This window comes from Pinus tabuliformis, chromosome 5_2 (genome assembly GCF_031772625.1).
Source record: "Pinus tabuliformis cultivar Carrire ecotype Pingquan chromosome 5_2, CPIR1, whole genome shotgun sequence".
NCBI lineage: Eukaryota > Viridiplantae > Streptophyta > Pinopsida > Pinales > Pinaceae > Pinus > Pinus tabuliformis.
Window position 1 is genome coordinate 81,542,064 of NC_142306.1, and position 72,089 is coordinate 81,614,152.

The window sequence follows — 72,089 nt, forward strand, 5'->3', positions numbered from 1 at the left end:
AAAGCTTGGCTGACCAAAAGCCTTTACAATGAGTTATGAGGGACTATTTATAGAAAAGGGTGGGCTGGCCCTTGACATTCCCCTTTGTGATAGTTCATCTACCCTCATGACCCTTCATCTACTCTATGACTGTTACATCCAACTATCAACACTTGAACTTACACTTGAGAAGACGTTACATTACAATGCACATGTACCCATGTGAGACAAAATGGCTTGAGAAAGCCATGCAAGACATCACCATGACTCGGAAAACTATTGGAAGACTAGCTCTTCGACATCCTCACGATGGTCGACAGTAGCGAACTGATGTCAAGCTCGGTAGTCCGCGATGGTGTCCGTGTACTCTAAGGTGACATATTTTTGGAAACGAACTCTTGCCTCCATAACATCTAGGTACATTGCTCGAGCTCCTCTATCCAACTTGCCTGATAGCACGTGCATCATTATCTTGAGTGCGGTTGGACCAGAAACATAGTTGTGCATGGTGTCTACACTGATTGATATGTCTGGGCTCATGATTATGCGCATCAACTTGTGAAAGTACGAGTGAAGCTCTAGTTGGACCTGTGCCTTTGTCTTTGCGTTAATGAGTGTCCCAGAAGATGGGATCGCATGTGCATGCACAACAACATCCATACTCTTGAATACATGTGCATGGGAATCCTATAGACTAGTGATGAGCTGTGGGAGATCTTCATAGTTCTTATCTAAATCCAGATGCGTGGCTTTAGCTCGACCACTCTAGGCTTCATAATCTTAGGCAAGTGAAGCGGGGCTCCCTTGTATCTCATCGTCCATATTTTCATGTAATCAACAGCAACATGCACGTTTGACAGGATATATGCTCTTCTATCACATCGTTGTTGCCAACCGTTAATATGGACGACTGCATTGTACACAGTACCAAACTTGGAATACAATGCCCGCATGAGTGTGTCAAGGGACAATACTTCATCCAGTATTTCCTTCTTCAATTCTTCTCTAGCAGATGTTGTAACCAGTTCTCCTCCTTGCTTGGCCATCTGTAGCTCCTTATCCATTGCCTTGTTTTTAGCTATCAAGAAGTGAACACTCAAGCTAGTGGCTTTGGCATATGCTCTGGTAGCACCGGCCAATGTTGTTGGATTCTTGTGCATGTCAGACACGATCATTCGTTCCTCAAACTATGTAGGAGATTTATGATCCTCTGCAGTTGACACTCTACGATATTGCACAACTCTATGTTGAGACTCGTCGAATGAGATGTTTTTCATCTCTCCTTCTAACTGATCTCCAAGGATTTCAGTGTCTCCTTGGTCGCTTGGGACTTCCTCTTCTTCTGGATGTGGTGAAGCTGGCAGGTCAACCTCTTGGTGGTGAGGCATGAGTTCAATATCTTGATCTAACTCCTATTGCTCCATATCCATATCCATCTGTTCAAGTGCTTGCTCTATCTCCTGAGCGAAGTCCTTCTCTTGCGATGGTTCACTCTATCTTCCTGATGCCAGCTATTCTGATGAGTCTACTATCTGTATGGGCACAGCTTCATCTATCTACACAAGTTGTGCCCCCTGTTGTACATGTTCATATGGGTCTTCATTCTCCTGTCTGCACAGCTCCTGTTCCCTCTAGAGTTGCTCCTTCAATTCAGCAACTCCTTCTTTGTTTCCTCCATTCTTCATTTCTCTCTCTACCTTTGCATGTTTCTCTTGTCGCATTGTTTCCTCTTTGCCTCTATTTCCAAAGTTGCTTTCTACACAAGTGGATCTACTCATAACTTGCATCTTTTCTTTCTACACAAGTGGATCTACTCATAACTTGCATCTTTTCTCTTCCTCCATGTTGTTGACAATCTTCCTCTTGTCTTTTTTATGCACTAGTATGTTCAACTCTGCTGCTGCTACTACTTCTGGTGCTCTCTGGGATGTTGCTTCGCTATCCATTCCATAGCGAGGTCGACCAGTTCATTGATTCTAGAGGAGTTGTAACAATATCTCCACAGGTCTTCCTCCACCCAATGACATTCTCCGTGGATCGAGTTAAACTATACTCTCGCGCAGTGATCTTTCACAAGATAATGCGGGTCATATGGATTGTAACTTTGGAGGTCGAATGGATACTTCTTCATCTGCTCTGCCTTGACATCCTCATGCTTGATAATCCATATCTCATATAACCTGATCCACAACGGAAGAATGAGTCAAGGTGCCTTCTTTCTCCGATGTAGCCTAGTTGTCAATCCTATCGAGATGTGATATGATACTTCCTACATGATGAGCTTGTCCAAGGAAAACTTTGGTAGAACATGTAGAGGATTCTCCGTGCTGTACATCCGTATGAAGGTGTCGGACGGTGAGGCATACCAATCATCTATGCCGATCAGTGCCTCCATTGTTGTCTTTGACATGCAGGGTGGATCCTATTCGAATATCATCTTGTAAACCGAGGTGAAAAAATGATCATACAACTGTGTGATAACTCCTCTAAAGCTACATTCGAACAACATCTTATAATAAGTGTTCACAGAGGTCTCCATTGGTGTTCATGCCCACTTCAAGCCTGGGAACTCTTGACGGACACAAATTACATCCAAGATGTAAGTGGACATGTAGATCTCTGCTTGCATACCTTTGGGCAGCTATCGAGCCCTTGCTACCTATTCCTTTAGCTAGTGAGCCAACATGTCAGACTAGTTTCATGCTTTTCCTTCTTTGGTCAGTTGGTCCAACGCGATCACCCAAATCTGTAGGAATGTTTTTGTGCTTTCTTGGTCATACAATTGACATGCAAAGATGACTAAGTATTGATACGCCGTCCGCAGTATCTTCATCTTGTAGACCTGGTTGGGTGTCATGCTGAATTTAGCTGGCTCCTTCACCCAGTTCATCAAAATGTCTCTAGAGTTGGCATTACTACTGGGTATGTTGAAGGGAGTCTCCATGTCGATCATGAGCTTCCACATCTAATAGATATCATCATAATCCTGTGCCCTGAATGTAGTGATCTCTGTCTCATTGACACTTCTCATGTCATCGTCTCAAGATCAGTGTACGAGACAATCCAATGTATCATGTCCACGCATGGGAGCACAAGATACCTACATGTAGTCCGGTATAAGTCAGACTTCTGGATGTTCACATAGACTTGACGATCTTCAAGGTCTTCCCCAAATGTGCCTACAAATGCATCATTGACCCCTTGTCATTTTAGCTTGATGTCCTCGTCTACATTCATCTTGGTGTCTTCATAGATCAAAAATCTTGTAGACACTCGCTCAACTGCTGCTCCAGTTGCACTTCTGTCAGTGTCCTTTGTTCATTCTCTCCTGGAGGCCATTGAACCTGAACTGCTAAGAGGCGGATGAACACCTACTAAATCCAGAGGCAAAGCGACATGCATGGAAAGAAATCTGTCAACGAAAACTAAAGCAAACTGAGGAACAAAATTCAACATACCTGGGGATTGACTGGCAAGGATTGCGCAATTTTTCCTAGGAGGCCGGGAGACTGGCTGCCAGAACTGCGCAAAAGGTAGTTTGGGCTGTCTGGGGAGGCTATATGGCTACTGAAATTGTGCAATCTGCAATCAAATCTGGCCTATTGGCTGCTAGAACTACGCAATGTGCAATTTTAGCTAGAAACGGTTCTAGGCCCAATGACTGCATTGGGCAATTCTCTGGGCCAACAGTCACTGTCCCTTAGAATTGTGCAATGCAAGACTATAGGATAGTCACTGGGAAGAAATGCATATTTCCTGAGAGGAAGATAGAGTCGTCCCTCTCAAAATTGCGCAATGTTGTCTTGGTGAGGCAGAGTACGGGCTAAGGCTACCCAGACCCGCCGACAGGAAACTGAAAGAAAATTTGAATGTGAATGCTTGGCGATTCTGAGTGAAAGCAAGAGTGAATGATCGTGCATGCAAATAGTGAATGAAAGATTCATAAAACGGAACAACATGCATGTGGGTGAAGCGAGTCGCCAAATCGGTGACTGTTTGTGAAAAACAGTTTCATGCATGCGACAGAAGTGAGATGCTAACGAAAATTGAAACAGTTCTAGTACAAGCTAGTACTGATGTAAATGGCAACAAGCATTCACAGAAATCAAGCAAACAACACTCACACAAGTGAAAACACAAAAAGTGATAAAAATGTTGCAAAAGACAAGTTAAGCGGACTTACCCGTGAATAGCTGAGCTAGATGTGTTGAAGACTCTTGGATATGCTATGGGATGTCAGAGCTCCAAGATCGATGTGAAGAAGTGAGCTCTGAAGCATCAAATAAAAAAATTTGAGGCTCATGAAGTGCATGCCACAAATCTAGGAAAAAGCGATACTTGGAGTAAATATTCTAAAAAGATCTTTGCATGTGACCTACAGCTGCTAAAAATAGGTCCCTAAAATCTAGGGATGCTTTTTGCATGTTTCCTTTCTCCATTCTGGGAAAAAGTAGCCCATGCATGCAAGTCAAGTTTTCTTGGTCTCGGGTGGAACCGGTCAACTCAATGGCACATGCAACTGCCTGCTCAACTGGAGGGGGGAATGCGCATTTCTGGGAGGGAGCTGGGCTGGTTGCCCAGAAGGTTTGCGTAATTTCTAGGTTGACCAGCTGACTACTGCCCAAAATTGCACAATTTATGGGCTGAGCAGTCCTGCTAAGAGGAATTGCACAATTTTCTCAGTGAAGCTTGACAGATAGATTTGTGTAATTCTAGAGCCCAACACGTTGCCAGATAGAATTGTGCAATTTATGGAGGGAAGGCTGGTTCCCATCCAGAATTGCATAATTTCTTGAGGGATCTGCTCAGCCTGTAGCTGGACCAAGTCTAGAGAAAAAGCCTATGAGGTGGATGCAACAAGCTCTCATGCACAGGCTGTAAGTCTACTAGAGAATCATTGAAGCTTGTGTACTTGACAAGGCAAGACATGTTGCTTAGGATGGTTTGTAGGGAGGCTCCAAAATGAAGCTAAGGAAAAATTTTGGAGAGTGGTTGTAGCCGCTACAACACTTGGCAACATTGTGGTAGGACTCCAGCTCTCTGAATGGACCTTGCTCGTGAAAAACAAGTCTAACAACTGCAGAAGTATTATTCAGTTCTCAGTTCATCTTGGTTTCCACGCTTGATTGTAAGATGTAGCATATACCAAGCTCTTGGTTTATTGACACACATTCCAAGCCAGGGAAACACAGTTGCTTCAATTGGGGTTGAGGGGTATATTAGTGCACAAGAAGTATAGTTTTCAGAATCTTAGTTTCACCTCTAGTGTTACTCCACTGCCAATAGGCCCAGATAGTACCCCTGTAGAGTCACGCAAGAACGCAAGCATCGCTCCACTGCCAGCAAGCCAGGTCAGTACTCTGGTGGAGTTACTTGCATCACCTCTCTGCATAGGATACCTTTCTCTTCTTTTTCCTTATTCTTTTTCATTTTTTAAAATTTTCACTTTTCATTTTTTCATTTTCATTTTCATAACTGTGCATAACTCTTTTCATTTTAGAGGAAGAATAGGGATCCTGACTTATTGAGAGAAGAAGATGTTGTTCCTTCAGATAAGTAGTTTATTGTTTACCGTTGACGTTCCTGTTAAGGTTTCCCCCTCCCCTTACTCTACTTAAATGAGCTGACAAGGGTTAACCCAAAAACAGTCGACTAGAGTAGGTGACACTATTGAGCATGCAAACGTTGTGTTTTCACCAAGGTTCACTTCGAACAGTAAGTATTCCATCAAAGTATCATGGACCAAAAGTAACAAGTTCTTCACATAGAGGAAGGATGACAGATAACCAAGTAGTGATAGTTGTACAAGGCCTCTTTTACTTTACCCAGCTTGTTTCAAGTGTCCTACATGGTTTCATGTGAAACTAACCTATGAACAAAACAATCAAACAAAAAAGCCAAAGCAAATCAGAAGCAGAAGTAAATGTGAAATCAAAGTGAGTAATCAAACAAGCAAGCATACAAACAAACACGCAAAGAAAGAAATCAAACAAGCATGCAAGAAAACATACTAAAAGCAAACACTACTCCTACTCCTAGGCTAACGGTGCATGGGCCTGATCACGTGAAGTGATATCTCCCATGCAGCCATCGGTGCATTGGTTGAACCATGTTGGTGAAGGCTTCGTCCACGAGAAACCTGGTTGTGCAAACCAGCAAACAAGAAAGATATAACAATGAATACAAACACATTTCTTGTAAAAAGTGTCCATGGGACATAAGTGAGTGTAAGCACATGACATGTGGTCTGTGGACTTGCCACGATGCTGTGCAACGCTACGTGCAGCTTTGAAGCATACACATACTCTTGACTATGACATGCAAGCAAATGAAAGAAGCAAATACAACTTGGGTCGTGCACGTGTGCTTGTAATGTAAGATTCCCCCAATGCATGAACAATGGGATCATGTAGTTCGAGTGGAGGAAGCATGATCTGTGTGTGAGATTAATCTTCAATGCATATAGATGAGTGATGAGGAGCCTCAGGTGATTGAACAATTTCCTGATCAGATGTGAAACTAGCCTCAGGACAACGAGGGCCTAACATAACCATTAGCTCGGGCTGAAGTGCCTCGACAATCTTGGGTGTTTCGACTTCATCGTCAGATAGATCATCATAAACATGTGGCTTCGAAAAATTAATTGCGATGGAATCACCATCATGATCAAATATGGAAGTTAATGGATCACGACAACCACAATCAGAAAAATCAATGATTTCATTGACATCCTCATGATCTGATAAATCAAACAGAGGGGTAGATGAGAAGTGGACAAATTAATCCTATGTGTTTTCGAAAAAGGCAGATGAAAATTCAAGTGGATTTTCAATGAATAATTTATTCTCTCTGCTATCGGATGATGGACTGACATCCGGTGTGTCCTGTGAGTGATCAACAATGGGTGAATCCATAGATGAAGATACACATGTGAAATCACGGATGGTAGGTTCACCAAAGATGTCAGGAAAGAATGGAGGAGGCTTGGGTAGAAGGATTCATCCTTCGCCGAGTGGTGATGCTCAAGCTCCCAGTGATACTCTTCATGAATGACAGTGCATGTTGGTTGTGCAACAACAACTCTGTTAATGGCTTGAGCCTCATTCACAACAAGTGTAGAGTTCGGAATGGAAGAACACAAGACAGTATCATCCGGAGGATCATTCGAGTATGAAGATGGAGGTTGTGGTACAAAATGCATATGACAACTCGATGGCCTCACAACCAAATCTGCGCAAAAATTAAGCAAAGTGATGTTGGGAGGATGTGACAGCTGAATAGATGTGTGAGCATGATCTCCTGCATCACTCTGCAGTGATGGAGCTATTTGATGAGGGGACGACGGGAGGTCACTTGTGGCAGTGACCATGTTCGTCTCTGATTTGGCAACTCCATCACTGAACTATGATGAGCAAGGTTTGAGCTAAAAATTCTTCTTGGGATGAGCTAATTTGTTAAGGCAGTACTTGAATCTATCCCAAAGATAAAAGAAATTCATCTAACTCTTCAGAGCTTGAAACTACAAATCACGGAAGCTTTGCCAAAAGTCCATAGGCGATTCATGTGGAGCCTTCCATTGTTGTAACAATTTTTGGTCAAGATATTTTGGATCAAAATGATAGAAAGTATCTTCAATGAGATCATAGAAGATCTGAAGTGAGTGCACACTGTTAGCTAGTAGGCTGCATAGCCATCGATGTGGGGATTCGCGAAGTGTGTATGCAAGCAGAATACTAGCCTATTCGTCAAAACATCCATCTTCCTCGTGAAGCATGGCAAGGAAGTCATGTAAGAACTTAGGCCAGGCGACTTTGCCTTCACCATCAGATGTGTATGTGGACAAGAGATCAAAAAACTCCCTCCAGATGGTAATAGGTTTGGCATGCGAAAAACATAATGGAGAGTTGAGAGTGCAAGATTCCATGATAGATATGCAAAGGTTCAAAATAGGATGAGAGGACTCGTCGTGTCATTTGGCCCTCTCTCTAGCACCAGAAATGTTGATGGTGCTGGACCCGCCAACATGTCAGGGGATCTCCCCAGTAAGAAGTCCCAATTAGACCTCAGGTCATTTGGTGTAGGAGTCCCAGCAGTGGGTCATACGGTAATGCCTTGATCGTGGTTTCACACAAAGGCAAGTAAGATTTCCCTATTCGTATAAAGGGTGTGACATATGCAGTAAGCCAAGAAAGGTGCATGAGCGGTTCTAACACACGGAGGGTGAGGTGGGTGCGCCCCTTGGAAACATGTGATAGCATGGAGTTAAGAAGGGAAAACATGAGCAAAGATGCATCACAACATGGAAGACAGGTAAACTAGCAATCCAAAGTGATGGTTAAACCAACAACACATTTAAGAAAGATTCATACATACATATACAGAAATAACTACAGATGCATACGTATGCAAATAGATACATATATCATTTAGAGTACTCAAGATAGCTGAAATACAATACAACATATGCATGAAATGTGTTGGCTCTGTTATATTAAGAATTGTAAGTTCCAGTCATACAACACATCCATGTCCAACCACTATTCTGACAATGGAACGTTACAGCCACAACCACCTACTCCTCCAAAGAGATATACTAGCTATGTGCAGTGGAGAAGCCAAAGCTCTTTATAATACTATCCAAGATTTTTCTAAGATACTCCTATCAGAAGCTTGGCTGACCAAAATCCTTTACAATGAGTTATGAGGGACTATTTATAGCAAAGGGTTGGGTGGCCCTTGACATTCCCCTTTGTGACAGTTCATCTGCCCTCATGTCTCTTCGTCTACTCTATGACTGTTACATCCAATTATCGACACTTGAACTTACACTTGACAAGACGTTACATTACAATGCACATGTACCCATGTGAGACAAAATGGCTTGAGAAAGACATGCAAGACATCACTATGACTCCAACAAATGTTGGAAGACTAGCTCTTCGACATCCTCACGATGGTCAACAGTAGTGAACTGATGCCAAGCTAGGTAGTTTGCGATGGTGTCTGTGTACTCTAAGGTGACATCTTTCTAGAAATGAAATCTCGCCTCCATAGCATCTGGGTACACTACTCAGGCTCCTCTATCCAACTTGTCTGATAGCACGTGCATCATTGTCTTGAGTGCGGCCGGACCAACAACATACTTGTGCATTGTGTCTGCACTGATTGATAAGTCTGGGCTAGTGGCTATGCACATCAACTTGTCAAAGTACGAGTCAAGCTCTAGTCGAACCTATGCATTTGTCTTCATCTGGGTGAGTATCCCAATATATGGGATCACATGTGAATGCACAAAAACATCCATACTCTTGAACACACGTGCATGGGAAGCCTGTAGACTATTGATAAGATGCGGGAGATCTTCCTAGTTCTGGATTTGAATTCGGATGCATGCCTTCAGCTTGACCACTCTGGGCTTCATCATCTTAGGCAAGTGAAGTGGGGCTCCCTTGTATCTCATCATCCATTTTTGCATGTAATCAACAAGATCATGCATGTTCTACATGATACGTGCTCTTCTAGTGCATCACTGCTACCAGCTGTTGAGATGGACGACTACCTTGTGCACGGTACCAAACTTGGAATAAAATTCCTGCATGACTGTGTCAAGGGACAATACTTCATCCAATATTTCCTTCTTCAATTATGCTCAGGCAGATGTTGTAACCAGTTCTCCTCCCTACTTGGTTGTTTGTAGCTCCTTAGCCATTTTCTCATTTTCAACTATCAAGAAGCGAACACTTGAGCTAGTGGCTCAGCATATGCTCTGGTAGCATCTGCCAATGCTTCTTGATTCTTTTTCACGTAAGACACGATCACTCATTCCCCAAACTGTGCAAGAGATGTATGATCCTCCAAATTTGACACTCTGCGAGATTGCACAACTCTATGTTGAGACTCGTCAAATGAGATGTTGTGCATCTCTCCTTCCAGCTGATCTCCAAGGATTTCAGTGTCTCCTTGGTCGCTTGGGAATTGCTCTTCTTCTGGATGCAGTGAAGCTGGCGGGTCAACCTCTTGGTGGTGAGGCATGAGGTCGATATCCTGCTCTAACTCATGTTGCTCCATATCCGTATCCATCTGTTCAAGTGCTTGCTCTATATCCTGAGCGAAGGCATGCTCCTACGATGCTTCACCCTATCTGCCTGATACTAGTTGTTCTGCTGAGTCTACTATCTGTACTGATCCAAAATTGATCAAGGATCTAGGAAAAGCCTAAATTTCAAAGTTAATGGATTCAAGTGGAAGCGACGCCATTGCGTAGAGATCGCAGAAACGACTCCAACGCAACTTGAAACCATTAGTCCACAAAACCACCACGGAGTTGGGAGCCATTCTGAAATCGCTGGAATTATCACATGCAATGGTAACGTTTTATGCCACAGTTCCACCGCTCCACCATGACCGTAGGAGGATATGTCAATCCTTGCATCCACCGTGTTCACGTGCCATGTGTCCAAATGACATGCACCGCTCCAAGCCATGGGATACCACCATCGGAGAAGTTGTAACTATATGCTAAAGTTTGGAAACCATACAAACGCGCTAAAGTATAATGTATTATGTGGTTGCAATTAATATGCCATATTTGTATAGTTTTGATACCTTTGTGCATAATTTTCAATGCACTGAGAACCAAATGTAATGTTTATATGGTGCAGTTTTAAACTATATATTATTTTTGTCACAAAATTGCAACCAATTTCCATGTATAGAGTTTCAAAAACTTATAAAATAGCATTACAGTGATGTGCCAGAGAGGAGAGTGAGCTTGGTTGAATCAATGCAGGAATATACAGATGAGTTTTGTAAGAGGGCATTGATGTTAGATATTCCTTTGTATACTCAAGAAACTCGAATGAAATACATAGGAGGATTACCTGAGTATGTTCGCAATATTGTATGTATGTTCAGTCCTACTAACTTGGATGAAGTGGTAGTACAAGTGACTTACATTGAAACATGTAAGTTGGGATTTGTGGTATCATCAAAATTGACAGCGAGAATGGAGAGCAAGGGAAAAGGGAAAGTGAAGAAAGTAAACTTTAGCAAGAAGAAGGTTGAAAATCTCTCTTGTAAACATTGCAAGAAAGAGGGCCATGACGAGGATCATTGTTGGAAATTGCATCCCGAAATGAAACCAAAGTGGATCAAAAAAGGGAAGCAAAAGGTTGCATCAACAACGAAACCATTGGACCTAGGGTCAGATTCAGGCAATGAGACGCAGATCACATTATTGATCATGACTGGTAAATCCGATGAAGGTAATGATTCTAACAGTTCCAAAGGCACGTTATTTCATATAAGGGTTGTTATGAAACATACGAATATCGACACATTGTTAGATAGTGGATCTCAAGCTAACCTAATTTCAAAAAAAAGTGGTTAAGAAATTTGGATTGAAAACCATAAAGAATCGTAAAACATATACTTTAATTTGGATGAGAAGAAATCATAAATTACAAGTAACTGAGCAATGCATGTTATCATTTGAAATAACTTCTAAATTTAAGGATAGGGTGATGTGTGATGTGGTAAAACTAGATACATGTGGATTTGTCTTGGGTAGCTCGTATTTATATGCTAGAAAAACAATATTTTACAAGGAACATAATCAATATCACTTGTTCAAAAAAGGAATTGAATATGTTGTACATTCTCATCACACAAAAGCATATAAATCTCTTTTTATAGTTGAACAGTTAAAAAAATCAGCTTATGCTAGTAAATATGTTGGTGTACAATCTAAATAACTTAACCAAGAGATCATTAAATCTAATTACAAATAGATAGTTATGCTTAAGGAATCCAAAAGTTTACATCAACAAGAGTTGCAGTGTGATAAGTTGAGTTTTGTTTCAGTTATTAAAGGAAATCAAGGTATGCTTTCAGCTATGTCAATACTTTCAATTTTGTTAATAAGTTTATTAATGTTTAGTGGTGCCTGGATATTAGCAGTAAATATGAATGTAGATGTGGGTGGAAAAGGACTTGATATATTATGTAGTTCGTTTGTTGTGCTGACGATTGCATGGATGAGTAAAGTGTACAGGTTCAGAACAAAGTGGACAGATACCGACCAAATTGAAACAATGCTTTACTGCTCAATACATGGCAAAATTACAGGTTCATCTCAGTGGTAGATCTCTAGCTTTGTTACAATGGTAATGTCTTCAGTTTGGTTGCAACTTGAAATAAAGGGGTGAATGGATTAAAAAGGTGATTTCTTATTATATACATGGTGATGGCATATGTATTAAAATTTCATAGTTTATATTAAACCATATATTAAAAATGAAATAGGCACATTTGATTTATTATGCACATAACATACATTAAACTATATATATTAAATATGTAGTGGCACAAATAAATGGTGAACATATATTTCAAAATGGTGAAACACATATTACATAAGGTTAAACGCAAATGTTACATGGTGGGTTGAACACATATAAGTTTATTGTATAACCAAATGGTGTGGAGTTTATGGTATAACGTTATGGTGCATCGTGTATGGTATAGCATGGTGCGGAGTGTGAAACCATTAGTCCACAAAATCACAGCGGAGTTGGGAGCTATTCCAAAACCATCGGAATTATCACATGCAATGGTAACGTTTTATGCCACGGTTCTACCACTTCACCGTGACCGCAGGAGGATATGGCAACTGTTGCATCCACCATGTTCACATGCCACGGGTCCGAACGACATGCACCGCTCCAAGCCATGGAATACCACCGTCGGAGAAGTTGTTACTATATGCTAAAGTTTGGAAATCATACAAACACACCAAATTTTAATGTATTATGTGGTTGCTATTAATATGCCATATTTGTACAGTTTCGATACTTGTGTGAATAATTTTCATTGCACCGAGAACCAAATGTAATGCTTATATGGTGTGGTTTTAAACTATATGTTATTTTTGTAACAAAATTGGAACAAATTTCCAGGTATAGAGTTTCAAAAACTTATAAAATAGCATTAGTGATCTTGGTTCCTTGAGCGGAATTGTACATTCTATGCAGCAGAAGAGTTAGAGCATCTGGAGGCAAAACTTTGCAGGCTTATTCTGGGTATTGTAAGAGGTCTTTTTCTGAGTTGTCAATTGCTTCAGAATTCTGAGGTCGAGAAGAACACAACTGGACCATCCAAGGATCTTGTTGATGTAATTTTGATGTGTTTTTTGGGATTTGAAGTTTTAATATAAAGGCCTCCCTATTGAAGACTGGGCCCGGAGATGTAGGCTTTGAGATAGTCGAACTTTGTTATCAAGTTCTTGTGTCATTTTCTTTCGCACATGTTTGTTGTTCTATTATTTTGGTGCCCCATTATTATTCAATTCTCCATGCTTTACAGTTTATGTATTTAATGGTGTTTTAAATCATGCATTAACACTTTCTAAACAGTGAATGAATCACATTTCAATTAAATATCTTTTTGGGATCATTTGGTATCAGAGCAGGTTGTTGTTAACTGTGATTTGGAGTGTGCATGATCACCGGGAGCAAATCAAGTCTTAGTGAAGGAGAATTTGTTGCAAGAGATCGAGAAGTTGGCTCGAGAAGGACAACTCGAGGAGAAGAGATGGCTGAAGGAGGAAGCGGTGATCATCCGTTCGGATTTGATGCTGGCTTCATAGATGCTTTCATGACCTTGCGAGCTATGTTCGAAGAAATTTATCGAGAGTTTAAGACAACAAAGTCTAAAGACAAAGAAGTACAACCATCACAATCTAGAAAAGAAGAGGAAAGCGATCAAAAAGAGCCTATCACTTCTCTCTTGAATCCATCTAAAACATTGAAAAAGCTGTTGAAGCTCGATGTTAAGTTTGAGTTACCCATGTACAATGGAGAATTTGATGCCGAGAAGCTTGACAACTGGTTCATGCAAATGGAGGTATATTATAGCATGCAACAAATCGCTAAAGATGAAGTCAAAATCAGACTAGCATCACTTCGTATAATGGGCACAACATTGATCTAGTGGCAAAGTAAGTTATAGAAAGGTACTGAGCATACTGGTAAGATTTTTCCATCATGGTTTGATTTTATTACTTCACTTAGAAAGCAATTTTATCCATTGGGATATAAGGAAAAATATTTAATAGAATTACAAGGACTAAAAGTTATGAAAGGTCAATCGGTGCAGGAATATACAGATGAGTTTCGTAAGAAGGCATTGATGTTAGGTATTCCTTTCTATAATCAAGAAAATATAATGAAATACATAGGAGGATTACCTAAGTATGTTCTCAATATTGTATTTATGTTCAGTCCTACTAACTTGGATGAAGTGGTAGTACAAGTAACTTACATTGAAGTAGGTAAGTTGGGAGTTGGGGTATCATCAGAATTGACAACCAAAATGGAGAGAAAGGGAAAAGGGAAATTGAAGAAAGTAAACTTCAGTAAAAAGGAGGTTAAAAATCTCTCTTGTAAACATTGCAAGAAAGAGGGTCATGGCGAGGATCAATGTTGACAATTGCATCCTGAAATGAAACCAAAGTGGATAAGAAAAGGGAAGCAAAAGGTTGCAGCTGCAACGAAACTATTGGACCTAGATTCAGATTTAGGTGATGAGATGTAGATCACATCATTGATTATGATTGATAAATCCGATGAAGGTAATGATTCTAACAATTCCAAAGGAAAGTTATTTCATATAAGGGTTGTTAGAAAACATACAAAGATCGACACATTGTTAGATAGTGGATCTCAATGTAACCTAATTTCAGAAAAAGTGGTTAAGCAATTGGGATTGAAAACCAAAAAAGCATCATAAACCGTATACCTTAATTTGGATGAGAAGAAATCATAAATTACGAGTAACTGAGAAATGCATGTTACGTTTGCAATAACTTCTCAATTTAAGGATAGGGTGATGTGTGATGTGGTAAAACTAGATACATGTGGGATGGTCTTGGGTAGCCCATATTTATATGATAGAAAAGTGATCTTTTACAGGGAAAATAGTCAATATCACTTGTTCAAAAAAGGAATTGAATATGTTGTACACTCTCATCATAAAAAAGCAGATAAATCTCCTTTTATAGTTGAATAGTTAAAACAAGAAGCTTATTCTAGTAAAGATGTTGTTGTACAATCTAAAGAACCTAAGCAAGAGATCATTAAAGCTAATTACAAACAAATAGCTCTGCTTAAGGAATCCAAAATTGCACATTAACAAGACTTGCAGTGTGATAAGTTGAGTTTTGTGTCAATTATAAAAGGGAAGTAGGGTATGGTTTCAACTATGTCAATACTTTCAATGTTGTTAATAGGTTTATTATTGTTTAGTGGTGCCTGGATATTAGCAGCAATTGTGAATGTAGATGTGGGTGGAAAAGGACTTGATATATTCTGCAGTTTGTGTGTTGTGATAATGATTGCATGGATGAGTAAAGTGTACAGGTTCAGAACAGAGTGGCTAGATACCGATAAAATGGGAAAATGGAACCCATATTTGTTTTATGGAACTTAAGCCTTTTGGAGGTCGAAAAGGTCTAAGCGGGGAGGAAATGATCCGAAATTGATCAAGGATATAGGAAAAGCCTAAAATTAAAAGTTATTGGATTCAAGTGGAAGTAGCATCATTTCGTAGAGCCCGTAGAAATGACTCCAATGCAACTTGAATGGGTGCATTCGACCTATGAATGAATGAGGAATTGCTTGTGGAAGTTTATGACGAAACAATGTTTTACTGCTCGACACATGGCAAAAGTACAGGTTCAACTCAGTAGCAGATCTCTAGCTTTGTTATAGTGGTAATGTCTTCAATTTGGTTACAAGGTGAAATAATGGGGTGAATGGATTAAAAAGGCGATTTCTTATTATATACATGGTGATGGCATATGTATTAAAATTTCATAGTTTAGTTTAAACCATATATTAAAAATGAAATAGGCTCATTTGATTTATTATGCACATAACATACAATAAATAAATAAATAAATATATATATATATATATATATATATATTAAATATGTAGTGGTGTAAATAAATGGTGAATGTATATTTCAAAATGGTGAAACACATATTACATAAGGTTAAACACAAATGTTACATGGTGGGTTGAATGCATATAAGTTTATTGTATAACCAAATGTGAGGAGTTTATGGTATAACCATATGGGGCATCGTCTATGGTATAGGATGGTGCGGAGTGTGAAACCATTAGTCCACGAAACCACCGCGGAGTTGGGAGCCATTTCGAAATCGCTGAATTATAACATGAAACGATAATGTTTTATGCCATGGTTCCATCGCTTCACCATGACTGCAAGAGGATAGGGCAACCTTTTCATCCACCGTGTTCACATGCCACGGGTCCAAACAACATGCACCACTCCAAGCCACGGGTCCAAACAACATGCACCGCTCCAAGCCACGGGATACCACCGTTGGAGAAGTTGTAACTATATGCTAAAGTTTGGAAACCATACAAACACACTGAAGTTTAATGTAATATGTGGTTGCCATTAATATGCCATATTTGTATAGTTTCGATACCTATGTGCATAATTTTCATTGCACCGAGAACCAAATGTAATGTTTATATGGTGCGGTTTTAAAGTATATGTTATTTTTGTAACAAAATTGAAACCAATTGTCATGTATAAAGTTTCAAGAACTTATAAAATAGTATTACATTGATTTTCCAGAGAGGAGAGTGAGCTTGGTTCCTTGAGTGGAATTGTACATTCGATGCAGCAGAAGAGTTTTAGAGTAGCTTTGAAGACTTGGAGGCGAAACTTTGCAGACTTATTTCGGGAGTTGTAAGAGGTCATTTTACGAGCTATCAGTTGTGTCAGAATTCTAAGGTCGAGTAGAACACAACTAGACCAACCAAGGATCTTGTTAATGTAACCTTGATGTATTTTTTGGTTTTTCAAGTTTTAATATAAAGGCCTCCCTGTTGAAGACTAGGCCTGGAGATTTAGTCTTTGAGATAGCCGAACTCCATTACGAATTTCTTGTGTCATTTTCTTTCACACATGTTTGTTGTTCTATTATTTTGCTACATCATTGTTATTCAGTTCTCCATGCTTTACAGTTTATGTATTTAATGGTGTTTTTAAATCATTCATTAACACTTTCTAAACAGTGGATGAATCACATTTGAATTAAAGATCTTTTTGGTATCATGTGCAGGTGCAGTTTCATCTATCTACACAAGTTGCGACCCTTGTTGTACATGTTCCTATTGCACTTCCTTCTCCTGTCTGCGTGGCTCTTGTTCCCTCCAGATTTTCTCCTTCAACTCATGCAACTCCTTCTCTGTTTCCTCCATTCTTCGTTTCTCTTTCTGCCTTTTAATGTTTCTCTTGTCGCGTTGTTGCCTATTTGTCTCTATTGCCAAAGCTGCTCGCGCACTGGTATGTTCACATCTGATGCTGGTGCTACTTCTGGTGCTCTCCAGGATGTTTCTTCGTTATCCATTCCACAGTGAGGCAGACCAGTTCATTGAGTCTGGAGGATTTGTAACAATATCTCCATGGGTCTTCCTCCACCCAATGACATGCCCCGTGGATCCAGTTAAACTGTACTCTCACGCTGCGATATTTCACAAGACAATGTAGGTCATACGGATTGTAACTTGGAAGGCCGAATGGATACTTCTTCATCTGATCTACCTCGACATCTGCATGCTTGAAACTATGTATCTCGTATAAAACAATTCGCAGCGGAAGAGCGGGCCAAGGTTCCTTCTTCTTCCGATGCAGCCTAAATATCAATCCTGCCAAGATGTGATATGATATTTCCTGCATGACAAGCTTGTCAAAGGAAAACTTCAGTAGAAAATGCAGAGACTTCTTCACGTTGTACATCCATATGAAGGTGCCAGACGGTGAGGCATACCATTCAGGTATGTCGATCAATGCCTCCATTGTTGCCTTCGACATGCAAGGTGGATGTTGTTCGAATATCATCTTGTAAACCAGGGTGACAAAATGATCGGAAAATTGTGTGATAATGCCTCTGAAGCTGCATTGGAGAAAAATTTTACAATAAGTGTTCACATAGGTCTCCACTGGTGTCCATCCCCACTTCAAGCCAGAGAACTCCTAACGGGCACAGATTGCATCCATGATGTAAGCATACATGTAGATATTTTCTTGGATACCTTTGGGTGGCTTTCAAGCCCTTGTTACCTATTCCTTCAGTTGGTGAGCCAACATGTTGGACCAGTTGCATGCTTTGCCTTCTATGGTCAGTTGGTCCAACGTGATCAACCAACTTTGTGGGAAGGTTTCCATGATTTCTTTGCCATACAGTCGACATGCAAATATGACCAAGTATTGATACACCTTCCATAGTATCTTAGTCTTGTAGACTTGGTTGGGTGTCATCCTGAATTTAGATGGCTCCTTCACCCAGTTCTTCAAAATGTCTCTGGAGTTGGCATTGCTACTGGGTATGCTGAAGGGAGTCTCCATGTTGATCACGGGCTTCAACATTTGATACATCTCATCATAATCCTTTGCCCTAAAGGTAGCGATCTCTATCCCACTGACACTGCTCAATGTCATCGTCTCAAGATCAATGTGCGAGACAATCCAATGTATCATGTTCGCACATGGGAGCACGGGATACCTGCATGCAATCCGGTACAAGCCAGACTTGTGGATGTTCACATAGACTTGGCAGTCTTCGAGGTCTTCCCCAAATGTTCCTGCAAATGCAACATTTACCTCTTGCCATTTTAGCTTGATGTCCTTGTCTAAAATCAGCTTGGTGTCTTCATAGATCAGCAGACTTGTAGACACTAGCTCAATTGCTGCTCCAATTGCACTTTTGTCAGTGTCCTTTGATCTAGCCCATTTTGAGGCCATTCATCCTGAACTGCTACGAGGCAGATGAAAACCTGCTAGATCTAGAGACAAAGCGACATGCATGTCAAGAAATCTATTAGCAAAAACCAAAGCAAATTGAGGAACAACGTGAAATATACCTGGGGATTGATTGTCAAGGATTGCGTAATTTTTCCTAGGAGGCTGGGAGACTGACTTCCATAACTATACAAATGGTAGTCTGGGCTATCTGGGGAGGCTGGCTGGCTGCTGGGATTACGAAATGTGCAATCCAGGCTAGCATGCTGGCTGCTAGAACTGCGCAATGCGCAATTTCAGCTGAAAATAGCTGCAGACCCAATGACTGCATTGTGCATTTTTTTGGGCCATTAGTCACTATCCCTTAGAATTTTGCAATGCAAGACTAGAGGATAGTCACTCGACAGAAATTTGAATTTCCTGAGAGGAAGACAAATCCTCCCCTCTCAAGATTGCGCAAGGTTGTCTTAGTGAGGCAAAGTTCGTCAACAGGTAACTGAAAGAAAATGTGGATGTGAATGCATGGAAATTCTGAGTGAATGCAAGAGTGAATGATCATGCATGCAAACAATGAATGAAATATTCAGAAAACAAAACAACATGCATGTGGGTAAAGCGAGTTGCCGAATCGGTGACTGTTCGTGAAAAATAGTTTCATGCATGCGACAACAGTGAGATGCTAACGAGAATTGAAACTTTGCTAGTACAGTATAGTATGCATGTAAACGACAACAAGCGTTCATGGAAATCAAGCAAGAAACACTCACACAAGCAAAAACACAAAAAGAGATAGAAATGTTGCAAAATACAAGTTAAGTCAACTTACCCATGAATAGTTGAGCTGGATGTGTCGAAGACTCCTAGATGTGTTGTGGGAGGTCAAAGCTCCAAGATTGATGTGAATAAGTGAGCTTTGAACCGTTAAATAAAAAATTTTGAGGCTCATGACACGCATGCCACAAATCTAGGAAAAAACGACACTTGGAGGAAAGATTCTAAAACGATCTTTACATGTAACCTCCAACTGCTAAAAATAGGTCCCTAAAATCTAGGGATGCTTTTTGCATGATTCTTTTTGTTATTCCGGGAAAAAGCAGCCCATGGATGCAAGTCAATTTTTCCTAGTCCCGGGTGGAACCGGTCAACTCAATGGCACATGCAACAGCCTGCTCAGCTACGGGGAAAAAATGTGCATTTCTAGGAGGGAGCTGGGATGGCTGCCCATAAGGTTTGTGCAATTTATGGGCTGAGTAGTTGACTGCTGCCCAAAATTGCGCAATTTCTGGGCTGAGCAGTCCTACTAGGAGGAATTACGCAATTTTCTCAGTGAAGCTTGACAGGCAGATTTGCACAATTCTAGAGCCCAGCAGGCTACCAGATAGAATCACGCAATTTCTGGAGGGAAGGTTGGTTCCCCTCCAAAATTGTGTAGTTTCTTGAGGAAGCTTCTCAGCCTATGGCTAGACCAAGTCCGGAGAAACGACCTGTGAGGGGGATGCAACAAGCTCTCATGTACAGGCTAGCAGTCTGCTAGAGAATCGCTGAAGCTTTTGTACTTTGAAAGGCAAGACATGCCGCTAAGGATGGTTGGTAGGGAGGCTCCAGAATGAAGCTAAGACAAAATTTTGGAGGGTGGTTGTAGCCGCTACAACAGAATGGTAAGATATGAGGGTTGAAATAGATTTTAAAGGAAGATACAAGATGAAACAAAATGAAATGTTAGGCTTACAATAGTCTATTATCACTATCCCCTAAATTTTTAACAAATTAAAAAGTTTCAAGCCATATTTCACCTTAGGTTTTACCTCTTGAGGTTACAAGGCATGTTGATGAGGAGAACTAGTTCTAAGACTTTTGTGTCATTGAGCTTATCCGAAATAGAGTGTTGTTGTATTTCAACTATTGTGTTGAAATACCAATGATTTTCAACCACTGATTTCTAATTGTGTGAGGCCAACTATTGATTGCTAATTGTGTGATGTTGATTGATGTATTTCACCTCAAGTTTTACCTCTTGAGGTTACAAGGCATGTTGATGAGGAGAACTAGTTTTAAGAATTTTGTGCCATTGAGCTAATCCAAAATAGAGCGTTGATGTATTTCAACTATTGTGTTGAAATACCAATGATTTTCAACCATTGATTTCTAAATGTGTGAGGCTAACTATTGATTGCTAATTGTGTGAGGTTGATTTATGTATTGAAATTGAGACAAAAATGATGAAAAATGTTGATGAATCTTTAATATGCAGGGAATATCAAAACAAGCATGTTGTTGGGCATCTTGGAAATGATGGAGTAATAACACCTGTAGAGTAACAACACTTAAAAATGATGGAGTAACAGAACCTATGAAGTAACAACACCTATGGAGTAACAAAAACCTATAGAGTAATAACATGTATAGAGTAACAACACATACAAAGTAATAACATTTGTAGAGTAATAACACTTGTGGTGTAATAGAACTTGCAAAGTAACAATTACAGAGTAATAGGCCCCCGTAGAGGAACAACACTGACAGAGTAACAACACCTACGAAGTAACAACATATGTGGAGTAAAAACACCTACAAATGGTTGTTGAAAATTCTGAGAGGATTAAGGCTAAACTTGTGTTGCATTGCCTATCCAACCATCAATCTTCAATTATTATTTGCAAAATATGAAAGGCTAGGACTAGTTTTTAATTCTTCGCAAAACCTTTATTGAAATCAAAATCATGGTACAAATCTTTCCATGTGAATGGATGTGTTGAAGTTGAGAATGGAGAGAAATCAATGGATTACCAACCATTAACGTATGTCATTAACCAATGTGAGACAATTCACCATTTATGCTAATGAGTGTCAAGGTACCTTAGTGCATCTTGGTAGGTACAAATTAAGGAGCTAAATTTGACTCCCCTAACAGGTCTAACAATTAGGGGACATTGATGTATTCCCACTATCATTAACAGGAGGATCTATCATTAATGTATGTAAGCCGCAAGGTACTAAAAGAAATCTCTAGAGTTGAACCCAAATAATGTGTTGAGGTTGATGGGTCAAGGCTCATTAGTTGGAGGGCCTTAATTCACCCCACACTATCTAACATGAGAATATATAAATATTTTAAAGATTTTAAAGGACCAACAACATGATGTAGAGATTATTGAGAACTTTGCTAACCAATAACCTGGATTTCAAGAAAAGTCGTTGTCTAACTATGTCAGTGTCCTAGTTTTCACAATTAGACCTTTTTTATCTTTGCTATTTTATTTTTTATTTATATATATTATTCTACTATAGCTAAAAGTGAAAGAATCTGTTCAAGTGCAGGGATATTTCCAACGAAGCCATGTGCATAACATAATTACAAATATACTTATATCCAAATTTGGAAAATATGATTTGAATACCAAAATATGAGGATCTAGTTGTTTGGTTGATTTGGCACCAAGAGATGTTGGATGAAGGAGAAATGTTGTGTGCTGAAAATCGCTTGGAACCAAGCTTCAATGTAATTTACATATCCCCATCTCTCTGGTTCACGAACAATTTTTGGTGTGTCCTCCTTTAGCATGCCAAGAATATCTTTCATGGCTTGCTAATATCTCTCTTGAATGCATAGAGGGTCCAGTGATAGGTATGTGTTGTTCCCTGGAGACAACCTCTGGTTATAGGAGGTTAATGCTGAGGGCAATCACAAGATTAATAAATATTTTGAAGAAAATATTAGCCTAGAGACAAAACACCCTTGAGTATAATGTCATCTTAGTATTGAATACAAACTTAATTAAATAGAAAGACCTTTACTTTAATGACTTCATATACTAAAATTTATAAATGGAAGAGGAAACAATTTAGAATAGAGTCTATCACGTTGAGCCAAAGGAATCCAATGTTTACACACTAAGAAAGCAATTTCAAATGAAACAATCAAAACAAAGGAGATGAAAGTGAGGAGGTAATGGAGCGCTCTTTAAGGATTTCTCCAAAAAAAAAACATTGGTATTCTCTATCATCTATGATAACATAAATATATCTACATCGTAGCAACCCCATGTCAAAAATTCATGTAATAAAGTTAATAAGGGGAAAATAAGACCAAGGTCATGGGACATGTATTTCACGCTGAATGTTGGTAAAAACATCCTAGTGGTTGTTCACGACAAAGGCTTTGAAAAGGCAAAGAGACGTTAATTGGAATTTTATTTATAAAAATAAAGGAAATTAGGAGAAAACAAAGGTGAAAGGTCACAGGATGCATGTGAGGAGGAAATTGAAGGAAAATAATGGAAATTGAGGAAAATAGAGGCCTCATTGATAAAAAGGATTACGAGGATTAGTTCATAACCTTTTTGGTCAGTTCAATTTTGGAGCTCTCTCTCTATTCTCTCATACTCTTGCACATTTAGAGCATTCTTGGAGCACAGTAGCATTGGAGAAAGGGAGGAAAAGAAGGACAAGGAGGCAAAGGGAAGCAAAGATCAAGCAAGGAAGAGTTGGATCAAGCGGTGACAATAATATTACTTGCAAGTATCGAGTCTCATTTATGATTTCCTCGCTAGTTTTAGCATGCATGGTACATGCATGTGTGTATTTGGTTCTTTGTTGTCATTGGCATGGGTTTTTCTAAGTGTGACCGTGGTTTTCAGCCTTGCCTTTCCATTTTCGAATAGTCATGGTGTGATGGGGTTCTTCTATTTTTTTGAGATGGATTGTTGGATGGTTTCGGAACCGGTGAGGTGGTCTCAGGAAAATTCCAAAGGCATAGGAATCTCTTTACCAATAATGACGGGATACACGATAAAGCCTGAGGGTGGAGACGAGAAAATTCCTCAATGTCTTGGTAAAGAAATCTAGAGGCATCCATGCTTGTTTAGGCCTAGTAATCCCTTAACTGGTAATGATGGGATTGCGGTAAAGCCTGGTAGTATATGTTTCTTTGTTTGGAATGTTGGCATTATGAATAATGTGTTTTCTTTGATGGAAACATACTTGATGAGTTTTATTTTTATGGCAACCTACTTAAGGAAGATGTCAACATGATGTGTCTACATGTGGCAGAGAGTTTGGCCAAATGCATAGCATTTCAGAGACCAAGGAACGATAAAGATGAAGTTTGAATAAGTATACACAGGTTCTATGAAGCAAAGTCATGTATATACGCAGGTATGAAGAATAAAAGGCGCTTACATTTTCCTCACCATGGTATTCTAAATACCAAGGGTCTTTATCATGGTATTGACCCATAGTATTGAGCCTAGCAACGGATATTTGATCCCCTCTAAGAATACCATCGAGATTAAGGATTTGACTTATGGTATTGGACAATGCCTAAGCTATGTAAGGAGATGAAGATCAAAGTACTTAGGGGCACAAGTGATGATTTTTTTATGAATATTTAGATCTGAAGAAAGTGTGCATGTAATGGGCTATTCATGAATTGCTTGATTTGTAACTAAGTATGTACTAGGAATTTGATGATGGATCAAATCTCATAGATATAAAATGACTATATTGAATAATGGATTGGTTTGATCTGCGATATTATGTCTAACACATGTTCTATTATGTATGCCGAGAGATGGGTTTGTTTTGAAGATCTGATGTAGCTATAAGTCAATAGTTGCAAATCTGTACGTGGGGTGGGATAACCTGAAAGGCATGTACATACTAGGGTTTAATGCTGGTAAGTCGCGTATCTATTCACATATGTACGGGAGCTTGATTCTTGAAAAGCATGTATACACGCAGAAGTGTTTTGTGGAAATCATGTATATAACATAGGGTCTTGTTGAATTAGATGTATGATCAGTTTATTCATTCTTGATGTGTTTTTTTTGTCTGTCAATGAAGTATTACTTGATGATATAGGTTTAATAGTGATGACGCTACTAGTTGTATGTGATTGAAGATCTATGATGGTTTTGTGATTATTTCAGAGTAATTCAGTAGTTTAGGGTGTAACTTAGTGTGTATTTCAGTACGATAGTGATTCAATTTTAGGGTTCAGTACACAAATATGTTTCATGGAAAGTGTGTATATATGTAGATATTCTTAAGAATAGTAGCCCATATAGTTTGATAAGGGTTTGCAGTGACAGAATCCAATTTCTGTGATGAACAATATGTGGATTGGTATTCTGGAAAATGGATTTACAATGATCTAACTGCTTTGGTTGTTTGAGAATAAGTGGATCTATTTGGATCTCAGTTGGTTAAGTGATTGGTTGATTTAGTTGGTTCTATGAATGAGCGATTTTTTTTAGTGATCAGTTTCAGTTTTGATATTTGGTATTGAGCTTAAATGATGGTAGTGGGTCCAGTCTGAAAATTTGATGAAAAGTGGCCTACAAGTTGTGATGTTTTGTATCAGGTGGATCTAGTGTGAACATTTATGAAACGTGGTCCACATAGGTGTTGAGGGTTGGAGCATTCAGTGAGGAAGTGGAAGCTTCCTTCCAGTGGTAGCTGGTAAATTACATCAGGGGATAGGAGTTCACTTCCGGTGGGTTCCAGTAAACAATATTAGGGGGTTGGAGCTCCCTTCTAGTAGGTGTTGGAGAATGAGAGACGATTGTAGCCTTTTGTAGGTGGGTGCCTACGTGTTGGTATAAAATCTGCGCTAATACAAGATTGTAAGAAGTTTTCCATTATAATAAAAGATGAAGACAAAGATGACAACAACGTGTTTTTCTCCCACATTGGGTTTCCACCTAAAACATTTGGTGTTCATGTGTGTTGATGTGTTGCTTATGTGTGATGGTTTATTATGTTCTTACTCCACATGGTTACTATTAAATTAATGCCTACTAAAGTACTGATATACTGGTTTAAGTTAAACAAATTATGGATTAACTGAAAAGTAAGCTAACTGGATATACATTATTTGTCTTCATAATAGCCATGTGTTTATTTCATTAATGTCACGTACATAAATTTGGATAAGAAAATAAAAGTTTTAGTAAGTTTTCAAATATTTATTCACCCCCACCCCCCTCTCAATATTTTTCCCAACAATTGGTATTGGAGCAGGTCCTTTAGAAGAAGCTTGATCGCTTGAAGGAGATCCATCAATATGATGAGAAAGAAAAGGCTTTCTTGAAGAATAGATTCAAAAAAATGTGACAGTGATATATCAGATGCAGTGACTATTATAGATGTCAGCAAATATTCAATTTTGGGAGCACCCCACTTTTTATTGATCAAGAATGAAGAAGACAGTAAAAAATAATTATCAGGTATGGGCTTTTCTTCTAATTGTGGTCCATTTCCTTGTCTATACAATAATGATAGTGATGATGACAGTGAAACAATTGAACTTGCACTCATGGGTAAAAGTGAAAGTAACCACTCTAAAGAGAAAACATATTCAAAAATGATGCCTCTAGAAGCAGAAGATTAAGTCAAGTCATAAACAATGGACAATGCAGATGTGCCTATGCTAAGCAAATATAATTATCAACAATGGAAAGAAAATATGAAGTATAATCTAATGAATATTTATGTTTGGTATCTAGTATGCAATGGCTACACCAAGGTTCCTCCATCAGACGAGGAAGTGAAAAATAACAATAAGGCTTTCAGTGACATATTTTGTAATATACCTAATTCAACATTAAATAAGGTTATGAATTATACAACTGCAAATCAAGTGTGGGATAAGCTACAAGAAATCCATGAAGAAATCCCAAAGGAATATTCCTCATCAAGGGAACTACTAGGTAATCCTATCTCTAACAATATGTCAACAAATGAACATGATAAAAAAACAATCCTTGTTATGCCAGATAGAGTTGTTGATTCAGAAGAAGACAGGTTTGAAAAAAAAAATGATCTTAGAACAAAACTTGATATTGCTTTGAAAATATTTTAAATTTTAAAAATAAGTTGCATGTATATGATAACAAAGATCATATTAAATCAATAAATGTTGTTGTGGAATCTAAACAATATTGTGAAGGTGTTGGAGCTAAGATCGTCTCTCTAAGAGAATATCTTGAAAAAATAGATAAGCGGAATGAAGAACTATTTCAAGCATTTAGAGAAAAAGAAAATGGGCTAAAAGATGAGATCCTCAAATTAAAGGAGCAAGTGGAAGTAGGAAGAAGGAAGAAGGGTTGAAGAAGGTATGAAGAAGCAATATCTAGAAAAGGAAAATCAATATCAAAGAATGGAGGTTGAGGTAAACATCCTAAAAGGTAAATTAGAAGAAAAAGATAAACATTTGCAATTTCAATATAGTACTAATATTTTGGATAATATTATTAGTAGTCAAATGTCTCCCGCAATCAAGTCTGGTCTTGGTTTTCATGAAACAATGGGACAGACTCAAGAAAAGGTTTTGATATTCTTCAGACAATTATTATTGTGCTTTCTTGTTCTGATGATTGATGGTTACAGTATGTTGATGCTATTTAGAAGTGGTTTTGGCTTTTATAAGTTGTTTATGCCTTGATGAATAAATATTGATGAATATAATTTGATGCCCTTACTGATATATAAGATAATATGATCAGATCTGACAATCAACAGTTGGCACGGGTTCAGGGGGAGAATTTTCTATGCTTCTAATAATGCATTGTTGGCATTATGTTTTCTTTATAATTCCTTTGTACATAATAATGCTTATAAATGATGATGTTTCTTATGTTGCTGAAGTTTTGAATGATGTGTCGTACTATGCTGCCTATGATGAGTTCATGGATGATACCTATATATTGCTTGAGCCACATAGTTTTTATGATGCTACTGATCAGATTTATGATGATGGAATATTGTTTTGATGATGAATATGGTACATATGTTATGAGTTAAAGGAGATAAAAAAAGATTGAGTATACAACCTCATTATTTGATGATGATAAGTGTCACTCATTACTTTTATGTTGTTGTCATTATGCCTTCAAAGATGCATAAGTTGCATATGGTGTAGTTATGGATGATGATTCCTATAGTTGTTGGCTCTCACAAGGTATATTGTTTGAGGATTGTTTCTCTTGATGGTATCAAGGATATGAATTACTAACAAAACTTGATAAATTATGGTGAGATCATAGTTTTGCTATTGGTGACTCTTCTCATTGATAAGAAGCTAGATACATACTACTATCTCTATGTCATGGGATATCATTGATGGGTGAATTAAAGATAAGGATCTTATGGATGATTAATTAAGTTTCACGTTGATGAAGTGGTGTTGGTGTGATAGTTATTCTTGCATGAAGAAAATGGGCCAAGAGAATTAGGTTACTCTAGTTCTCATGAAGACATGGTCATTAATACTACTGCTACATCTGGTAAAATGATACTTGGAGACTTAGTCAAATATTGATGATGTTAAGGAATGATGCTACTTTTCCCTATATTACTTTATGATGATATTCTTGGTTCTCACATATATTTATTGATGCTTGAAAATATATATTGCTATGCTTTGATGAACATGGATTGAGGTTCTTCCTATTAAGGGAAAGAACAAGTTGGCCTTGATGAGGTCAAGTAGATGAGTTGATAGCAGATCTCTATGGAAAATCTTATGCTGCATACTTGGTCACATGTTAATGATATTAAATCTACATTGTCCTATCTTGTAGACTGATGATGAAAATTTGCATGTTGTTGTTCATATTGTTGTTGACATATGCTTATGGTACAGATCCTATATGGTGTATGATAGTTACTTATAACTATCATGGTCTTATTAAGGTCCTTTGGTCTTGGTTATAAATGTCATATATGTCATTTAATGTAAAGACCTATGATGTAATCATTGTAAAATTCAATCATGTATGAACTATTGTAGTCAAGTCATGTAATCCCATCTTTTTGGGTGTTTGATTTAATAATGAAGTCAAATATGTAACCCCACTGTGATTGGGTGGTGGATGTAATAATTAAGTCAAATATGTAATCCCACTATGTTCGGTGGTTGATGTAAGTTTGAGTCCTTGGTGATAGGAGAACTCATATTCAGTTGAGTCATAGAGTCATGTACTTCATTGCAAATCTTTCAGAAGTTTCATTATGTGCTCAGGGGGAGCATGGTCAATATTCAGTATACATACTCAAAAGATCAAATCTACAAAGCTCATGTCAACAAAGGGAGAGAATCCTTCATTCAACATTGGTCATCCTTTTACCCTTGATGTCAAAGGCGGAGAGAATCTTGGTGTTTAGAGAATTCTTGGTATATCTACATATGTCTTTACAGGTACCTACAGGTTGTGGTGACCAAACACCAAAGTGGTTGCCATCAAGTCCAAAATGGGGAGATTGTTGGAATTATGACTAATGTGTTATCCTTGATGGAAACCTACTTGATGAGTTATCTTTTGATGACAACCTATTTCATGAAGATGTCAACAAGGTGTGTCTACATCTGACAGAGAGTTTGGTCAAAGGCATAGCAGTTTAGAGACAAAAGAATCATAAATATTAAGTTTGAAGAAGTATACGTGGGTTCTATGAAACAAAGTCGCGTACATATGCAGGTATGAAGAAGAAAAGGCATGTACAGTTTCTGCACCATGGTATTCTAAATACCAAGGGTCTTTACCATGGTATTAACCCATAGTATTGAGCCCAGCAATAGATTTTTGACCCTATCTAAGAATAACATCAAAATTTCCAAGGATTTGACCTGTGGTATTGGACAAGGCCTAAGTTGTATAAGGAAATGAAGACCAAAGTACCTAGGGGTGCAAGTGATGAATATTTTATGAATAATTAGATTCGAAGCAAGTGTGCATGTAATGGGATACTAATGAATTTGTTGATCTATAAATAAGTATGCACCTAGAATTTGATGATGGATTAGATCGCATAGATATGAAATGACTATATTGATAATGGATTGGTTTGATCTGTGATTTTATGTCTAACACGTGTTTTATTATGTATGCTGAGAGATGGGTTTGTTCTGAAGATCTGATGTAGCTATAAGTCAATAGTTACAGATCCATAAGCGAGTTTTGATAACCTAAAAGGCACATACAAACACGGGTTTAACGCTGGTAAGTCGCGTATCTATTCATAATGTACGTGGGTTTGATTTATGAAAAGCGTGTATACACGCGAACGTGTTTTGTGGAAATCACGTATAGAAGGTAGGGTTTTGTTGAATAAGATGTATGATCAGACTATTCAGTCTTGTTGTGTTTCTCTCATCTATCAATTAAGTCTTACTTGATGATCTAGGTTTAACAGTGATGATTGAATTTGAATTGTATGATTGAAGAGTGATGACGTGGCTATCATTATGTGATTGAAGATCTCTGGTGGTTCTGTGATTATTTCAGAGTAATTCAGTAGTTTAGGGTGTAACTCAGTGTGTATTTTAGTATGACAGTGATTCAGTTTCAGGGTTCAGTGTTTTGAGATCTGTACGTGGGTATCTTTCATGGAAAGTGAATATATACACTGATATGATTAAGAATAGCAGCACATATGTTTTCCTTAGGGTTTACAGTGGCAAAATTTGGTTTATGTGATGAAATGTACGTGGATTGGTATTCTAGAAAAAGGATTTACAATGATCTAACTGCTTTGGTTGTTTGAGAATAAGTTGATTGATTTGGGTCTTAGTTGGGTAAGTGATTGGTTGATTCAGTTGGTTATATGATTGAGCGGTTTGTTGCTGTGATTAGTTTTAGTTTGTATATTTGGCATTGAGATTAAATGGTGGTAGTGGGTCAAGTCTGAAAATTTGATGAAAAGTGGCCTACAAGTTTTGATGGTTTCATTGGGTGGATCTAGTGTGAAAAATTATGAAACGTGATCCTCAAAGGTGTTGAGGGTTAGAGCCTTCAATGAGGAAGTGGAAGCTTCCTTCTAGTGGTAGCTGGTAAATCAGATCAGGGGGTAGGAGCTCCCTTCTGGTGGGTGCCATAACAAGATCAGGGGGTTGGAGCTCCCTTTCGATGGTGCTGATAAATAAAATCAGGGGATTGGAGCTCCCTTCTAGTATGTGTTGGAGAATGAGAGAAGGTTGCAAAATTTTGTAGGTGGGTACCTATGTGTTGGTATGAGTCTGTGCCAATACAAGATTGTAAGAATTTTTTCACTATAATAAAAGATGAAGACAGAAATGACAATAGCGGTGGTTTTCTCCCACTTTGGGTTTCCACCTAAAAATCTTGGTGTTCATGTGTGTTGATGTGTTGCTTATGTGTAATGGTTTATTCTTTTTTTACTGCACATGGTTACTGTTTAATTAATTCTTAATGAAGTACTGATACACTCGTTTAATTCAAACAGATGATGAAGTAATTGAAAAGTAAGCTAACTGGATATACGCTAGTTATCTGCATAACAATCGCATATATATGTAGGTTTTTGTCAGTAAAGTTGTGTACATAAATCTGGATAAGTAAAGAAAAGTTTTAGTGAGTTTTAAAATACTGATTCACTCCCATCCCCTCTCAGTATTATTCCCAACATGGGCCTAGGAATCCCTTGATCAGTAATGTGGGATACACTGTAAAGCATGGTTTTATAGATGAGGGTTTTAGGCCTAGAAATCTCTTGATCAGTAATGGTGGGATACACGGTAAATTCTGAGGAATCCCTGGTTGGTGTTGTTGTGAGTCTCACATTCACACTTGGAATATGGAATAGGGTTGATTTGCTTAAAAACAAATTTGGTTCAGTCGAATCTATGGTCGGGTGGTACGTGGAAGTCCCTTGGTTGGCTTTTTCATATTTTAATAAGCGCTCTTTTCCTCTTGTATTTCTTGAGTATTTTTACTTGTTATTATTTGGCTTTGATGTTTGTTCTATCATTGCTATTATTTTGCTTATATGCTAGTTATAAGCATGGTTTCATGACAAACTTTAGCTATGTCTCTCAGCATGTTTTGATTAGTAAATGAATGGTTAATGAGTGTATGACCTAATAGATGATAATGTCGCTATTGTGAGAAGGCATCAGACCTTATTGACGATTCTTAGATAAGTATGAGATCCTATTTTTCTATATGTAATTATGATGTGTAGACTACATGCTCATCATGTGTTTCATGAAATTATTGTCATGGTTAGGCCTAGATAGGTCAAGTTATTGTCTAAGTTTTGTATGGAAGGCTTTGTCTTTGTGTCATTCATTGTTTTGGAAAGTTTCATTAAGTTTTGGGTAGTGGTCTGGAGAATAGCCCTGAAAAAGTTCCTCGGATCGCATAGTCACAGGCATAGAACTGGGTGAAAAATACCATAGTTTTTGGACCCGTGGAGGCTTATGCATGTGACTAGAGAGTTGTAGTTAAATTTAGGCAGTGTTTTCCGAGCGTCTGGGAGTCCATATTAGAGAAAAAGAAAGTTAACTCAGGGTTTGGGCACCTGGAAGGGTGGGTTAGCCCTTGGGGGTCGTGTAACACTTAAGGGAAGTTAGTAAGGCTTTGGGTTGTCGATTCCACTTCCTTAAGGTGATATAGGAGGTTGATTCATACGATAGTAACTCTTCATCACATATTTACCCTAGTGGAAAGGTGAAATTGGGTAAGTGTGGGAGGAGGGTGTTGCAAAGTGGTATGAGAGCATGGTTCAACCCTTCAACTGAATGGGAGGAATGTGGTCATTATGCATGCATGAAGGTTTTATATGTGCTTGTTATGTATGCATGGTAGTGGTCATTATTGCAGTTGTGTTGTCATGTCAAAGCTGATGAAGTTGTTGTTGGGATGTGTTTTTCATGAATGCATGTCGGTTGTATATGTATTTGTTATGCAAGTCAGTGTCTATATGTTTTTATGCATTATTATGGGCATGGTTGTCACAGATGAGGTCAGGATATGCAGTTGGTATTGTCATGCATGATGTTTTTATATTGTTATGATTATGTTTATACATGTATCATGCTAATCTGGTTGATTTTGCAAATGATATATCCTCCCCTGAACTATATTGAGGTATGTTGGTTGTGTTTATATTTGGGTTTAGTTGAAATGATATACTTGCAAGAAGAAGAGGATCAAATATGACTAGAAAGATGGTGGATTATAGTTCACGAAACTCTTCCTATAGATGATAGGAGAAACATGGTGATGAGTACTCCCCTCACATAGCAGACACTTTGAGAAGTTTGAAGGAAGAAACAAGAAGTTTCAAAGTAGATAATGAAATAATCATTCAATCACAAAAGAGATTTGCTAGGCCATAGGAGAAAAAGGAAGAGGCCAATGCAGGTATCCTTCAGAGTTTGTCAAACTTGTAGAGACAGGGACCACTTAGGATCAATCATGGATAGGAGGACAAGACTAATGGAGCCTATGGTAGCATATCTCATGAAGGACACATGTCTGATAGGGATTATACCATCAGGGATGGCAGGTTATTAGATACACTTGATAGGAGAGGCAATGGACATGTGTTGTGGGGAAAAATGCCTATGCAGGACGATCCTATCCACCTAAGGTGTGACAGTGCCTTAGCAACAAACGAGTACAACTATACTGGTTTCTTCCTTTATGAAATGTGAAAGAAGAGAGATCAATAGACTTACCGGTGTCTTCCGTTTGTCCCTTGATCCAATCTCCCTTCTCTTTGGGTGTTCACAACTACTTGCCTTCCTGCTTATCCAGCTACAACTTCCTGCAAGATCACAAGAGAACAGCTACTTGCGACAAGAGAACAGCTACTTAAGACAAGATAAGAACACTACACAAAGACAAATATTCACATTCATAACTGATTTAGGATTAGAAATAAACCAAATACACCAATACATTCATACATCAAAATACATCAGCATATAGGAGAAACCAAGATAGCTTTATTGATGAATAACAAGGTTAAGGAAGAGATACAACCCAGAGGGCTCCAATCCAGCATCTCCTTCCCAGCAAATGGAATTCCTATCTTTAGCCCCTTCAAAGCATTAAGCACCCAATGATTCCAGTCTCAAACCAACAACAATTCTTTGCAATAATAAAATTCCAGCCCCTAGATCTCATGGAGGAGAGATCCATATATAGATGTTTGGAGAGAGGATGAGTCAGCTTGAGATCTGACTAGTGTCCTCTCCCTCTGTCAGTTCTTGAGTCCACTTGGAGGTTATTGCTTCCACTTGGAGATTTGGAACCTCTTACTCATCACCAGTCGAATTCCCTGAGGCAAGTGTCATTTTGGAAGCTTCCTGGGTTCTGACACCTTGAGGAATGAGTCTGCCACTTGTCCAATCTCGCTCAGCGCAGGTAGCCAGTGTTGGAGTTGACATTCAGCGTAGGTAACCAGTGGAGCCATTGAAATTCAGCGCAGATGGTCAGTGGAGCAGTTGACATGATCCTGAATTGACTTGTTTTTGAGCAGTTTCAGGTGGAGAACTTTTGTGAATTGCTGTGGTTTAGCCTTGTTCCTCTAGGGGTAGGAACAACATGTTTAGGGACTTTGGATCCCTTAGATTATGGACATTTCATGCTCAATGCTGCAAGGCACAAAAATGTCTATAACAGTTGCCCCCTAAAGTATGAGGCTATTTATCGGGCGAAATGCTTTATCAGGGGGATCCGAAGTTCATCCAATGCTGGGAGGAGACCTGTAATACAATACAATACAATACATTATTTTTCATACTACTTTCATGATCTAGCTAAGGCGAGCATTCCCATGCTCAGCTTTATAAATTCATTTTTCTGTACATAGAACAGACAATCGTCTGATGATAGACTGATAATTTTGATGAAATTATCATCCTTTGAGTAGGATGATTATCTACTGCAATGATGTACATGTCAATGTCTTTATCTTTCCTGAATATATATCACAGCCCAGATGGATGAAACTAGATCCGGGGTCTTTAAACTCGTTCGATCTTCACTCTAAGTACAGGTCGATCCATGTGAGAAATGTTCTGAAGTCGAACATGGAAAGACATCGCTTGATTACCGGTCAATGATGTAAACCGTTAACAAGCGCGAGAGGAATCACCGATAATGATGATGACCCTCAAGGTACTGCAGTACAATTCACGTGGCGTGAATAAAGGACTTGGCGTCGAACACCACGCAAAATCTTTCGGTCGAAGGTCATTGATGTATACCTGTCGCCGGAAGTGAGAAACTTGCCATTGTGGCATGCAAGCTTCAAAGTACTGAAGGGGTTGTTCCTAGATCAACTTCTTGGATAATGAGCTGACGTCGACAAGAAGTGATCCGTCACAGGAGGGCCTTAATGAATCCCACATCAGTGACACGGAACGGAGCTAATCATTTTAATGGAGGTGAAAACGATCTGTGACATATGATTCAGGGTGGCGGTCATGAATGGAAGAAGGATAATGTATGGCAGTGGATGGGACACGGTTGACTCTTTCTGAACGACTTCTCTTGAACATATGGCGACACTGATGCGATGGATCGGTAGCATTACCCCAAATATGGATGGTATGGCGAGACCATGGATTTGACCGGTGAATGAAACAACCCAACCCGATTGTGGTACGGAGGAAAAGTGTCATGTTCAAGAGCGACTTGCTACCATCAAAGTTTTCTTTAGTTTCTCCCAATTTTTCCCCAGTCATTGCTGACCAGTACCTCTTTATTTTTGTCAAGCTTGAGGAGGATAACATATGCTTGTTCTATAACCTGCCCTTCGGGCAAGCCCATCGCTATGTTTTAACGAGCCTAGCGATAATGAAACTCGTTCTCTTCTAAAGACAAGTTTGTCGCTATTTAATGATTTTAACGAGTCTAACGACAAGGATAACTCGGTCCTTTTCATTTTTAGAGAGTCTGAAAAGGTACATAAAGTCAACTCCAAAATTCCTTTTTCGTCATCTAATCCCTTAAGTCCGAAAAAGTATAAAACAATACAGAAGGGATGAGTTTTTGATAGTTTTAATGAGCCGAATAAAACAAGCGCTCGATCTTTTTGTGCAATAATCCCTCAGGTCCAAAAAGATTAAAATCTAGAGGAGGGATAGCTCTTCCGGTCGCTTTAACGAGCTGGAAGGCCAAAACTCGACAATCTTTTCATATTTTACAAGTAAGTTGAAAAGAGCTTAAAGAAGACTCGTCTTCTGAGGAACGAGTGATAAACAGGGTTAGCAGCTGATTCCAGGTACAGGTTGGAATTTTCCAATCACGGCAGTGTCACAAGGATGGCTAGGTGAAATCACTCTTCACAGTTGTTCCTCAAAATGGGTAAACAATCATATGGAGGTGAACGATCGGCCAAATGAAAAGTGGAGGTGACAGGTGCAAACACGACCAAGGCTTTAATGGCTGATGATATTACATTCACGGTGGTTATTTACTGGGTAGGTTCATTTTTTATTTTAAAATGAGCTTAAACACTGGAGGAAACTCTTGCTCATTGCTTATGTTTATTTTTTAACGAGCATGAATTCCACGTTAAAACTGCTCGGATCTTGCGTTTATTTTTTAACGAGCATGAACTTTATGCTAAAACTGCTCGATTATACCAGTCATATGATAAGAGTGTCTCATCAAGATTCTATTTTTTATGGAGCTTCATCTCACTAAGCTTTGCTCCGGATCCTTTTTTTATGCAAGTTTGGAAACGACTAATCCTACGAGTTTAAAGGGTTAGAGGTCCTAAAAATTTAAAAAATAAATAGTTGCCCCTTGCTTGCACTCCAGAAGGTTTGCATGCCCCCAGGTATAAAGCACGATTTCAAGGTTACCTCTACTTCACTTCCGCCAAAACATTTGTTTTAACGAGAGAGGCTTACCTCTTTCAGGTTACCCAAAGATTGTCTCGTTCACGGAGCAAACAAAACATTTCTTCGGCGATGTCTACCGAAATAGGCAAAGGTGAGCGATGTAGCCCGCCAACTCACATAACTTTAACAAAAGAATCTTATTCTAGAAAACCCTCTTCCTAGACGGACGGGGTACGGACTAGTCATATTCTCCCGCGGAAACCTACCCTATACCCAAAGTTTTCCTCCCGAATTACTCGCGCTCATCAGGAGGACGGACCGTGGGTTGAGACACTTCTTGCGTGAATAGACCATTTAGGGATGGTATATGACTATTTGCGATGCGTGATCTAGGAAACGAAAGTTGGTCCACGAGCTTGACCACTCTTCCTTCATGTGGAAAACACATTACTCTAAAGAGTGAGGAGACGATGGCTCCCATGCAATATATATAGTCTCTTCCAAGGAGTAGGTTATAATCCAAGGGTCCTTGAACGACCATCACGTTCATTTGAATGGTCTTCCCTTTCAATGTTATGGGCACATTGGGGAGGATCCCTAAAGGTCGACTGGTTCCTTTATCAAAGCCTGATAGATTTCTCATTTCAGGCAAAAGCGCAGGCGAACCAAGCGCTTTCCAAGAAATAGAGGAAAGGATACTCACAGATGCCCCTTCATCAATGATAGTGCCAGCCATTACCATTCTGTATATTTGGATGATAATTCTGAATGGTATACTGGCTGGCAACCGGGGTATGCCTAGTTGGTTCCAGTCGAACGAGACAACTAGGTTGCTTGGTGGTGGGACCGAGTAGACAGTCGGATATCGCTCTGATGAACTTCCTTCCTGCGATAAAGGAATGGTGGCATTGCCCCCTTGTTCATCAGAGTCAGTGTTGATGAAGAGAATTTGGACGGTGTCGTCTTTATTCTCCTCTGTGATGGTATCATTCGAAGATAGAGCCTCTGAAGGCAAAACCGGGTCAACTGCCGTATCAACCTTTTGACTTTCGTCAGGCATGGATCCAGACGGTTCATCTTCAATGATAGGTGCTTCGGCTAACCACCTGGGCGGGTCAGCCGGGTTCTCAACTAGCGAAGGACTTGGCAGGAGTCTTTGATATCCAGGAGGAAGTTGCGCTCATAAAATCGGGCGATCTTCCAGAACTCTTTTTGCCTCGTCTAAGAAGGGACAACGGTGGATGGCATGATCGCCTTCACACAGTCTGCAGGGAAATTTAGCTTTCCCTCTCTGTCCTGGGGCTTCACTCCCACTAGTTGACGGTGAGAAATCAACATGGCTATCAGAGGTTGATGCTACCGAATTGTGCAAACGGGGAGACCAGTCCCTTAGTATTCGAGGGATACAGGGACAATCTCTATGGAAGTGGTCTCCCTTGCATATGACGCATGGCGATTTAGGCCTGGTCAGTGCTGTGTGTGGATTTTTGTCAGACGACTCTCGTTTGCCCCCAGTCGCCTTTGGCTCCTTCTTCTTCTTTTTTTTCTTCTTCTTCTCCTTCTTCTCCTTAGGAGCTTGGTTTTTGGTTTTACCAGTTCCGTCAAGCGAAGAGGAAGGAGGAGAGGAAGATGAAGTAGAAGGCTGGTGGGCAACTCCAGTCTGGTCTGACTGTTGACTCGACTGTTCAGGAATGGTGATGTTCTGAACGAAATTGGTTGAAAAGAGCCAGACTGGCAGGCCAATTGTCAGTCCTGGAAGCGACAATGTGGCCATGTGGGGCGCACCAACATCTCCCCAAGAGGAGAAGGGACTAGGATTTCCACCAAGGGGAATTCCTTGGTTGGTGTGCTCCATCTTTCAACCTAAAGATCAACGCAGGAATTAAAGGGTGATTGTTCCGTTTAAATAAATTTTAACGACGCTTTAGACACAACTTGCTTTTTCAGTTTTAAAGAGTCGAGAAAAAGCTAAAGATGACTCTAGTCTCCTTCGATGTTTTAACGAGCCCGAAGTGACAAATGCTCGGATGGAATTTTTCTATTATAGAGTCTGAAAAAGGCCAAAAGAAACTGCTCTGGAGTTCTAGGCAGAGGGTGTGCCAAACTTTTCGCAAAACCACAGAATACTTTTTAAAGTACGGGCGGTCGATCTTCGTGAATGCTGTGTTCACTGCATTGCGATCAGTAGGGCGACCGACACGGCTTCCTAAGGATAAAGGATATATGCCTATAGGGGTCTCCCAATATATACGCGACAGTACGTGGGAGCACAATCCGTACTAGCGTTATCGTCCCTCAGGAGGAATCACCCACCTTCCACGAGATCGACAGTTACTAGGCTTAACGACGCCGGAACACGTCTCTAGCCTAGACCTCTATGTTGTGCGTTATGTTGCAAAGCGTTGTTAGGTTCATTCAGTTTATTTTAGGTTGATCTTTTTAAAGTTTGTCTTTCAAGGTTCACCACGAGATGTATGATACAAATTCCTAAATGCAGTCTAAAGATGATAAGCAAGCTTTATATCTTTTCAACTTTGAAAATCCTAGCTACTAAGGGAAAAGAAAGACACCATCTTTTCTCAAAGAGCAATCAGCACACTCCAATGCACTTTTCCTAAATCCAACATGCAAACTATCAAATGCAAAATGCACAATGCAGGTGTTTGTTTTCCGCTTTCTTAGTATTGATGACTACAAAGAAAGCTTTTTGTACAACTTTGAATTTGCTTTTAAATGATCAATACAAACAAGTTCACTTTCTCGAAATCAGAGAAGATAGAAGAGATTACAACACTTAGCGATTTTCGAAATAAAGACTTGTTTTGACACTTAAAAGAGACAAATTCAAACCAATAAGCAAAAGTAAATGGATAATCAATCTGCAAACAGCCAATGAACTCTCTTCTAAGATCACAATCAATCAGATCTGAATCAAAGGCTACAGGATGACTATTTTACTTATGCAAAGGAAAACTATAAATGACGCCACAAACACATAAAAACACTCACAGTCTTTTTGTACAAAAGGAGGCGGAATCTAAGCAAAGAAAAGGAGTTGTCTGACTGGTACCTATGCTGGTTAAAGGCTACAAAAAACAGAGATCAAAACATGGCAACAGAGAGCAGAGAACCCCAGCTGCACAAGGCCAAACTGGTTCAGCGCAACCTCAACACTGAGGACTTGACATTCAGCGCAGGTAGCCTTCACGGGACCTACGTTGAAATGCAGATTGCCTTCACAGCAGTTGCGCTGAAGGAGAAACTCTCGTTTCGCCTAGGTTCTGGGTCACAAATTGCTCAAAAATCAGCAGTTTCAGGCCAAATCAGAAACACAAGCAAGGTATAATCAAAGGGATGCTTTGAAAGCTACTAAGATCTATCACAAGGATCATCAAATCATTTGTGAACCCATTATTTAGATCATAGACAAGTCCAGCAGCTGGATCAAAGCAGCAACTTTCTACTTTGCATCCGGGAAAGATGCAGTTCGATTGTTGATGTCAAGACTATGAAGTAAACAAATGATAGAAACACAAATAAAATGACTAAACAAATTCTCCCCAGTGGAGTCGCCAATTTGTTGTGGGGAAAAATGCCTATGCAGGACAATCCTATCCACCTAAGGTGTGACAGTGCCTTAGCAACAAACGAGTACAGCTATACTGGTTTCTTCCTTTATGAAATGTGAAACAAGAGAGATCAATAGACTTACCGGTGTCTTCCGTTTGTCCCTCGATCCAATCTCCCTTCTCTTTGGGTGTTCACAGCTACTTGCCTTCCTGCTTATCCAGCTACAACTTCTTGCAAGATCACAAGAGAACAGCTACTTGCGACAAGAGAACAGCTACTTGAGACAAGAGAAGAAAACTACACAAAGACAAATATTCACATTCATAACTGATTTAGGATTAGAAATAAACCAAATACACCAATACATTCATACATCAAAATACATCAGCATATAGGAGAAACCAAGATAGCTTTATTGATGAATAACAAGGTTCAGGAAGAGATACAACCCAGAGGGCTCCAATCCAGCATCTCCTTCCCAGCAAATGGAATTCCTATCTTCAGCCCCTTCAAAGCATTAAGCACCCAATGATTCCAGTCTCAAACCAACAACAATTCTTTGCAATAATAAAATTCCAACCCCTAGATCTCATGGAGGAGAGATCCATATATAGATGTTTGGAGAGAGGATGAGTCAGCTTGAGATCTGACTAGTGTCCTCTCCCTCTGTCAGTTCTTGAGTCCACTTGGAGGTTCTTGCTTCCACTTGGAGATTTGGAACCTCTTACGCATCACCAGTCGAATTCCCTGAGGCAAGTGTCATTTTGGAAGCTTCCTGGGTTCTGACACCTTGAGGAATGAGTCTGCCACTTGTCCAATCTCGCTCAACGCAGGTAGCCAGTGTTGGAGTTGACATTCAATGCAGGTAGCCAGTGGAGCCATTGACATTCAGCGCAGATGGTCAGTGGAGCAGTTGACATGATCCTGAATTGACTTGTTTTTGAGCAGTTTCAGGTGGAGAACTTTTGTGAATTGTTGTGGTTTAGCCTTGTTCCTCTAGGGGTAGGAACAACATGTTTAGGGACTTTGGATCCCTTAGATTATGGTCATTTCATGCTCAATGCTGCAAGGCACAAAAATGTCTATAACAACATGGTATTTATTCTAGTTCTATTTTGAACAGGTATCATGGTCATCGTCTCTATCATCCTTATAGGAGGAGTGATAGGAGATATTTTCCAGATGAGTTCAACAAACCCAAGCCACCTACATTTGATGGAGAGTTGAATAAGTTGGAAGATGCAGAGCCATCATTACTTGGATTGAAGAAGCTCTTTGAGTTGTATGATTACACAGAGAACATGAAGGCCAAGATAGCAATTTTCATCCTCAAAGGGAAAGTGGACATGTGGTGGGAAGATGTGAAGAGGGTCAAAGACATCAGGACAAGGAAGTTGAGTTGGCATGAATTCAAGATGAATTTATGGAAGAAGTACTTTTTAGAGAGGTACTATGACAGTAAAGCTAAGGATCTCTATGAGTTAAAGGTGAGAATTATGAAAAATAAGGAGTACAAGACTAAGTTCCTCGACTTATTGAGGTATGTATTGTATATTAAGGATGAGAAGGCCAAAGTTCAGAGATTTGTCAGTGGATTACCATTAGCATTTAAAGATGAAATTGAGTATGATGAGCCTCATTTGCTTGAAGCACTTTTATGAGCAATTGAAGCATAAGACGAAGTCTCAACAAGGTTGGAAAGGGAAAGAAATGACTAAAGGTAAATGTACACCAAAGCAAAGAAGACCTCAGGATGTAGGTGAGAGTGAGAATGTTGTTCCTTACAAGACGTTTCATTTAGTTTGACATGGACATGGGTCACAACCTTAAGGGTAATAGAATAAAGGTGAGGGTAAGGGACAATTGCAATGTTTTATATGTGGTGAGGAGCATCTCAAGAGAGATTTCCTACCATATCAAGGTGGTAGGCCTCACATCTACAGTGCACAGGAAGTGTAGACAGTTGGGGCTCTTGGACAGAGCATTCATCGAATCTATGAAACATTGGATAACAAATAGGTGAATCACTAAGCATCTATTATTGAGATGGACGATAAGCTTTGTGATCAAGTTGTTTCTATTTTGATTGACCCTAGATCTAATTATAGTTATGTTAATCCTAACCTAGTTGATAAGTGTGGTTTGAATAAAGAAGTGCACACATAGTCTTGGTTAGTTTAGTTGGCTACATGTACTAAGCAGAGAGTTCATCATTGGGTAAGATCTTGTGCATTTGAGTTGAATGGTATGCCTACATCAGTGCATATGAATGTACTTCCATTGTGATCATAGTATGCTTGTGGGTATGGATTGGTTGTACCTTCACAGGGCCAAGGTAGATTGTTATGATATGGCTATTGAGTGCCTAGATGACAATGGAGAACAAAGAATCATGTAGGGTAAGAAGAAGGCAACATCAATTAGAATGGTTACAGTTATGCAGGCGAAGCACAGTCACAGGAAATGATGTGTGTTATTTGTAATGCATATTTCTAGTGATAAAGGTAAGGATGTTGAGGATACAAATGTTTTGAAGGAATGAAAATAAAGAGTTTGATGGTTGAACGAATGTGAGAGGAATTTATAGTTCTTCTAGAAGGAAATGGTGAAGCACATAAATAGAATTTCTCTGTCACTTCACAGAATGGGCATTAATTGGTGCAACATATGAAATCAAAACAATAATTAGATTCTTATTATGACTCTCTCTTAACGGAACCCATGCCAAGTCAAGTAGAATCAATCCAAAGGATTACATCCAATATTCCTACCCTAATACATCCAACCTAAAATGAAGCCTTGATGTGGGAGGTTTCATTTACAAAGGTGGAAGAAGTGGTGATGGTGAGGCTGAAGAATAAAAATTCGAGACTAGATGAGTTTCACAATGAACATCTTCCAATCTTGTTGGCCTTTTCTTGGATTGGAGATACACGCATTGGTTGAAGAATCTTGAATCCCATGCATAGTATGGCTAGGCCTTAACATCAACCCTATCACTATAATCCCTAAATATGATAAAGCTAATTATGATAATGTATTTAGATTGATATCCCTTTGTAATTTCATATATAATGTTATCTCAATTATAATTGTTAATTGTCTAAAACACTTGTTTAGTTTGATCATATCCCTTGAATAGATCGTCTTTGTGGAAGGTTGTAAAATCATGGATGGTATAGTGGTTGCTCATGAAGTAATACACTCATTAAAAAAATTTAAGCAAGTAGGAATGATGATCAAACCTAATCTATCAAAATACTATAACTGGCTAAACTAGGAATATCTCCTCCAAACCCTTCAAGCTTTTGGGTTTTCAAATCAATGGATCACCTGGTTTAAAGCCCTTCTACCCCATTTTTTCTATCCTTCTAAATGGATATCCAACCTCTATCTTCAATCCATCCAGAGGGCTATTACAAGGGGATCCAATCTCCCTATTTCTTTTCATTAGAGTAGATGATGGGTTGGGTATATATTTTAAAGCTACTAGAGTCTAAGGCCATCTCATGGGACTCCATCTATATGGCACAAATCTCCCTATCACACACCAGCAGTTCGGGAATGATCTTATGCTATTTAAAATACCAATAGTGGGTGAGATTAACACTTTGAGAATGAGCCTCAATGAATCTTTGGATGCCTTAGGTATGGTAATTAATGTAGAGAAAACACACATATTTTTTCAATACTGATGTGGCTATATAGAAGCACCTTGCTTGTTTGATGGATCTCCAAATTGGCAAGCTTCTTGCTAAGTTCCTAGGAGTTCCTTTGGTTGAGAAATCCTTATGTGTAGCATATTGGTAGGATACATTACAAAATATTTCTCAAAAATTTAATAGTTGGGTATTTAGAACACTCAACTTAGTAGGAGGCTTAGGGATCTGAGACACTGATATGTTCAAAAAAGAAACAGGAGATAAACTTTGGTAGAAATGGCTTCAGGGATGGAATGAGCCATTGAAACAGATATGGAATAGGAAGTACAGTGAATGCTCCTCTGAGTAGACTAAGCTAAAAACTTTGGAATACCCCCAAGAATCCTTAATCTGAAATCTAGCACAAGATAACTAGAGTTTAACCCAAAACCATGCCTTATGGTAAATCAGGGAAGGCCACATGGTTTTATTATGGAAATATGCATGGAAATAAATTCCTTACTTGGGAGATCGTGAGGAGTTTTAAGAGTTACAAAATTACACAACAACATAACAATGTAGCATATTCGCCAATTTCTGGAAAACATTTCTTGATTTTTTGTATGGTGATAGTGGAAGTGTAACAACCCTAGTAAAAAGTTCATGTAATAAAAGTTAATAAAGGAAAAAATAAGACCATGGTGAAGGGACATGTATTCCAAGTTGAATTTTGGGAAAATAAATCCTAGTGGGCATCATTGGATGTTTTTATGGCTAAAGGAAATTGGAAGAGGTAAAGGTGAAGGCATTAAAAAGGAAAAACACATTTTTGGCACATTTTATTTATGAAAATAAAGGAAAATAGGAGAAAAGTTAAGTGAAAGGTCATAGGTTGCATGTGAGGATTAAATTGAAGGAAACTAATGGAAATTGAAGAAAATAGAGGCCTCATTAATAAAAAGGCTTTTGAGGATAAGTTAGTAACCTTTTGTTAGTCCAAGTTTTGGAGCTCTTTAATTATTCTCTCTCTCTCACACTCTTGGCCACTTAGAGTTTTCTTGGAGCGCTCTAGCTTTCGATCAAGGAAGGAAAAGAAAGCAAAGGGAAAGGAAGGAAAGACAGGATCAAGCAAGAAAGAGTAGGATCAAGAAGCTTCAGTAGGAATATTTGCAGGTAACATATTACATGTGTGATTTCCTAGCTGCTTTTGACATGCATGGCTTTGCATGTTGGTGTATGGTTCTCTTATTGTTAGTGGAATTGTTTTGTAGGGTTATGAAAATAGTTTTCAACCTAGCCTTGCCTTTTCTAGATGCCATGGTGTGATTGGATGTTTATCTTAGTTTTGAGGTTTGGATTTTCCGGATGGATTTCGGAATTCGGGGCAGAGGTGGCCTCAAGTTTCATTCCCAAAGGCCTAGGAATTCCTTGACAAATTTTGGCGGTGAACAAGGTAAAGCTTGAGGGAAGAGTCTTGGTTTAGGGCCTAGTGATCCAGGTTTGGATTTCAGTAAATCTTGAGAGAAAGGTCTCGATTTAGGGCCTAGTGATTCAGGATTGGATTGCGGTAAAGCCTAAGAGACAAGGAGAAGGAAAATTCCTCAAGGATAGTGATGGATTATGAATGGCTTTCCAAGCTCGGTTCGATTTTGTGATTAGAGCACCAGTTTTGGTGTGATGATGGTTTGGTGATGGTGGAGGTGGTTTAACCCTCTAGATTCCCTTGGTTGTTTTTGGATTGGTCTATCTATGAGATACCAAATTCATGCTTGGAATATCATACAAGGGTAACTAGCTAAAAGAAATATTTGGTTCAGCCATGTCTATGGTTGGGTGGTACGTGGAAGTCCCGAACCTGGTCATATTTTCCTATGGTTAATAAAAGCTAAGTTCTCTTTATTTTGTACTTATTTATATGTGGATTTAATGGTTGTTATCTCACTATTATTTTCAGGGCTTTATGCTAGTTATAAGCACCATTAATTGACTGGTTCATGTCATGGTCATTTCATGTATTTACTTGTAATTACTAAAATGATGTCATAACAATTCGAGGGAGAAGGTGGTGATCCTTCTTGTCATGTCTCATAAGAGTTTTCAGTCATTCATGTTATGTCTTGTATTCTAGACCTGTAGATTGTATTGATGCCAACTATTTGACAGAATGTTAGTATTGGTTGGGGATGGTCAGGCCTAGTCCTGGAGTTGATTTTTGGTTTATTAGTCTTGTCATCATGTGTTTGATGGATTCAATAAGTTACAACAAGTTCTAGCAAGTGGCCATAATTCTCGGCTAGAAAAGTTCCTTAAATTCCACGGACACTGACACATGTTTCCTGGGAAAAGTCCCTGGACGCAGGCATGCAAACTTATGGGAGTGGTCAGAGGTCCCTAGACACTGGCATGCCCATAGCATGAGATAATCCAGAGGTCAAGAGGTATAAAAAGTCAGTGGGCCCCGGGGGAAGGATGCCTGAGTGGTTGGGATGCCTTCTAGGAGTGTTGTTGCTGATGTGGAATGTATGGTTGATGTGTTTCCATCGATTCCATTTCGATAAGGTCACCAAGGAGGTTGAATCATATCATATTAGCTTCTCATCGCATGTTTACCCCAGTTGTATGGTTACTTGGGTAGATGTGGGAGGAGGGTGGTTACATATTATCAGAGCGGGTTACGCTCTCTTTGGGTCATATCTGATACCACATAGTTTTATCAGAGCATGGTTCACCACTCGGACTGGACGAGAAATGTGTTGGTCATGCATTCATGTCAGTTGCATATGTGTTTCTTATGCTTGTATTCCATGTTCATGTTGCATTTACATGGTTTTGATCATGGTTGTAGTGTTGTCGCCATATGAAGGTTGAGGATGTTGTCGTAGGATGTGTCATCATGAGTGTATGGTTGTATATGCATTTGTTATGCATGTATGGTAGGTCGGACATGCATTGTGAGGTCATTGTATGCAATTAGGTCATCACGATGTCATTGGTTGTTATGATGTTGATGTGTTGGATGAGATAGAGCAGCAAATGTAGATCATTAAAATGATGTTGCAACATTGGACCTTGAGGCAAGAGCATGTCATCATATAGGTTTTTATGTTGGGCATGCAGGTATGTTAGTTAATGGATTTTTATATGCATTAGGGTTATATAAATTAGGTTTATGTACATGTCTATTGATATTATGGTTACATACATGATAGATGCTAGTTTATTAGTGCAGTTATATGCACATGTGTCATATAGTCATGAGTGGTAGTAACTTGTGGTTGTATGCATTGCTATTGTTGTGTTATGTTAGATAAATTGATGATCATGTTATATGTTGTTTATGAGCATGATATATAACTTGTTGTTGTTATATTCTAGTATCTTGATGATTAGGGTTATTACATTAAGACCTTGATGTTATATGTGTCGTACTAAGTTGGATTGGCCTATACAAATGGTTAGGGTTATGACATTCAGGTATGAGTTAATATGATGTGATATTATGTTGTACTAATCTAGACTAACGGTGAAGATGTGATTATTATGTGTGAATGATAATTGTTTATGAGTTTATGATGTGAATATGTTAGCTAGTGACTACTATGGATATCATGACCTTATTTATGCTGATTTGATATGTTGTAAAGTTATATCATACTAATCTAGATTGATTGTGTAGACAATATAACCTCGCTTGAGATATATTAAGGTATGAGTTTTCTTATGTTGTCTACTTGGTGCTTGAATGCTTGATTATGTTGTCTACTTTGTGTTTGAGTGTTTCGTGTCTATTATGTCATCTACCTGATGTTTGAGTGTTTGATTAATTGCATGATTTGAGTATGTGTTCAAATTATCTTGTTTTAATATGGTAGTACTAATACATATGTGTTGAGACAACTGATATGTACTTGAGCGCAATAGGTGATAGTTGTAGTGTTATGTCTAATGACTATGAGTTGATTATGGATTATGACATTATTGTTAGTCTTGGTAAAGGTTGATTTCAAATTGATAGATATGATTGTCTTGATACTTGGAACATGTGGTTGACATGTGTGAGAAGTTGCAAGATAACATGCTCGGCATTAGTATGACAAAGTAATAGTTGATTTGTTTATATAACTAATAGTTGGATAATGTGATAGCGCATAATAAAAATCAATTGAAGAAAGGTAAATGGTAAAAGAAAGGAATTAGGCACGAATTCATTTGGCTATGTTTGGAAACCCTAATTCCAAATGAATGAGCGCTTTGCATACATGAAGTTTTCTTAACCTTAATCTTATCTAAAATTATGTGGGTATGTGCTATATTCATGGACATGTATTTGACAGGTATATTAGCTAGTCTCTAGTTCCAAGTGGATCTATCCAAGAAATTGGAGTCCCTTGAGAGATGGCGTGGAGGTGTTCAGTTGCAAGAAACGTGTTGGGCACAACAAGGTAAGGTAACTAGTGTATTGTTATGTTTATTTATGCACTAACAATTATGTGTTGATGACAGTATGATGCAAGGGATTGCATGTAAAGGAAACTTACATTAGGGAAATTTTGAGGTCTAAAATAGGCCTCCTAAGGAAATTATAAAATAATAGTGGAAATAATAAAATAAGATTAGATTACATCATCAAACTTTAGAGGGAAAAAAGGAAAAACTATTTTTTCAACTTATCTCCCAATGGGTTTACTCAAATTTCAAGTGGAAACACTCGTTGGATGAAAATTTCGATTCCTCATCCAAGGAGTACCCATGTTTCATACTGTCGATGGACCCTACTACATGAAAAATGAGAAATATATGAGAATCATAAGTGTAATCACGTTTTTCCATGTATTTCTCATTTTTTGTGTAGCAGGGTCCATCGATGCAACATGGGTACTCCTTGGATGAGGAATTAAAATTTTCATCCAAAGAACACACCCACTTGAAATTTGAGTAAACCCTTAGGGAGATAAGTTGAAAATACGAGTTGAAAAAGTAGTTTTATTATTTTATTATTTTTTAATCTTTTTACTTTTTTACTCCAAAAATGGTAAATCATCCCCCATGGTTGACATCATCATCTTGAATCCTATTGGTTCTTATAAAATTTATTTTGGTTGTACATTTTTCTTAGGAGGCCGATTTTAGACCTCAAAATTCCCCTAACGCATGAGATTTTGAAGAAGGCTCAGGTTGAGCTTTCCTTTGGAAGCACTAGGAACCATGGGGATTGAGTTATGGTGTCTATTATCAGTCTTGTGCTTTTGGTATTTTGTGAATTTTTGTTCTTTATTACAATTTTGTTTGTGTCTTGTGCATGGTCATGCCACTTTGTTTGCAAAGTCATGTTGTTATTGGTTTTCATGGTTTTCTTCTTGTTTTTTTTATTGTGCTTACCTTTTATGTTTTGAGTCTAGGGAATTGTGTTATGAAACTAGCTCACAAAGATAGAAAAGATAGATCAATGCCTTATAATTCAACCTCTTTGAGGGGGCAACCTCCTTTACATTACATAAATGGACAATTCTTGGATGATACAAATGACATGACTTCCTTTCTATATATAGGAGTCTAAGGGATCATAATATAATCAGAGCCGACATAACAATAATAATGTAAGGGCACAATAATAACAATAGTGGGCTTCTATGGGGCACAATAGTAACAATATGGGAACTACATGGGTACAAAAATATAATAAGGGGGTTGTACTAATAACAATAAGGGGTTACACTAGTAGTATAGGGGCCTAACATGCCCCTCTCCTTCAAAAAGTGTTGTCCTCAACGCTTGAGTAGTTCTTGATGCTTCTGTAAAAAAATTCTTGTCCTTCCATGTGGAATCTTCAGCGGGTAAGTTCTTCCACTTGAAGAGATACACTGAAATTAATCAATTTCGTAGTTGTTGGGTTCTTGTTTCTGTGACTGCTCTAGCTTCCAATATGATTTTTCCTTCCTCTTCAAGTTCTGGCAATATTGTTTGAATTGGGATCTTCTGCAACTTTTGAATGAGTGGCCACACTTCTTCGTCCTTCTTCCATTCATCCCTTGCTTCATTTAGCCAATCTGATTTTATAATAGAAATAGCACAAAACAATGCTTCCACATCCTCATCCTTTCTTGAGAGTGCATCTACAACATATTTGTGACCCATTTTTTCTGTTCTTCTAAAGATAATATTTGTTCTAAAAAGTATTTAAGACTATCATGATCCATTTTTACCTTGAAATGTCTTCCCATTGGGTAAGGTCGCCATTTCTTAAGTGCATGTAGTATTGCCAACATTTCCTTCTCATAAACATCTTGCTTGAGATGTAGCCGTAAAAATACCCAGTCACCTACATCAAAACATTTTTCACTGCGATGTTGATCTACCTATTTTTTCATTCGATTCTGCACCAAAGTGGCGTTATCCTTTAAAAGTTGGAGAACTTTTTGTTGATGCTCGATGTGAACTTTCACTACTTGAACCTTTTTCTTCTTGATATGTCCTTCTATCTTTAGAGTTTGAAGAGTGGTAATTTCTTCCAATGCTTTACAAGATATGGTCGGATTCATTTCTTGATGCTCGATGTGATCTTTCACTTCTTGAGCATTTTTCTTCTTGATATGTCCTTCTATCTTGATAGTTTGAAGAGTGGTAATTCCGGCCAATGCATTACAAGATATGGTTGGATTCATTTCTTCTTTCTCAATGTGATCTTTCACTTCTTGAACATTTTTCTTCTTGATATGTCCTTCTATCTTGAGAGTTTGAGGAGTGTTAATTCTTGCCAATGCTTTACAAGATATGGTCGGATTCATTTCTTCTTTCTCTAGGGTTGGTTCCTGGTGTATATCCTCTTCTTTTGATGTTTCTTGATCATTTTCTTCCTCCTCTTCATAATCTATGTAAAATAATTTCTTCTCAGCACACTTATGACCTTTAGTGCATTTGCTATCACAATTGTAACAAAGCCCTTTTTCTCTTTTTTCTTCCAATTGTCGTGGTGTCACCCTTGTAGGTTGTGGAAGGCTAGGAGAAATAACACTTCCATGTTTATAGTTGTGAGGGGTAGAATTCATTGTTTCCATAATTTTGCTTTCCACTTTTCTTGCCAACGTGAATGCCTTCTCCAATGAATCAAGGTCCCAAAGACGAACCTCATGTTGAATGTTATCCTTTAAAGTCCCTATGGAGACATCAATCCTCTGCTTCTCTGGAATATCATTTTCCCTTATATTCAATTTTTGAAAGTCCTCAATGTGCTCTTCCATTGAACACTTTTGTTTGAGATTTATCAATTAGCTACAGAAGGTGTTTCTCTTTGTATCCTCATAATGTGCTACCATTTCCTCCGTGAAAATTGACCATGTAACAAGTTTCTTATGAGAACAAAGCCATTTATACCATAAAAATTGATCTAGTTCTAAATATGAATATGCAATACATACCTTTTGTAATAGTGGCACACCATGTAGATCAAAATATTGCTCCATCTGTAGTATCCAATTTATCGAATCCTTGCCATCAAACTTCCTCATCTCGCTTTTTCTTGATTTTAGGATCTCGATCTTGAAACGACTTTAACTCTGTAATGTTAGATATTCTAATTCAGAAATCGAGACCTGCAGTAGCTCTCTGCGTCCTCTTTCCAATGCCACCAGTCTGATCCACAAAAGAGCGAACTTGTATGAAGTTCCACATGTCACGGTTTTTACCTTAGGATCTAAAAAATATACACAGGAAACTACAGTCTGTCCTCTTTCTGTAACTTCTTACAAAATTTCAATCTGATGCACAAAAAAAAAGTTATTACTATTTTCCCCAGGTCACCTGTTTGGAATTTAATTCGGGAGTCTACAAAAAGGCCAAATTCCTCAGATCATATCTCTGCACATATAGTGCGAAATGCTCTAAATTTCAGACCCGAGGTTTAGAACAATTTCAACCAAAATGGGTTTTTTTTTTAGCTTCTGAAACGTCACAGAAAAATAGTTATACCACAAATGCCATGATGACCTATTTGGAGTAGCGAAACCCTAGAATCCAAAGCTCTAATACCAAATGTTATGAAACCAACTCACAAAGATAGAAAAGATAGATCAACGCTTTAGAATTCAGCCTCTTCGAGGGGGCAACCTCCTTTACATTACATAAATGAACAATTCTTGGATGATACAAATGACATGACCTCCTTTCTATATATATGAGTCTAAGGGATCATAATATAATCAGAGCCGACATAACAATAATAATGTAAGGGCACAATAATAACAATAGTGGGCTTCTATGGGGCACAATAGTAACAATATGGGGACTACATGGGTACAACAATATAATAAGGGGGTTGTACTTATAACAATAAGGGGTTACACTAGTAGTATAGGGGCCTAACAAATTGCTTGGGAAAGAGGAAAGTTAATGGAGCCAAAAGTTAATGGAATCAAACCCAACAGGTGATGTAAGGCCTGGATGAAGCTCAATGCATGTATAAGGGCAGTTGAAGGGAAGCTTATAACAACTAGTTGGATTGGTTGGGTCCATTGGTGTAAATGGACAATGTTGGGACATCATGAGAAAAGTAATTAAGAAATGTAAAGTAAATAGATTTGAGGCACCGGATGCCTTAACTATGCTAGGAATTGTTGTTCTTGATGTTTTACATGTGTTTCACAACTTAACCTTGACTTTATGGTATCTGGTAATTATGTTGTGATAATGATTGTGTCGATGTATATATATGTATACATGTATGTATGTAGGTATGTCGTTTTCTGATGAGATCATGATTGTTTTGTGCTAATGCTATATATGCATGTATCTATGTATCTATGTCACTGTCTGACAGGGTCACCAAGGATCATTCTTTTGGACAAATGATTGCTTATGTAGGTGAATAACATGAAGAGATTCTTGGTTCATGAGGAATCAAGTGGAAGAGTATCCTGACAGATCTCTGAGGCCAACATCATGTGGATATGAATTGATATTATGTTATTATACTATGTCTATGTTTATGTTATGGACAGGCTAATGCTAAGAGATACATCAGCAAAATGAAAACAATGTGATGTGCATCATGCTAGGATAAGCATGGATGATGGAGAGAAATTGGAAGCAAGGTTGCTTGGTAGAGATAATGTGGTTTTGGATGTGTGTTACTACCGTTGTGCATATATTGTATATGTTGTACATGTTGCATCTTTGATGTTGTGTGCATGTGGTGTTGTGTATATATAGTGTGTGTATATGTTGTTATGTACAAGGTGGTATAGATAGTGTTGTGTGAATATTGCATATGCAGTGTTGGGCATAGATGGTGCTATGTACATGTTGGATATGAAGTGCTATGTACATGTGGCATGGTAAATTTTAGGGGTGAATTTTATCCCAAGGGTGAAATTTAAGGGGTTTTTCATTTTAGAGGGGCGAAATTTTTATAAAACACCCATTTCATATAGTTACCCCAACTTTTATTTAAAAAATAATTATTTTTTTCATTTTAGCCCAAAACAAAATGGGGTGGATAAACTATGAAAACACTCATTTGACCTAATTCGCCTGGTTTGGAAGGTTATATTCCATTACAATCGCCCTTTCAATGTTAAATTGGTTTGCAATTGCCCATTTTCTGGTTTGGGAGGTGATTTGGGAGGTTGTATTTGGTCCCAATCGTCCTAATTTCTTCTGTGAACAGCTCCCTGTTTTCAAATATGCAAAAAAAACATTATTAACCCTAATATTAGTATTAATACAAATAAATATGGCACGTGGTATTGACCCATGGTATTCATGTGGAATGTAGCCCATTTAAATGGGGGAATTAAACCACCATAGATCCATCTTTACTCTAGATCTACTAAGCGCCTAGAGGGATCAAATATCGTGATATGCAAACTAGAATAGAGTGAAAAAATATGTGATCCCTCTCGGGGCTTGGTAGATCAAGAATAAAAATGGATCTTGTAATTTAATGCCACTTAAAGATTTTAACTCGGTTAAAAAAAAAAAAAAAATCAATTATTAATTTTATTAATCTTTATAAATTACTAATAGTAGTTTTTAAGCTCCTTGTTTATGATAACACATGGTATTGACCCATGGTACTACCATGGTATTCATGTGAGCATAGACTATTTAAAGGGGAAATTCTATCAGCTTAGATCCATCTTAATACCAAGTCTACCAAGCGCTGAGATGGATAAATAGATTTCATCCCTCTAAGAGTTTGGTAGATGTGGAGTTAAGATGGATATAGGTTGGTTTTTATGATAATGAAGATATTAAATAGACTTAGGAAATTATATTGTAAAAAAAATCTTAAGGTGAATGGTTAAAGCTACATTTAGTCACTTCACAAAATTTAGTATAAAATACCAAAATCTTCATTAATATTGGTTTTTTTGATTTAACAAAAAAAATTCAAAACAATGAAATCTTATCACTCTTTTCACATAACCCTCATAGAAGAGAGATAGAGATAGTAATTGCCTAGATTTCCCACCATTTTTCAAACATTCTCAATATGATATCTTCATGAAAAAGTTAAGGTACTGATGTTGGATTAGTTGTTTGAAAAATATGATGGTTTGTACAACCTTTCATATTCTTTGTTATTCTTAGTTTGTCGTAATGATCTGTAGGGGTTGGGCCACTGCACCATATTGTCCTAAAAGGTGGAGATTCTGCACCAAAAAGGAAATTAATCGACATGTTACAACGTTGTTAAAAATGCAAGACGTATGAAGGTAGTGAATTATGATAATAAGCAATTTAGATTGGGAGAGACGTAATTAAATTTTATTATTTAATTGAAGATTTCCAATTAAAATAATAATAAATCTACATTTATATATTTATATATTGATTGGAAGGCTTCTGACAATGGTCACTTCTTTCCATTAGATCCCCTTCAGGCCTTTGGATACCTACTACTTTCTTATATTATATAGTTGGGGCTTGCTACTTGTTGGCATGTTGGGGTAAACAAACTTGATGTGTTTTTTTTTTTCATCTCGCAGTTGGAGTCTATGGAATAAGAAAGAAATTTGATTTTGATTTTCTCATTCTGATAGATAAATGTTTGTAGATGAAGAGTCCATCTTAACAATTCTGTCACAAGGAAATTTTGTATATTTTGTTGTTGCTTAGTACAAAATCAAGCCTCATGAGTTTGTGATTTTCCCCTTATTTGAGGATAGGGTACTTGGTAGGAGGCTTCCTTGTTGGACTGTTTGATGATAGAGCACTCAAATAACATAGATCATTTCCCCTAATTGCCTTTAGAGCCATTTGGACAGGAAAGAAGGAATAACAATTTTGTAGACAAGGAGATCCCTCCTTTTCAGGTATATCATCAAATAAAATACCTATATGAAGGCATAAAAATGACTCCAAAGGTTAAAGTTCCAAGGTGGGTTGCAATCTGGATGTTGATAAAACTTATCCATGGCCTTCATTTGTTGGTGCTTGCCAAGGTGATATTCTTCTTATATATATTATCTGCGAATATGTGTGATATTCTTATTCTATATATTATATGTGATTCGAACCCAAGTCAGCTACTCCTGCATGTGTGATATTCTTTTTCTGTATATTATCTGTGATTCGAACCCAAGTCAGCAACATGCAAGAGGAAAATTTGAACCGGTGCTACTTTTGGTGTCTTTCATGTCTACCTCTACCAAAGAATTATCCGCAATACATCAAATTTTGGATTCACATGTCTCCTGATATTTGATTATATTTCACATTTTGAAGTGGGCACAGAGGATAGCTCTTGTTTTAGGTGCAAACATATTCATTGCAGGTCATAATGGGTATTGGAGTAGTAGGGATGGGCTTGTTGGGTCAATATAATTTGAACACAACTGCAAATTTGATGCCCAAAACTTCACAACTAGTTTTGGGGGTCCCCTGGCAACAGAAAAGAAGAAAATTAAGAGGTTTGAAACTTTGAGGTCGCGTTCATCATATAAACTTTTTTGTATCACAACAAGATTGACAATGGGAAATCATTTGGCGTTCATGCTAGCGCAACCCTACAACTTCCTAGGTGTTCATGTTGTTCACAATTCATGCTATGATTTATTTATTTATTTATGTATTTGTTTTTGGTTGAAATTGCTACATGTATAGATAGCCTGTGTGAAATCCTTGATAATCTTACCATTTGAATACCAAGTGAAGAAAGCACAGATCAAGGTTGAATATAGTTTAACTTGGAGGTGTTTAGAAGATTTATTTGTGAATTGAGTTGCTGCAAATAAGCTTCTTATCTTCATTTAATGAACTATGTCAAATACCTCGGTTTTATTTATATTTTTGTTGAGTTAATGGTTAGTGAATGGCCTGATAAAGACTTTTTTCTTGATCTAGATTCCCCTCGGATGCCAGCAAACAGAAATTGTAGGCCTCAATAATACAGTTAATGCTCCTCTCAAACCACGTCTCAGTTACTGAGGATACTAAATTTATTATGATTTCTTTATCTATTTTGTAAATTACTCCATGCAGAGGGAAAGTAGAGCTTTGTAGATCCTCCTTTAAGTGAGCTCAATCCTAAAATGAATGTGATAATTGAGAAAGAAAAGCAGTTGCAATTCAATGGATTGGAACTTATTTCTTCTGAAAATTTTACATCATGGGCGGTTATGGAAGTTGTTGGATCATGTCTAACAAACAAGTATTCAGAAGGACTCCCTGGTAAGAGGTAAGTGCCTGAAGATATAACTTGGAATGTGAAGAATGGCACCATCATGATTGTGATTGTGTCTGAGCTACTTGGAAATTTCTTCTTTCCACTTGGTATTTTTTTCTTGTTAAACTCAGTTTCTCTTAGCTTTTGGACCTGTACTTTTTAGTTTTAATGTTTGACATGTGTGTAATGGTTTCTAGGTTCAAAGTTATAGTGTAGAGACCTGAAGTTGTTGCATGAGTATCTATTATCACAATGATGGATAAAATTGTTGGACACTTTTCTATATTTATTCACTACTATGTTGGGTTGGGATTTATGCCATGCATATAATATGCTGGCAATGAATTCATTGACCAAAGTGAGAGGCTCTGCTAGCAAAGGGCCCTAGAAACATTACATCTTGACAAAAATACATGGGGTGTTAATTTTCAACCATTACATCGATCCCCAGCTAATTTTGTTGTTTATACAACTCTCCTCCAACCACATCATCGCATTATGGTGTGTATGGTTCTGAACTATGAACCTCCTTTAATAAGGCTATCATTCCAATTGGCATGTAACATGTGAAAATTTTCTTTGCAATGTTTAGGGTTTGGACTTACCACATGGAGGGCATCTGTCTCATGTATTAATGATATCAAAAAAGCGAGTATCTTCTACATCAATTTACTTTGAATCAATTCCATATAATCTAGATGAGTCCACAGGTGAGATCGCATTTCCAGTCTAATAATAATTACGATGGAAACAGTTCCATCATTGAAAAATATTGAACCAATATTTTGGGGAAGTGTTCAAAGTGTTAATGGTCGGTTTTTTTTCTTGGGTTATAGGATTCATTGAATATGAGATGCTTGAGAAGAATGGCACCCTTTTTAGGATCAAGCTTATCATTGCTGGTGCTAGCACATATCCTCGAGATATTAATTACCCTCGCATGAGGCAGGTATTGGAGCTGGGTATTTCTACAGATCTTATAATGGTAGTCCTTTCAAAAATTTCTCTTTCCAGCAATGTTTGTTCTAGCATATTTTATTAATATGTTCTTATAGTATGTAATGTTGGATTTTTTATGATTCTTAGTACTAAAAAGTTTTTGGTTTGGGAAGTTGGCAATGCAGTTGGGGCATACTTAATGATGGACATGGCACACATAAATGATCTCATCATTGCTTCTATAATGGCCAGTCCATTTTATTTTTTGGATGTAGTAACAACTACAACGCACAAGGTGAGTTGATGCTATTGATTTTCTCTGCACTTCACCCTTTCGATTAAAATTATGACTATATTAGATGGATATTTTTTTGGATCTATCTTAACGCTATCTATCTATGACATTCCCCCCTTGTAGAAGAAAAATAATCCCATTAATGTTCAAGAAACGACGAAGAACTAAAACAAATATGCCATTCCCATCATAGGAGGAGTGATTATAGAGTTAAGAGGTGTAGATTTTCCTTTTGATTCTCTTACATGTTCTTTGATTCAGTTTCTTGTTTTCATTTTTTTATGTTCTTTTTGTTTCTTATCACTACTAGATCAAAGCTTCGATGAAACTCATTATGTTCCTTGAATTGTTTGTCAATTGTTTCACTTTTTTCCTTTCATTTTTATCTTTATGATATTTTTCATTCTGAAATATTTTTGTATTGGAGGGTTGTGATTTTTAGTCTTTACGAGGTCCTTGGGGAGGCATGATATTCTTAGGGAAAGAACCAGTATTGGGGGGAGACCTAGAGACAACCATCAAAAATGTAGTTTTTCCAGGGTTACATGTCAATCTGAGTTCTCCTTCCTTTCCTCCATCATCTATATTGTTCTCTTGCTCATTAATATCATAATATTGGATATATCGATTTTTTGTATGATTTCATTTCTAAAAGATACATGAAATAATTTGTGGCTTTGTAGGGAGGACCACATAACCATACCATAGGAGGGTTGGTTGTTTGTTTAAAATAGGATGTAACTGTAGAGTTCAAGGCTTATCACTTACAAGTGTAGCACTCTCACATGTCTAAGCTTCTGTAAAATTCATGCATGTGAATTATTTTTTGAATGGATTTTGTTTCTTATCAAAGGTAAAATAGTTTTAGTAAGTTGTAGCAAATTTTCGAGCCCTTGCAAAGGACCTAATGGATTTGGGTTACAATTTGGTGTCTGGTGGTAGTGAAAATCACCTAGTTCTAGTTGATTTGAGGCCCTTAGTAAGGATCCTTTGTTCATATGTTGGAGTACACAACCTACTTGTATAATGATTTCTATTGGATTTAGTTGGTTGAACGTAACATGGTATATATTAATGAGCTTGGACAACGCATTGATGGTGCAAGAGTAGAGGACATTTTGGATGTTGCTTCTATCACACTGAACAAGAATTTTGTACCAAGTTACATGAATTTTTCTTTGTATATTTAGATGTAAGGGATTCATTGATTTTCCTTTCTCCATGGGATGATATAGCTTACTTTAATACCTTACATTTTCAGGTGATAAAAGTGTCATGGTTCCTGGTGGTATATGCATAGGGACCCCTGAATTAACCACCCTGGGATTCTTGAGGATGACTTTATTAAGGTTTCAGATTTTATCCACGAGGAGGTGCAGATAGACATTAAGGCTAAGGGCTCCATGAAAAGTACAAAATTAAAAGATTTTATAGAATTTATTAAGTCAAACAATTTCTAGCTACGAAATAGCATTATTGATCTCAAAAAGCAAGTTGAATCATTTGCTAGCCAATTTCCATTGTCTGGTGTTGGCACTAAAAATCTTAGTTAGATATATGATGTGCTCACAAGATTAGAAGTGTCATTTATTAACAAATAGGTTGGGCTTCAACGATGATAACTAGGCTGGTAAGATTTGGTTCCATGTGTATATTATAATGATGAATAATGTTTTAAACTAAATTTTGTCTGAATTTATGTGCTTTCCTAGCATTGGCATTAACAAATTCTATTCCAATCTTGTTGTGGGGAAAAATGCCTATGCAGGACGATCCTATCCACCTAAGGTGTGGCAGTGCCTTAGCAACAAACAGAGACAGCTATTCTAGTATTCTTCCTTTGTGAATTAAGAATGAAGAGAGAGATATGTGGACTGACCGGTGTCTTCCGTTTGTCCCTCGATCCAGCTTCTCTTCTCTTGGAGAGTTCCCAGCTAATTGCCTTCTCGCTCGCCCAGCTTCTAGAGGTTTCTGCAAGATCACAAGAAGAGAACACTACACAAGACATGGATTCATATTCATAACTATTTCAGGATTAGAAATAAACTAAACATACTAATGCATTCATACATCAAAAATACATCAGCATATAGGAGAAACCAAGATAGCTTTATTGATGAATAACAAGGTTCAGGAAGAGATACAACCCAGAGGGCTCCAATCCAGCATCTCCTTCCCAGCAAATGGAATTCCTATCTTCATCCCCTTCAAAGCATTAAGCACCCAATGATTCTAGTTTCAAACCAACAACAATTCTTTGCCATAACAAAATTCCAGCCTCTAGATCTCATGGAGGAGAGATCCATATATAGATGTTTGGAGAGAGGATGAGTCAGCTTGAGATATGACTAGTGTCCTCTCCCTCTGTCAGTTCTTGAGTCCACTTGGAGGTTCTTGCTTCCACTTGGAGATTTGGAACCTCTTACTCATCACCAGTCGAATTCCCTGAGGCAAGTGTCATTTTGGAAGCTTCCTGGGTTTTGACACCATGAGAAATGAGCCTGCCACATGTCCACTCTCGTTCAGCGTAGGTAGCCAGTGTTCCATTTGACATTCAACACAGGTAGCCAATGTTGGCTTTGACATTCAGCGCAGAACTTGTTTTTGAGCAGTTTCTGGTGGAGAACTTCTGTGAATTGCTGTGGTTTCTTAGCCTTGTTCCTCTAGGGGTAGGAACAACATGTTTAGGGACTTTGGATCCCTTAGATTATGGACATTTCATGCTCAATTCTGTAAGGCACAAAAATTTCTATAACAGTTGCCCCCTAAAGTATGAGGCTGTTTATCGGGTGAAATGCTTTATCAGGGGGATCCGAAGTTCATCCAACGCTGAGAGGAGACCTGTAATAAGATACAATACAATACATTATTTTTCATACTGCTTTCATGATCTAGCTGAGGCAGGCATTCCCATGCTCAGCTTTATAAATTCATTTTTCTATACATAGAACAGACAATCGTCTGATGGTAGATTGATAATTTTGATGAAATTATCATCCTTTGAGTAGGATGATTATCTGCTGCAATGATGTACATGTCAATGCCTTTATCTTTCCTGAATATATATCGCAGCCCGGATGGATGAAACTAGATCCGGGGTCTTCAAACTCGTTCGATCTTCACTCTAAGTACAAGTCGATCCATATGAGAAATGTTCTGAAGTCGAACATGGAAAGACATCGCTTGATTACCGGTCAATGATGTAAACCGTTAACAAGCGCGAGAGGAATCACCGATAATGATAATGACCCTCAAGGTACTGTAGTACAATTCACATAGTGTGAATAAAGGACTTGGCGTCGAACACCACGCAAAATCTTTCGGTCGAAGGTCATTGATGTATACCTGTCGCCGGAAGTGAGAAACTTGCCATTGAGGCATGCAAGCTTCAAAGTACTTAAGGGGTTGTTCCTAGATCAACTCCTTGGATAATGAGCTGATGTCGACAAGAAGCGATCCGTCACAGGAGGGCCTTAATGAATCCCACATCAGTGACATGGAACGGAGCTAATGATTTTAATGGAGGTGAAAACGATCTGTGACATATGATTCAGGGTGGCAGTCATGAAAGGATGAAGGATAATGTATGGCAGTGGATGGGACACGGTTGACTTTTTCTGAACGACTTCTCTTGAACATGTGGCGACAATGATACGATGGATCGGTATCATTACCCCAAATATGGATGGTATGGCGAGACCATGGATGTGACCGGTGAATGAAACAACCCAACCCGATTGTGGTACGGAGGAAAAGTGTCATGTTCAAGAGCGACTTGCTACCATCAAAGTTTTCTTTAGTTTCTCCCAATTTTCCCCAGTCATTGCTGACCAGTACCTCTTTATTTTTGTCAAGCTTGAGGAGGATAACATATGCTTGTTCTATAACCTGCCCTTCGGGCAAGCCCATCGCTATGTTTTAACGAGCCTAGCGATAGTGAAACTCGTTCTCGTTTAAAGACAAGTTTGTCGCTATTTAATGATTTTAACGAGTCTAACGACAAGGATAACTCAGTCCTTTTCATTTTTAGAGAGTCTGAAAAGGTACATAAAGTTAACTCCAAAAGTCCTTTTTCGTCATCTAATCCCTTAAGTCCGAAAAAGTATAAAACAATACAGAAGGGATGAGTTTTCGATAGTTTTAACGAGCTGAATAAAACAAGCACTCGATCTTTTTGTGCAATGATCCCTCAGGTCCAAAAAGATTAAAATCTAGAGAAGGGATAGATCTTCCTGTCCTTTTAACGAGCTGGAAGGCCAAGGACTCGGCAATCTTTTCATATTTTACGAGTCAGTTGAAAAGAGCTTAAAGGAGACTCGTCTTTTGAGGAACGAGTGATAAATAGGGTTAGCAGCTGATTCCAGGTACAGGTTGGAATTTTCCAATCATGGCAGTGTCACAAGGATGGCTAGGTGAAATCACTCTTCGCAGCTATTCCTCAAAATGGGTAAACAAACAAATGGAGGTGAACGATCGGCCAAATGAAAAGTGGAGGTGACGGTGCAAACACGACCAAGGTTTTAATGGCTGATGATATTACATTCACAGTGGTTATTTACCAAGATAGTTCATTTTTTAACGAGCTTAAACGCGGGTGGAAACATTTGCTCGATCTTATGTTTATTTTTTAACGAGCATGAACTATGTGCTAAAACTGCTCGGATCTTGCGTTTATTTTTTAACGAGCATGAACTTTGTGCTAAAACTGCTCGAATACCCAGTCATATGATAAGAGTGTCTCATTGAGATTCTATTTTTTATGGAGCTTCATCTCACAAAGCTATGCCCCGCATCCTTTCTTTATGCAAGTTAAGAAACGGCTAACCCAAAAAACAGATAAATAACCGCTCTTTGCTTGCACTCCAAAAGGTTTGCATGCCCCCAGGTATAAAGTATGATTTCAAGGTTACCTCTACTTCTTTTCCTTCAAAACAATTGTTTTAAAGAGAGAGGCCTACCTCTTTCTGGTTACCCAAAGATTGTCTCGTTAATCTTTCAGACAAAACACTTCCTCAGCAATGTCTACCGAAATAGACAAAGGTGAGCGGCGATGCCCACCAACTCACATAACTTTGACAAAAGAATCTTATTCTAGAATAACCCCTCTTCCTCTACGGACGGGGTACAGACTAGTCATATTCTCCTGTGGAAACCTACTCTATACCCAAAGTTTCCCTGCCGAAGCAGACCAGGATGCATGCCCCCTGGGTTCCAGTCATATCCTCTCGGATTACTCGCGCTCATCAAGAGGACGGACCATGGGTTGAGACACTTCTTGCGTGAATAGACCATTTAGGGATGGTACATGACTATTTGCGATGCGTGATCCGGGAAATGAAAGTTGGTCCACGAGCTTGACCATTCTTCCTTCATGCGGAAAACACATTACTCTAAAGAGTGAGGAGACAATAGCTCCCATGCAATATATATAGTCTCGTCCAAGGAGTAGGTTATAATCCAAGGGTCCTTGAACGACCATCACGTTCATTTGAACGGTCTTCCCTTTCAATGTTATGGGCACATTGGGGAGGATCCCTAAAGGTCGACTGGTTCCTTTATCAAAGCCTGATAGATTTCTCATTTCAGGCAAAAGCGCTGGCGAACCAAGCGCTTTCCAAGCAATAGAGGAAAGGATACTCACAGATGCCCCCTCATCAATGATATTGCCAGCCATTACCATTCTGTATATTTGAACGATAATTCTGAATGGAATGCTTGCTGGCAACCGGGGTCTGCCTAGTTGGTTCCAGTCGAAGGACACAACCAGGTTGCTTGGTGGTGGGACCAAATAGACGGCCAGATATCGCTCTAACGAACTTCCCTCCTGCGATAAAGGAATGGGGGCATTGCCCCCTTGTTCATCAGAGTCAGTGTTGATGAAGAGAATTTGGATGGTGCCGTCTTTATTCTCTTCCGTGATGGTATCATTCGAAGATAGAGCCTCTGAAGGCAAAACTGGGTCAACTGCCACCTCAACCTTTTGACTTTCGTCCGGCATGGATCCAGACGATTCATCTTCAATGATAGGTGCTTCGGCTGACCACCTGAGCGGGCCAGCCGGGTTCTCAACTAGTGAAGGACTTGGCAGGAGTTTTTGATATCCAGGAGGAAGTTGCGCTCGTAAAATCAGGCGATCTTCCAGAAATCTTTTAGCCTCATCTAAGAAGGGACAACGGTGGATGGCATGGTTGCCTTCACACAGTTTGCAAGGAAGTCTAGCTTTCCCTCTCTGTCCTGGGACTTCACTTTCACTAGTTGACGGTGAGCAGTCAACATGGCTATCAGAGGTTGATGCTACCGAATTGTGCAAACGGGGAGACCAGTCCCTTAGTATCCGAGGGATGCAGGGACAATCTCTGTGGAAATGGTCTCCCTTGCATATGACACATGGCGATTTAGGCCTGGTCAGTGCTGTGTGTGGATTTTTGTCAGACGACACTCGTTTGCCCCCAGTCGCTTTTGGCTCCTTCTTCTTCTTCTCTTTCTTCTTCTTTTCCTTCTTCTCCTTAGGAACTTGGTTTTTTGTTTTACCAGTTCCGTCAAGCGAAGAGGAAGGAGGAGAGGAAGATGAAGTAGAAGGTTGGTGGGCGACTCTGGTCTGGTCTAACTGTTGACTCGACTGTTCAGGAATGGTGATGTTCTGAACGACATTGGTTGAAAAGAGCCAGACTGGCAGGCCAATTGTCAGTCCTGGAAGCGACAATGTGGCCATATGGGGCGCACCAACATCTCCCCAAGAGGAGAAGGGACTAGGATTTCCACCAAGGGGAATTCCTTGGTTGGTGTGCTCCATTTTTTCAACCTAAAGATCAACGCAAGAATAGGGGTGATTGTTCCGTTTAAAATAAATTTTAACGACGCTTTAGACACAACTTGCTTTTTCAATTTTAAAGAGTCGAGAAAAAGCTAAAGATGACTCTAGTCTCCTTCGATGTTTTAACGAGCCCGAAGTGACAAATGCTCGGATGGACTTTTTCCGTTATAGAGTCTGAAAAAGGCCAAAAGGAATTGCTCTGGAGTTCTAGGCAGAGGGTGTGCCAAACTTTTCGCAAAACCGCAGAATACTTTTTAGGGTACGGGCGGTCAATCTTCCTGAATGCTGTGTTCAGTGCATTGCAATCAGTAGCGCGGCCGACACGGCTTCCTAAGGATAAAGGTTTTATGCCTATAGGGGTCTCCAAATATATACGCGACGATACGTGGGAGCACAATCCGTACTGGCGCTATCGTCCCTCAGGAGGAATCACCCACCATCCACGAGATCGACAGTCACCAGGCTTAACGACGCCGGAACACGTCTCTAGCCTAGACCTATATGTTGTGCGTTATGTTGCAAAGCGTTGTTAAGTTCATTCAATTTATTTTAGGTTGATCTTTTTAGAAGTTTTCCTTTCAAGGTTCACCACGAGATGTATGATACAATTCCTAAATGCAGTCTAAAGATGATAAGCAAGCTTTATATCTTTTCAACTTTGAAAATCCTAGCTACTAAGGGAAAAGAAAGACACCATCTTTTCTCAAAGAGCAATCAACACACTCTAATGCACTTTTCCTAAATCCAACATGCAAACTATCAAGATGCAAATGCACAATGCAGGTGTTTGTTTTCCGCTTTCTTAGTATTGATGCCTACAAAGAAAGCTTTTTGTACAACTTTGAATTTGATTTTAAATGACAAATACAAACAAGTTTACTTTTTCGAAATCAGAGAGGGTAGAAGAGATTACAATACTTAACGATTTTTGAAATGAAGACTTGTTTTGACACTTAAAAGAGACAAACTCAAACCAATAAGCAAGAGTAAATGTATAATCAATCTGCAAATAGCCAGTGAACTCTCTTCTAAGATCACAATCAACAGATCTGAATCAAGGGCTACATGATGATTATTTCACTCATGCAAAGGAAAATTGTAAATGATGCCACAAACACATAAAAACACTCATAGTATTTTTGTACAAAAGGAGGCGGAATCTAAGTAGAGAAAAGGAGTTATCAGACTGGTACCTATGCTAGTTACAGGCTGCAAAAATCAGAGATCAAAACAAGGCAAAACAGAACAGAGAACCCCAGCTGCACAAGGACAAACTGGTTCAGCGCAACCTCAACACAGGGGTTTTGGCATTCAGCGCAGGTAGCCTTCACGGGACCTGCGTTGAAATGCAGAATCCCTTCACTGGGTCTGCGCTGAAGGAGAAACTCTCGTTTCCCACAGGTTCTGGGTCACAGATTGCTATTTAATCAACTGTTTCAGTCCAAATAAAAGCAACAAGCAAGGTGTAATCAAAGGGATGCTTTGAGGGGGTACTAAGATCTATCACAAGGATCATCAAATCATTTGTGAGTCCATTGTTCAGATCATAGACAAGTCCAGTGATTGGATCAAAGCAGCAACTGTCTACTTTGCATCCGGGAATAGCAGATGCAGTTCGATTGTTGCTGTCAAGTCTATGAAACAAACAATGATAGAAACACAAATAAAATTACTAAAGAAATCTCCCCAGTGGAGTCGCCAATTTGTTGTGGGGAAAAATGCCTATGCAGGACGATCCTATCCACCTAAGGTGTGACAGTGCCTTAGCAACAAACAGAGACAGCTATTCTAGTATTCTTCCTTTATGAATTAAGAATGAAGAGAGAGATATGTGGACTGACCGGTGTCTTTCGTTTGTCCCTCGATTCGGCTTCTCTTCTCTTGGAGAGTTCCCAGCTACTTGCCTTCTCGCCCGCCCAGCTTCAAGAGGTTTCTGCAAGATCACAAGAAGAGAACACTACACAAGACATGGATTCATATTCATAACTAGTTCAGGATTAGAAATAAACTAAACATACTAATGCATTCATACATCAAAAATACATCAGCATATAGGAGAAACCAACATAGCTTTATTGATGAATAACAAGGTTCAGGAAGAGATACAACCCAGAGGGCTCCAATCCAGCATCTCCTTCCCAGCAAATGGAATTCCTATCTTCACCCCCTTCAAAGCATTAAGCACCCAATGATTCCAGTTTCAAACCAACAACAATTCTTTGCCATAACAAAATTCCAGCCTCCAGATCTCATGGAGGAGAGATCCATATATAGATGTTTGGAGAGAGGATGAGTCAGCTTGAGATCTGACTAGTGTCCTCTCCCTCTGTCAGTTCTTGAGTCCACTTGGAGGTTCTTGCTTCCACTTGGAGATTTGGAACCTCTTACTCATCACCAGTCGAATTCCCTGAGGCAAGTGTCATTTTGGAAGCTTCATGGGTTTTGACACCTTGAGAAATGAGCCTGCCACATGTCCACTCTCGTTCAGCGCAGGTAGCCAGTGTTCCATTTGACATTCAACGCAGGTAGACAGTGTTGGCTTTGACATTCAGCGCAAACAGCTAGTGTAGCCACTGAAATGATCCTGAATTGACTTGTTTTTGAGCAGTTTCTGGTGAGAACTTCTGTGAATTATTGTGGTTTGTTAGCCTTGTTCCTCTAGGGGTAGGAACAACATGTTTAGGGACTTTGGATCCCTTTGATTATTGACATTTCATGCTCAATGCTGTAAGGCACAAAAATGTCTATAACAAATGTGTTGGATGTTGAGTTTGCCATTTTATTTATTGGAAATTATGTACGACTCTCTTTTTGTTCATCACAAGAATTTTGGGTTTAAAAATATTGATAACTTGTATGGAAGCTATTATTGCACTTATTTATGTGGTGTGACTATGGATATTTTATATAGTCTGGAAATCAATATTCCATACTTCTCAAGGGCCCAAGTATTGGGCCAATTACATAGTTTCATAAAGTGTGTTCATTAAGATACTTCTACATACGCACAGATTCTATCTATACATGACACATTTGAAATCAATTGGGCTTCTAAGATTTTATTGTTACATTCATCATCTCAAATAGGCTTGAAAGAATTGGTCCCATTTGTAGATTATAGCAATGAACCATGTTGAGATCTATATTTTTATTGAATTTATGTGCTTTCCCAGTATAAGCATACAGATTCTATTTTGGTGTGATGGATGTTGAGTTTTCTGTTTTATTTATTGGCAAAAAATGTCTACATAATTTGTATGGTACACCCTTTCAATCCTTCATTTTCCTGAGCAATTATTTAGACTCTCTTCTATTGATTAGGACTAAGTACTAAGAATAGTAGGCATAAAGACTTAGGTAGAAATAAATAGAAATAAAGTGATATTGTTACATTTATTGTACATGCCCTTTATAGAATGAATTTACCACCCTATCCATGGTTTATAAATAGAATTGACGTAGCTTGATTAGGTATTTACACAGGGTTTGATTACTGACTTTACCACTTTACACACCCTGTCTGTGTTTCATTTGACTGGTTGACTACTCTTACTGTTTTGAATTATATTAGTATTAGTCAATATATTAGATCGATTGGGACTTACATTTTTAGGAAGATATATCTTGAGTTTATTGAGTCTATAGAATAAAGCTCTCGTTTAGTCTATAGGATAGAGGAAAGCAAAGTATATAGAGACAAATTTGAGAGCCAACAACACAAAAAAAATAAGTGGAGTATTTGATCCAATTACTATTGGATTCACTTATTCCAAACAAGTGTATATATAATTTGTTATGGAGTTTTATGGGGTGAAGAAAAAAGTGCAAGGATTGTTGGATTAAGGCTGTGAGACATGATGTGATGTGCCTAAGGACTATAAAATATACCATGATTGGGTGGTATCTATTTTTCCAAAATTACATAGGACTTGTAACTGGTCCCATACACAATAAGCAGCCCCTTGTGGAGGTATGCCAGTCCACGAGAGGTGAACATGTCACTTGGGGGAGTTGAACCCCAGTGGGCGTGATAACAACACCCCTCTTTCACTGACTAGGTAAGACCCTGTTGACAACATTATTTAGCTTTTGATTTAATAGTCTTTTGGTCTTAATTGTCTTAATAGGAGAGGGTATTATTCAATGGAATCATAGTATCTAAATGATGAACATGGGTTAAGTTTTGTTTCAAAATATTTGACTCTTGAATGCTCAAATTTTTGTGTGACCACCAAATGCAAGGCCTTTCAACCAACTGGATGTTCAAAGTAGCACAAATTATAGTGAGTGTAGTCTCACATTGCTAGAGATTGTTTTCAGTTGGAAGTGTTGAAAAGAATAATGGGAGTTTGCCAAACTGGGATTGTGAAACATATGAGTAATTGCTTCTATATCTTGGTGAACTTTCATTTGCATATACATATATTCCAACTAATATCTCCTTGAATTAGTAGGATGTAAAGGATTTTGTGAATGGTGAGCATCGTGTATTGGGATGTTTCCATTAACTCTGGTTCTAAACATCATGATTGAGTGTCAGGTAAAAACTTAGCATGTTTTGAATTAGTAATAATTTCTTTCTCAATGAAAAATTTTCATCTACATATACATCCTAGTTGGGCTCTCTCAAAAATGGCAAAATATAAAACTTTTGTTGTTGTGTCATGGATGGCATAAAGTAATATGATTTAATTAGCTTAGGTTTTCATTAGGTCAGGTGTCGAAGATTAGGATTGGAAATCGTCTACAACCGTGTTGGTTTATCAAATAGTAATGGTGTTTTAATGAGAAACCTTCATCTACATGTACATTCCAACTCGACTCTTTTAGAAATGGTAGAATGTACTTTTTAATTTTTTGTATTAATTGTCAAATAAGGTAACATTATTTAGGCAACTCAATTATTGCATAGGAGACATGATTTTCCTGTGGCTAGTCATCATCTCAAATCCTTGTGCTTGTTTTTTTTGTGCAGACTACAAAATTGAGAGTTTTTTTTATTTTGATCAGCTACTCTGATTTTTTAATGGGAATTTATGTATGATAATGTGGTGATTGTGCATGATTTATTTTAATTCCTACATACTTGTTGTGATATGTCATTCATTAAAAGATAACATGTTTTTCAGTATGGATTATTTTTCATTACTTTGCTGCCAAAACACAGAAGTCCTTGCTGGGTTATGCATGTATTTGATTCTTGGGATTTTTTGTTGGCAGTTCCTCTATTTTTCGTTGTAATACATTTGAAATTAAACATGAGGTGCTATTTATGGTGTAATAATACATTTGAAATTAAACATGAAGTGTTGTTTGTGGGGTAATACATTATTCTTAAGCAACGCCTCTTATTGATCAATGCTTTGAATCTTTTTTTATTTGATGTCATGATCCCCAGTCATTCTTGTTGTAATGGAGATCATTCTCGCAAGCATTATTGCATGCTTAATGTATTGTCCTGATACAATGACCTATATGTTTTTTTATTGTTGCAAATCCATTGATATTATTGTCAAGTTCTCATTGGTTCTATTGAATTGTAATCAATACCTCATGAGTTTGTGATTCTGGAGCAGGTGATAAACTAGGGGAGGGAAGCCAATAGTGGAATGGGGACCAATAGTGGAGATAGAACCTGAACTCCGAAGCTATAACAATTCAGAACATAACACACTGATAACACATTATAAAAGTGGTATTTAAATTAACAAAGAATGTTCACAAGTTTAAAAATAGTCCATAAACTCACTAGGAATACAATTGTCTAGAAAGTGACTCTTGGTTCACTACCATACAAAACATCATGTCCAAACACATCTTTAGATGCTCTAACATAAAGGCACTTCAAATCATTAAACATTAAGAACCATCAAATGTTTATTCAACAAGGTTCAGTTTTGATGTACAGATTACCTATCACATCTTACAGAGAGGTTGATTGTTGGAGAATGTCTGCAATAAATGATGTTCCAATATGTATAACCTCAATTCCATATAGAGCTGAATGCTTCTTTCCCCTTGTGAATTTGATCAAACATGAATAGGTAATGCTTATCATTCAGTTCTTTCCATGACCCACCCCTAAGTTTGCAATCTATAATGAAAAGGAGTAACTTATTCAACTATGTTCAAAATGACCATTAATCAAATCAATCTGCGAGGGCCATTAAACATTTTAGAAGCACCATCATTGGCTAGGAGAAACTAAGAGCCCATAGATCATAATCAAATCAATCCTAGACACAGATATCATCATTCTGCATATGCAATCCATGTCAATGACCATTCACCACTCAACTTTCCAATGGAATGTTATACATTTAATCTATAATTCATGGAAGCACCATTGCGGAAATTCGGTTTACAATACTACTCTCTAGATCACTGTCAAAATTTCATACACTGTATCTTTATTCTTGGGACTCATCAATCAAGATTTCCAATGGAGCATTATAAATCTAAACCATCATTAATGGAAGCACCATTTCTTCAACTCAATTTACAATACTGCTCTATAGGTCACTGCAAACATTTCTCTCACCACGAATCTTTAGTTAGGGATCAACACTATTTCATAAACTCTCTCCTTTTAAAGTTTTGTTTCTTGTCACCTATGTTTACCTTAAATTTTTTTGTTTCCTTATTGCTATGCACTGCATCAACCTCTATTATTCTACAATATTTGTTTGTTTAATGTTTTTCTTTCATGTACAAGGAAATAGTGTTTCTCTTGTGAGGGTAAGAATGCAAGTGACAAGGGTTGATCATCTACAAAACTCTTCCTCACATGAGGAGTTAAATCCGGTAAGTTTTGAAGAGCATATGATGTAGATGTTGAAGGTGGTGCTTCTGAATGAATTATAGTGCAAGGTGTAAGTTTAACCAAGAATATCAGTGTTAACAAAGGCCAAACTAAAGAGGATATGCTAAAGGAAATTGATGATGTTGACTTCTGGATGCTTAATAAGAGTTTCAGTGAGAAAATATGGAACTCACCAGCATCAATACATTATTGGCTAAATACCTCATGCAAGGAAGAAGAAGAAAGGGGTTATTACAGTGTTAATTGAAAAAAAGGAGGAGATAGTTGATTGGTGTAAGGAGATACTTGAAATTGGCAATGACCTAGAGTTGATACAACTTAATGCTAACGTTGCTCCACTTTGAGTCCATTCAAAGATGGATTTTGTGGAAATCAAGGTGTTCAGGAGTTAAGAAAATATATCAAGAGCTGGCATTATGAACAATTGAAATCCTAAATAGAGACAAAGTTATGGATTTACACCCTAAAATTATGACCAAGTTCTATTACACTCTATCCAAGGCATACAAAGATCATTCATACAATTTACAAAATATATATGCAATTGTGACGAGTTTCCTTTCCAAGTTGGAAGGAATAGTGGCATGTGGATAAATGCCAAGAGAATGAGTGAAAATGTACCAAAGTGTTTCCTAACAACAGCGTGGATAACTATATTTTGTTGTGCAATTACAATTGGTTTATCAATGTCTAGGCTATATTTGTTTTAGGGAAATAAAAATATGAAGAACCATGTCAAGAATTGTGAGCAAGGAATATTCATGGTTGCACATCCTAATGCATGGATGACTAAATAATTGTTTGTGATTTGGCCATACCATTTTGTCACTTTTTACCTAGAGGCGTCTATCGTACAATCATATACTTGTTAATTTTTATGGCCATCACAACAACATAGTTTTACAAACCACAAAGGAAAACATGA

The 72,089-nt window shown here is 38.3% G+C and overlaps 1 pseudogene; it reads left to right on the forward strand.

Annotated features, from left to right (window-relative positions):
• Nucleotides 1-13,569: 13,569 nt before the first annotated feature.
• LOC149157637 (serine hydroxymethyltransferase 3, chloroplastic-like) lies at nucleotides 13,570-58,140 on the forward strand (annotated as a pseudogene).
• Nucleotides 58,141-72,089: the final 13,949 nt, after the last annotated feature.